The sequence below is a fragment of the Anastrepha obliqua genome, unplaced genomic scaffold (assembly GCF_027943255.1).
Source record: "Anastrepha obliqua isolate idAnaObli1 unplaced genomic scaffold, idAnaObli1_1.0 ptg000012l, whole genome shotgun sequence".
Lineage (NCBI taxonomy): Eukaryota > Metazoa > Arthropoda > Insecta > Diptera > Tephritidae > Anastrepha > Anastrepha obliqua.
The window spans coordinates 3,867,798-3,939,886 of record NW_026562179.1 but is presented as its reverse complement, the minus strand read 5'-3'; the positions used below and the strand labels follow the sequence as shown (position 1 = coordinate 3,939,886).

At 39.8% G+C, this 72,089-nt stretch overlaps 1 protein-coding gene across 1 annotated transcript; it reads right to left on the bottom strand.

The window, feature by feature from the left end:
* Positions 1–30,962: 30,962 nt before the first annotated feature.
* On the bottom strand, positions 30,963–34,094 carry LOC129251312 (uncharacterized). Its single transcript, XM_054890676.1, has 2 exons — positions 31,285–34,094; positions 30,963–31,236 (listed from the first exon to the last, which is right to left on the bottom strand). The coding sequence occupies exons 1-2, from the start codon at positions 34,092–34,094 to the stop codon at positions 30,963–30,965; spliced, it is 3,084 nt and encodes a 1,027-aa protein (XP_054746651.1).
* Positions 34,095–72,089: the final 37,995 nt, after the last annotated feature.

The window sequence follows — 72,089 nt, the reverse complement described above, 5'->3', positions numbered from 1 at the left end:
ACTCGCTTACGCCTACTACCCATAGTGACGAAAGTTCAGGCCATGATCTTATACCCTGTACAGAAGCGCCGGTGAATGCCTTCAAGAACCAAATTTTCCTTGAGGAAGCGGACACAGCTTCGTACCAGTTTAAGATAGTTTTTCCAACGATGCATCGTCACGTAATCAAGGAGCCACAGTTCAATGAGCAAAATATTTTGGCGCTCCTCAAAAGATATCTGAATCCATCTGTTATAAACGGAATTCATACAAATGAGAGAACGATGGGTTTAATCCAAAACATCTATCCACTACATTTTAGAAACTTCAAATGCCGATATACACAAAAAATAGTTGAGGACATTGTTAACGAACAAGAAAAGGAAGAAATTATCCTGAGGGAGCACTTAAGAGCCCACAGAAACGATAAAGAGAATAAAATTCAAATTCTTGAAAAAAGTTATTTTCCGGGTATGACGAACAAGATTAAGTGGCTTGTAGCCAATTGCACGGTATGCAAAGAAAGTAAGTACGAAAGACATCCCAACCAACCAAAACTGGCAGCAACTCCACTACCAACTTTCCCTGGTCACACAACACACATAGACATATTCCTGACAGAGGGTAAAAGAGTTATGACCGCTTTAGATAAGTTTACGAAATACGCGGTAACAAAAATGTTAAATAGCAGATCTATAGAAGACGTTAGAAGACCTTTAAGAGAAATTCTGTTCTCCTTTGGCGTCCCGAAAGTTGTCGTAATAGATAATGAGCCATCACTCAACTCTAATTCAATTATGTTTATGATGAGGGACGAGCTAACAATTTAAGTCTATACCACTCCACCTTATAAAAGTCAGGCAAATGGACAAGTGGAAAGATTCCATTCCACGCTGACGGAAATAATGCGCTGCATTAAGGAGAATGGCGGGCATAGAAATTTCGAGGAGCTGCTAGAGAGGGCAGTATCTGAATACAACCACAGTGTCCAATCCGTTACCGAAAAGAGACCTGTAGATCTATTTTTTTGCAGAAACGTGACCTTCACACCAGAAGACATTGAAAGGACACGTCAAAGCAACTTAGAAAAGATAGCACAAAAACAAAGAAAGGACATCGACTACCACAATAAAAACAAACAAGAAAATAAAATATATTTACCGGGACAGGTAATTTTTGTTAAGAAAAATAGAAGATTAGGTACTAAGCTAAGTAAACCTTATAGCAAAGAAATAGTTAAGGAAGATAGGAATAGCACGTTAGTGACTGAAAGAGGACAAATCATTCACAAGAGCAGAATACGGAACTAACTACAACATTTTTTTTTCAGGTTTTTTTTACCACTGTGCCTCGCAGAGGTGCAGATACTAGACTACTCGAACTCCCAATTAATCACAATAGAAAAAGGAACAGCAAAACTACAGACAGGACAATTTAGGATAATACACGAAATAGATATTGACAAATACACAGAAATCCTGGAACATATAGAAGCAACGGCAAAAACAGAAACATTCTACAGAAACCCGAACTACCCCTTCATATCACTCTTAATAACTCAAATAAAGGCCCATATTAATAACCTAAGAATAGATAGGAAATCTAAAAGATCACTAAATTTTTTGGGCAGTGCATGGAAATGGATTGCAGGAAGTCCAGACCATGAAGACCATGAAATAGTTGTAAACAAATTAAATAACCTTCTAGAAAATAACAATAATCAAGTTCTTATTAATAAGCTTACGATAGAAAAAGTTAATGAAATCACAAATATCACAAACCATATTATGAAAGATATGCAAAACAACGAAGGTAAAGAAATAGAATCATTTTTGAAATTAAAATACAAATTAGAAATTATGAAAGAGGAAATCGTAAATATCGCTTATGCGATACATTGGGCAAAAGCCAATATAATAAATTCATACATAATGTCAACCGAAGAAATCGATATTGCAAAAAAAATTTTTGATAAAGATAACATCCCGTTTGTAAATTTGGACGAAGCTCTGGAATTTTCTGAAATTAAAATAGCGACTAATGGCAAGACAATCATTTATATTATAAGTTTACCAACTGTAGAAAATCAAATTTGTCAAACTATTGATATCAGAGCGGTAAAGAAAAACAACAATATTAACAAAATCAGTTTCAATTCAATTCTTAACTGCGAAAAAATTATTTATGGAATAAAAAGCAATTGTAAAAAATATAACTCATTACAAATATGTTTAAGGGATAATTTGCTAGATTTAAGTAATGATTATTGTATTAGTAACCTTTTAACAAGTCGTTTGCCAAACTGCACGGTCACAAATAGCCAGCACATCCCAGACTTCGAGGAGCTGTCACCTGGAGTTATATTCCTAAACGATTTCAGGGGCGGTGTCCTAATAAATGAAGACTATACAACTCTTAACGGTACTTTTGTGATTCACTTCAATAACGCCACAATTCAAATCAACGGAAAGAAATTTTTCAATGGGCAAAAATCAACGAACAAACCCCTACCTGCTATTCTCCAACCAATATCGATATCAAACAGAAGTGAAGAAATTCTTTCTTTAGAAATGCTAAAACAATTAAATTTCAATAATACAAAAGAAATTAGACTAACAGGATCGTCATATCGGCTCAAGTATGCTGCAAGCATCAGCGTTATGATAATACTTATAATCATTGCCATATTTTCAAACAAATTAATCCTGTCACCTAGAAAAAACAAAGAAACACGGTCCATCGATTTAACGGAGGCTGCAATAAAAGGACTTAACCAAATTTTCAACAAGACTTCAAACGAGGACGTTTGAATCTTAGGGGGGGGTTTGTTACCATGACACATGTTCATGGCACATAATATAATATCATGTATCATATTGTGAACATATCACAAAGTTGCGTCTCACGGGTAAACGACACCACACGCGCAAGACTAAAGCGCTGACCGTGCATTTCCCAAACTTACGAATTTTCCCAGCACATGCTGATGCAACGTGACCTGGCCAAATTCTAGTTGTAATATAGAAGTAAGAATATTTTGTAAATTCAGTTTTTAAGTGAACAATAAACTGTAAAGACGTGGACTCCTGTCCACGCAAACTTTTTAAAAAACTCAAATTAACAAATGAAAAATTAACTTATATAAGTAGATGAAGAAAAAAAGTTCCATGATAGCTGTTATGTATTGAACTTATGGTGTTTATTAAGTGAAACTATATTACTGTTATATACATATGTATGTAATGTGTGTGTAAAATGTCGTAATCCACGTGGCAATGTGTTCGGTCGGTGTCTCAATTGCTTCTGTCTTCTCTCATACATAACAATAGCAAAAGTATGTGAGTATGTTTATATATAAGCAATGCTTATTGAGGAGGGAGGCCTCCCCTGCGTTGGAAAGGTCAGGTGGAGAAAGGCTTCACTTCGTGTTACTAACAGGCTCCGAGAAAGAAACGACTAGCGCGCTTGGTTAAACTCGGCCAAAATCACGTCAATGAAGAAGAAGCAGAAAAATGTTTTTGTGTGTGCGCATGTGATCCATTTAAAAAACAAAAACGAAACAATGTGGTGTTTGAAAGATATTCATGCTTAAAAATTTCATGAAAATCGGTCTACATACGGCTTTCTAACCTGTTTAATGTTTTATCTATTGCATTTATTAAAAAATGAGACTGTGTCTGTAAGACTTTTCAATCGTTTATTTCACATCGACTGGATGAAAGTTACATAATTCAAAATCAAATTTTTATACATTGCAAACTTGAAACTAACACTTCAGAAAATGCTGGTATTTATATGTTACTTTATATGTACAGTATGTAAATATAATAAAAATTAAAATAAACTAAGAGATAAATATAGGAATAGTCAGACACATAACGGACAGAGAAATAGTAAAGGTTTAATCACAACCACACTCATTATACATATATGTATGTAGAATTAAAGTAATTGTGTGTTACCCCTTTTTAATTACTCCTACCGATCACAGCCTTGACAAATTCAGGAATTGAATTGCAGAGTCTCACAGCATTAATGAAGACAAGAATTAATATTTTGTGTCAATCAGAGTTTGATGCCTATTAGATCTCATGAATCTTAATTCATCATAAAGGTATTTGGCCAGGTAATCAAAAATGCTGCAATTTTGTTTTTCCACAAAGAAATGTGGTCAAATCTTTTGAAACCATAGACCTAACGCGTAGCATTATTAAACGCGACATCACATATTATTAGAACTGGAAAAGAACTGCCAGAAATTACATTTGGTTGGAAATACTTAATGAGTACTAGTAAGACCGCGTTACCGCGTTCATACAGGAAAACGGTTGTTACTTCAACTCGTTCCATGTTATTTTAGACTAAAAGCTATCCAATTGTGAGTAACGGAGTTGCCGTATGCAACACCAAAAGAGAAATCGCAAAGTCAAAGCAACAAAATTTGCTTCTTGCAAATTCTTCTCCGAATCTTGCTCCATAACTGTGGTTTAGCTTTAAAATGAGAATTTTTCGCGAAGCGAGCAGAAACCGAAGACGAGCTCAGAGCAAATGACGTGTGTTACAATGAATATATATTAATAGCCTAGCTTCCTTCTATCCTCTAATGGCGGAAACCACGCCGAAATTGTTAATCAACGTACATTTTATATTTAAACTTATATAGTTAAATCTACGTAAATAGTAGTTACCTACAATTTTATTTCCATCGTCAGAACAACTCAAAACAGAATTAAGAACAAAGCATCAATGCGCTGTCTGAACAACAGGCAGAATTCTGCTGCCGAGTCCCCAGTGACGTGGTAGCCAAAATTGTTCGTTCCATTTAATTTTTCAGCATAGCTGATGGCCAAGGTTAGGCTATGTAGTAATGGTTGCCCAGAGAGTGTGCCCACTTGGACGAAAGAAGTTAAGTTCATCCTTTGTGATACCATTGCAAGAGGGGAAAAAGAGGTGAAGGAAATAAAAAACGATAAGACGAAAACGAAAGACGTGAGGAGGGTTGAGTATTTGTGGACTATGAACGTTGACTAATTCGCGGTTGTGTTAGCCTCTTTATGCTGCTGATGAAGTTCATCAGATTTTTGATATCAAGATCAGCAGGCGCAGAAAAGAAGTGAGAACCAAGATGCTTGAATCTTAGTCCCGCGAGAGCTGGGTAGCTAAAGAGCATGTGCTGAGATGATTCCACCTCATTCTCCATACAGCTGACGCAAAAAGGACTCGAAGTAATTCCGAGTCTCACGGCATGTGTACCTCGCGGATAGTGCCCCCTGAGGAGGCCCACGAAATTTGACAGATGGCATTTTGTCATCCTCAGAATATCCATCGAAAGCCTTCTATTTAAACGTGACCAGAAGTTCTTCGTGACCTTACACATGTTGTCAAAGGGGTTCCGATCCTCTCCTTTCACAGGCACACTACCTCACAGGTCCTTTGTCTGGCCAGCTCGTCGGCTTCGTAGTTTCCACCAATGTCACTATGATCAGGTACCTAAATTATCCTTATGTCGAAGAATTCTGATGCAATCGAGAGAGAAACCAGGCATTCCCTGACTAGTTTCGAATGCACCATAATAGAGCCTAGAGCCCTAATTGCCACTTGGCTTTCGGAGTAAATATTTATCTTCTTTACAGTTATTACGCAAGTATCCTCATCATGTTGGTCTACTTGACGCGGGGATGAGGCTTAAGTGGTGGTCTGACCCCCATATCAAGGGGGCCAACCCAACACGAACTAAGAGGGAAGCTCCATACGGGGATTGGCGTACTTGGTGGCCATCCAATCACCATGCGAAGATCACCGTACCGACGGAGATCCCTTTGTCATCCCCAAACCCCTTACATCCAGTTATTTCCTCTCCTAGCCCACCAACTAATCCAAGGTGTTATGCGACACCGTGCCCATTGGATGGTTTGAAGCCAGGGAGTTCACCAGACCGGCTGCATTTCAACGGCGCCTTCCTAACACCGAGCCACCTTAGGAAGTAACTGTGGCCTGGCCCCGGCATGTGGCGCTGCCGTTGTGGACCGTTTTGAATTCCCTATTATATAAATAGACCACTGCGCTGGCCTCGTCGAGCAGGTGGTCGTACGAAAAAGATGAATACAAAGAAAAATTTAAGCAGCAAAACTTCCATTGCAGCGGGAGTAGGCTACAGTGGTCGTAATTTTACTGCCAAACACACACATAACGCTCTTCAGCGCGGAGATGCCGTTGTCCACGAAGACTCGGACCACGAAAGCGGCGGGAGCACAAACACAGCTGAGGAAGAGGCTCTTCTGCGTTCTCCGGCTGGGTCCAATGGTACTGCTTCGGATAGCAAGAACAGGCCAAGGATCAAGCCTGATAAAGAGAAGCTGAAGGCCAAAGCTCGATACAAGGCCGCGGTCAAAATTTGAGACCGATTTGGCAGCAAGTCCAACCTGACGAAGCAATAGGAGGAACGGTTGCCTTGGGCCAGAGAGGAGATCAAAAATGGCCGGGCCTTCTACGCAGCAAAACCAAAAACAAAATCGAAGAAGAGCTAGCCATCAAGAGGCAGCGTTCTGCGGATAGCGAGGCCTCAGTGCCATCGAAAAAGCAGAAGTACAGGCAGGAGTTGGCTAAACCGAAAAACGGAGGCGAAAGACCTACGACGTCGAAAGCAGCGGCAGCGGCCAGTGATATTGCCAAGAGGCACCTCATAGTAGCACTCACTGACCGTAGCGAAAACGATTACACCACTATGGTGTTAATTCGCATTCAGTAAATTCAAACGATTTTAAAATGAGTAAAAAGGTTTTCAATGTTAAGAAGAGTTGACAGAAGATTTATTATCCTTGCAAAATATTAAAAGGAGATAATAATTAAATTTGCTCTTTCAAAATATAAAATTTTTATAAGAATCAACAAATTTTCATAATCTTCTCAAAGTGACATGTTTTAACATTCTTTTGTTTAATAATACAGTTTTGTTTTAACTTAAAGTTTCGGTAGCTATAAATAAAAAAAAAAATACACACACCATCTTAAAAATGTTCGCATTTTGGGCATAAAAAAGCACTACATTTATAGCGAAGAGCAAATGGTTGGCAACACTGCACAACTCAGCTAATGTGACGTCATGCATTCTCTGATGGGTGCAATCTTGTTTATATCATTCTTGGGTTATAACCTCGAAACTAAAGCCCAATCGTCCTAATGGAAGAGTCCAGGAAAGCCAAGATTCGATGATAGAAAATCGCCGAACGCGCAAAACACTTGTCTTATTTATTCCTCTCACAAACAAGCTAAACATGCTATATTGCTAAAACCCTGAACATATCTTCGGGACGAGTGTACCAACATAGGAAGAAATAATAATCGAAAGTCGAATTTACGTAGCCTGCGAAATTTGAAACTTCACCTTATTTTTTGAACACACCTCGTATATGTAGACAAGAACATTTCCCCAAAGCTCTTTCCACAGATAAAAAAAATTCATCATTTAGATTTTAGAATTCAGTGACAGAAGGCTTGTTCTTAGTTTTTTTTTTGCTAGGTGGCAATCTTACATAAAAATTTGGCGGGTATTTTTTCCAAACACGTTCCATTTCATGGCATTGTTGCTTATTGTATGTGTTAGTATATTTGGACACACCTTTGGCTATTTTTGTCAATAGACGACAACCCTACCCAATTTTTGTTTAATATATTTTTCAATGAATATTTGAATATATTCTTTGAGAAACACTGTTAATGTGGTTCATTTAACTTAAACTTTTTTTTTAATATATCAAAAATCTGGCATATAAAACATTATGAAGCAAATCCGTTCATGCCCGATGCGCTTACATTGTTTTTTTTTTTCTTGTTCACTCCTCTCGGAGCATAGAGCCTAGACAAGACTCAGTCTTGCGTTGGCTTCGTTAATATATTTTGATTTCTGACAGGGTAGGTGATTAGCCTGCCACTACCAGTCCTAAGTAGTGGGAATGCTCACCTATCGTTGCTTAGAAATAACGCATTTTTACTGCTAGGAGTGCCATCTGTGTTTCACATTTTTCTGGCCGAAGGATCGCATAGATGGTTGATCACTTCGCTAAGTTTCGTGTATCACAACCTCTGGGATGGGAGGCTAGTGCACTTACACTAGACTACCGAGGCCGTTTACATACAAAACAGTGATTAATTTTTTATACGAATATATATAAGTAGATGAAGAAAAAAAGTTCCATGATAGCTGTTATGTATTGAACTTATGGTGTTTATTAAGTGAAACTATATTACTGTTATATACATATGTATGTAATGTGTGTGTAAAATGTCGTAATCCACGTGGCAATGTGTTCGGTCGGTGTCTCAATTGCTTCTGTCTTCTCTCATACATAACAATAGCAAAAGTATGTGAGTATGTTTATATATAAGCAATGCTTATTGAGGAGGGAGGCCTCCCCTGCGTTGGAAAGGTCAGGTGGAGAAAGGCTTCACTTCGTGTTACTAACAGGCTCCGAGAAAGAAACGACTAGCGCGCTTGGTTAAACTCGGCCAAAATCACGTCAATGAAGAAGAAGCAGAAAAATGTTTTTGTGTGTGCGCATGTGATCCATTTAAAAAACAAAAACGAAACAATTTGGTGTTTGAAAGATATTCATGCTTAAAAATTTCATGAAAATCGGTCTACATACGGCTTTCTAACCTGTTTAATGTTTTATCTATTGCATTTATTAAAAAATGAGACTGTGTCTGTAAGACTTTTCAATCGTTTATTTCACATCGACTGGATGAAAGTTACATAATTCAAAATCAAATTTTTATACATTGCAAACTTGAAACTAACACTTCAGAAAATGCTGGTATTTATATGTTACTTTATATGTACAGTATGTAAATATAATAAAAATTAAAATAAACTAAGAGATAAATATAGGAATAGTCAGACACATAACGGACAGAGAAATAGTAAAGGTTTAATCACAACCACACTCATTATACATATATGTATGTAGAATTAAAGTAATTGTGTGTTACCCCTTTTTAATTACTCCTACCGATCACAGCCTTGACAAATTCAGGAATTGAATTGCAGAGTCTCACAGCATTAATGAAGACAAGAATTAATATTTTGTGTCAATCAGAGTTTGATGCCTATTAGATCTCATGAATCTTAATTCATCATAAAGGTATTTGGCCAGGTAATCAAAAATGCTGCAATTTTGTTTTTCCACAAAGAAATGTGGTCAAATCTTTTGAAACCATAGACCTAACGCGTAGCATTATTAAACGCGACATCACATATTATTAGAACTGGAAAAGAACTGCCAGAAATTACATTTGGTTGGAAATACTTAATGAGTACTAGTAAGACCGCGTTACCGCGTTCATACAGGAAAACGGTTGTTACTTCAACTCGTTCCATGTTATTTTAGACTAAAAGCTATCCAATTGTGAGTAACGGAGTTGCCGTATGCAACACCAAAAGAGAAATCGCAAAGTCAAAGCAACAAAATTTGCTTCTTGCAAATTCTTCTCCGAATCTTGCTCCATAACTGTGGTTTAGCTTTAAAATGAGAATTTTTCGCGAAGCGAGCAGAAACCGAAGACGAGCTCAGAGCAAATGACGTGTGTTACAATGAATATATATTAATAGCCTAGCTTCCCTCTATCCTCTAATGGCGGAAACCACGCCGAAATTGTTAATCAACGTACATTTTATATTTAAACTTATATAGTTAAATCTACGTAAATAGTAGTTACCTACAATTTTATTTCCATCGTCAGAACAACTCAAAACAGAATTAAGAACAAAGCATCAATGCGCTGTCTGAACAACAGGCAGAATTCTGCTGCCGAGTCCCCAGTGACGTGGTAGCCAAAATTGTTCGTTCCATTTAATTTTTCAGCATAGCTGATGGCCAAGGTTAGGCTATGTAGTAATGGTTGCCCAGAGAGTGTGCCCACTTGGACGAAAGAAGTTAAGTTCATCCTTTGTGATACCATTGCAAGAGGGGAAAAAGAGGTGAAGGAAATAAAAAACGATAAGACGAAAACGAAAGACGTGAGGAGGGTTGAGTATTTGTGGACTATGAACGTTGACTAATTCGCGGTTGTGTTAGCCTCTTTATGCTGCTGATGAAGTTCATCAGATTTTTGATATCAAGATCAGCAGGCGCAGAAAAGAAGTGAGAACCAAGATGCTTGAATCTTAGTCCCGCGAGAGCTGGGCAGCTAAAGAGCATGTGCTGAGATGATTCCACCTCATTCTCCATACAGCTGACGCAAAAAGGACTCGAAGTAATTCCGAGTCTCACGGCATGTGTACCTCGCGGATAGTGCCCCCTGAGGAGGCCCACGAAATTTGACAGATGACATTTTGTCATCCTCAGAATATCCATCGAGTGCCTCCTATTTAAACGTGACCAGAAGTTCTTGGCGACCTTACACATGTTGTCAAAGGGGTTCCGATCCTCTCCTTTCACAGGCACACTACCTCACAGGTCCTTTGTCTGGCCAGCTCGTCGGCTTCGTAGTTTCCACCAATGTCACTATGATCAGGTACCTAAATTATCCTTATGTCGAAGAATTCTGATGCAATCGAGAGAGAAACCAGGCATTCCCTGACTAGTTTCGAATGCACCATAATAGAGCCTAGAGCCCTAATTGCCACTTGGCTTTCGGAGTAAATATTTATCTTCTTTACAGTTATTACGCAAGTATCCTCATCATGTTGGTCTCCTTGACGCGGGGATGAGGCTTAAGTGGTGGTCTGACCCCCATATCAAGGGGGCCAACCCAACACGAACTAAGAGGGAAGCTCCATACGGGGATTGGCTAGCCATCCATTCGCTTTACGGCGTACTTGGTGGCCATCCAATCACCATGCGAAGATCACCGTACCGACGGAGATCCCTTTGTCATCCCCAAACCCCTTACATCCAGTTATTTCCTCTCCTAGCCCACCAACTAATCCAAGGTGTTATGCGACACCGTGCCCATTGGATGGTTTGAAGCCAGGGAGTTCACCAGACCGGCTGTATTTCAACGGCGCCTTCCTAACACCGAGCCACCTTAGGAAGTAACTGTGGCCTTGCCCCGGCATGTGGCGCTGCCGTTGTGGACCGTTTTGAATTCCCTATTATATAAATAGACCACTGCGCTGGCCTCGTCGAGCAGGTGGTCGTACGAAAAAGATGAATACAAAGAAAAATTTAAGCAGCAAAACTTCCATTGCAGCGGGAGTAGGCTACAGTGGTCGTAATTTTACTGCCAAACACACACATAACGCTCTTCAGCGCGGAGATGCCGTTGTCCACGAAGACTCGGACCACGAAAGCGGCGGGAGCACAAACACAGCTGAGGAAGAGGCTCTTCTGCGTTCTCCGGCTGGGTCCAATGGTACTGCTTCGGATAGCAAGAACAGGCCAAGGATCAAGCCTGATAAAGAGAAGCTGAAGGCCAAAGCTCGATACAAGGCCGCGGTCAAAATTTGAGACCGATTTGGCAGCAAGTCCAACCTGACGAAGCAATAGGAGGAACGGTTGCCTTGGGCCAGAGAGGAGATCAAAAATGGCCGGGCCTTCTACGCAGCAAAACCAAAAACAAAATCGAAGAAGAGCTAGCCATCAAGAGGCAGCGTTCTGCGGATAGCGAGGCCTCAGTGCCATCGAAAAAGCAGAAGTACAGGCAGGAGTTGGCTAAACCGAAAAACGGAGGCGAAAGACCTACGACGTCGAAAGCAGCGGCAGCGGCCAGTGATATTGCCAAGAGGCACCTCATAGTAACACTCACTGACCGTAGCGAAAACGATTACACCACTATGGTGTTAATTCGCATTCAGTAAATTCAAACGATTTTAAAATGAGTAAAAAGGTTTTCAATGTTAAGAAGAGTTGACAGAAGATTTATTATCCTTGCAAAACATTAAAAGGAGATAATAATTAAATTTGCTCTTTCAAAATATAAAATTTTTATAAGAATCAACAAATTTTCATAATCTTCTCAAAGTGACATGTTTTAACATTCGTTTGTTTAATAATACAGTTTTGTTTTAACTTAAAGTTTCGGTAGCTATAAATAAAAAAAAAAATACACACACCATCTTAAAAATGTTCGCATTTTGGGCATAAAAAAGCACTACATTTATAGCGAAGAGCAAATGGTTGGCAACACTGCACAACTCAGCTAATGTGACGTCATGCATTCTCTGATGGGTGCAATCTTGTTTATATCATTCTTGGGTTATAACCTCGAAACTAAAGCCCAATCGTCCTAATGGAAGAGTCCAGGAAAGCCAAGATTCGATGATAGAAAATCGCCGAACGCGCAAAACCTTTGTCTTATTTATTCCTCTCACAAACAAGCTAAACATGCTATATTGCTAAAACCCTGAACATATCTTCGGGACGAGTGTACCAACATAGGAAGAAATAATAATCGAAAGTCGAATTTACGTAGCCTGCGAAATTTGAAACTTCACCTTATTTTTTGAACACACCTCGTATATGTAGACAAGAACATTTCCCCAAAGCTCTTTCCACAGATAAAAAAAATTCATCATTTAGATTTTAGAATTCAGTGACAGAAGGCTTGTTCTTAGTTTTTTTTTTGCTAGGTGGCAATCTTACATAAAAATTTGGCGGGTATTTTTTCCAAACACGTTCCATTTCATGGCATTGTTGCTTATTGTATGTGTTAGTATATTTGGACACACCTTTGGCTATTTTTGTCAATAGACGACAACCCTACCCAATTTTTGTTTAATATATTTTTCAATGAATATTTGAATATATTCTTTGAGAAACACTGTTAATGTGGTTCATTTAACTTAAACTTTTTTTTTTAATATATCAAAAATCTGGCATATAAAACATTATGAAGCAAATCCGTTCATGCCCGATGCGCTTACATTGTTTTTTTTTTTCTTGTTCACTCCTCTCGGAGCATAGAGCCTAGACAAGACTCAGTCTTGCGTTGGCTTCGTTAATATATTTTGATTTCTGACAGGGTAGGTGATTAGCCTGCCACTACCAGTCCTAAGTAGTGGGAATGCTCACCTATCGTTGCTTAGAAATAACGCATTTTTACTGCTAGGAGTGCCATCTGTGTTTCACATTTTTCTGGCCGAAGGATCGCATAGATGGTTGATCACTTCGCTAAGTTTCGTGTATCACAACCTCTGGGATGGGAGGCTAGTGCACTTACACTAGACTACCGAGGCCGCTTACATACAAAACAGTGATTAATTTTTTATACGAATATATATAAGTAGATGAAGAAAAAAAGTTCCATGATAGCTGTTATGTATTGAACTTATGGTGTTTATTAAGTGAAACTATATTACTGTTATATACATATGTATGTAATGTGTGTGTAAAATGTCGTAATCCACGTGGCAATGTGTTCGGTCGGTGTCTCAATTGCTTCTGTCTTCTCTCATACATAACAATAGCAAAAGTATGTGAGTATGTTTATATATAAGCAATGCTTATTGAGGAGGGAGGCCTCCCCTGCGTTGGAAAGGTCAGGTGGAGAAAGGCTTCACTTCGTGTTACTAACAGGCTCCGAGAAAGAAACGACTAGCGCGCTTGGTTAAACTCGGCCAAAATCACGTCAATGAAGAAGAAGCAGAAAAATGTTTTTGTGTGTGAGCATGTGATCCATTTAAAAAACAAAAACGAAACAATGTGGTGTTTGAAAGATATTCATGCTTAAAAATTTCATGAAAATCGGTCTGCATACGGCTTTCTAACCTGTTTAATGTTTTATCTATTGCATTTATTAAAAAATGAGACTGTGTCTGTAAGACTTTTCAATCGTTTATTTCACATCGACTGGATGAAAGTTACATAATTCAAAATCAAATTTTTATACATTGCAAACTTGAAACTAACACTTCAGAAAATGCTGGTATTTATATGTTACTTTATATGTACAGTATCTATATATATAAAAATGAAATGATGTTCGTTTGTCCGCATTTTTTTGGGCCGATACGAGGCCAATTTTATTCGTTCTTTTTTCATATTATAGGGATCCACTAGGGGAAGGTTTTTAGCAAAAAAAAATTTCTTTTAAATATTTTCTTCATATAAAAAAAAGAAAAAATCAAAATATTGTCCAAAACAAAACTTGCTCGATTGTTAGATTAAAGTAAGTTTCGAATCGACATTCATTTTATGTGTAATTTTATGTGTACAACTTTTTTTGAATTTTTTGTATTTGTATTGTGATACAGAAATGTATTGTATACAGAAATTTCAAATGATTCGAATGAAATTTTTTTTTTTTTTTTTATTTCTTCCATAAAATATTACACCTGTCGTTAGACAATAAGTAATTTGATTTACAAAAAGATGGAATGAGAGTGATATTGAAGGGCCAATGCCCCCAAGCTCATTTAGAAGAAATATATACATATTATTTAAAAACAAGTGGTTAACAAACAATGACATATACGATTAGTTGACAATTGATTACAAGGATTTTGCAAGATCTGTTGGTGTTTGACGGTTAAGCCGACTTTAGGTAGATTTTTCTTTATTTGGTAGTCTTCTCATCATAGGATTTGTATGCGTTAATAGTCTATTTATGTGTCTTCTGCTAGCGCTTTGTATTGTTTCATCAATAGTATCGATGTCAAGGTCGCGATGAATATCTGCGTTAGGTATGTACCAAGGTGCGTTAGTTAAGGTCCTAAGTATTTATGAAAATAATGTTTCAATTCAATTGAGCAATGCTTTCTTTGACCAATTCTATATGGAAATGAATGCGTTTGCAAACGATGTTTTCGGCTATGAACAAATGTTGGAATCGAATGAAAAAGGAAAGAAACGCGAAATGATAAAAAAAATTCTTGGAAAATTTAAAATGAATGGTGCTTCATTGGAAAAATTCAAAGGTAATAAGAACATACACAAGATAAAGTTAGAATTCGAATTTTTAGATTTATTTTGTTTATTTCTCATTTTTTCAGAAGTACACCACACAACAACTCATTCCAACTCTGATTTTGAAATCCTGTTGGAATTGGTGATCGATAATTTTGTCACTATAATGGTCAATGGAAATTTGCGTGTATCAGACCCTGCATATTATTTACCATATCAACTTTTTATGGAACATATGGACCAAATGAACACAAAAAAAATAATTTAGTTTTGTTTTGATTTTTTGCAACATTTTGGTTTTCAGTTAATACAATAAAAACAATACTGTTTTTTCGTGAACACAAAATTCTAAATTTATTACGTTGTTTGTTTAGAATTTTTTTAGAAAAAAAGTAAATTTTTTGGTTTTGAGGAAATTTGTTTATTGTTGCTATTTGTGAAAGTGTACATATTTGTAAGTATTTGACTATAATCCTAAAAGTTAATGGAATACCACTATGACACATAGAAAACATTTTTTCAAAGGGGTGTTTTTCGAAAATTATAAAAAAAATTGTTTTCAAAAATTTTGAAGAAATAAAGTAAAATAAAAAAATTTCGAAAGCATAAAATTTTTTCAAAACCAAATTTTCCTCAAAAAGATAAAAGAAATTTATTCGAAGAGGTGTTTTTCTAAAATTACAAAAAAAAAAATTCAAAAATTTTAAACAAATAAAATAAAATAAAACTTTTTCAAGGGTATGAAATTTTTTCAAAACAAAATTTTCTGAAAACCAAACAAAATTTAAAAAAAAAATGGTGTTTTCAAAGCATTTCATATTCCACTATTAATAGAGAATACATTTTTTCGAGGGGGTGTTTTTCAAAGCGGAAAAAAATCTTTTTTAACAAATCAATTTAAACTTTTACAAAAGTATGAAATTTTTTCAAGAACAAAATTTTCTCAAAAACGTTAAATTAAAAAAAAAAATAGTTTTTTCAAAATATTTAATTCTCAGCAATTAACTGAGAAGAAATTTGTTAGAGCGAAGTGTTTTTCAAAACTTCAATAAACACTTTTTAACCAAAAAAAATAAAACTTTTTTCAAAAACAACAGGAATGATAACATTGCCTAACAATTTCTGCACTTTTGCACAGTCTAAAGAGGCATTGATACAGAGTGTATTTCTAAACATAGTTCAACATTACAAAAACCATGATTGACTCAGAAAGAGCAATTTTAGCTGGGAAAAATAAGGACGTCAATGATATAAATTCAGCTATTTTAGATCAAATACCTGGTGACATAGTTGCGTATAAGTCAATGGACACTATTATTGATCAAGATGAGGTCGTAAATTATCCAACTGAATTCTTAAACTCACTCGATTTGCCAGGCTTACCACCTCATAATTTACGATTAAAAATTGGAGCACCGATTATTATGCTGCGCAATAGTAATGTGCCCCGACTTTGCAACGGTACCAGACTCGCTGTGAAGAAGCTAATGGGTAACGTTATCGAAGCAACAATTTTGAAAGGGAAGTACAAAGGAGAAGACATTTTGATACCCTGAATTCCACTGATTCCGACGGATTTACCATTCGATTTCAAACGTTTGCAGTTCCCTATTCGCCTTGCCTTCGCTATGAGAATTAATAAGGCGCAAGGACAGTCTCTACAAATGTGCGGTATTAATTTAGAATACCCAATTTTTTCTCATGGACAATTGTATGTAGCTTGCTCAAGAGTTGGCAAACCATCGTCATTATTCACGCGAAAGATGAAAAAACCAAAAACGTTGTCTACCAAAAAGTGTTACAATAAAGTTCGAATGAAATTGTATCAAAGAATTTGCTTTGTTTCGTATTAATTTTATTCTCTTTCAGCAAATCATTGAATTTATCGTCTAGCGAAGCGGGCGAGGGTACGCTAGTGTAAATATAATAAAAATTAAAATAAACTAAGAGATAAATATAGGAATAGTCAGACACATAACGGACAGAGAAATAGTAAAGGTTTAATCACAACCACACTCATTATACATATATGTATGTAGAATTAAAGTAATTGTGTGTTACCCCTTTTTAATTACTCCTACCGATCACAGCCTTGACAAATTCAGGAATTGAATTGCAGAGTCTCACAGCATTAATGAAGACAAGAATTAATATTTTGTGTCAATCAGAGTTTGATGCCTATTAGATCTCATGAATATTAATTCATCATAAAGGTATTTGGCCAGGTAATCAAAAATGCTGCAATTTTGTTTTTCCACAAAGAAATGTGGTCAAATCTTTTGAAACCATAGACCTAACGCGTTATTAAACGCGACATCACATATTATTAGAACTGGAAAAGAACTGCCAGAAATTACATTTGGTTGGAAATACTTAATGAGTACTAGTAAGACCGCGTCACCGCGTTCATACAGGAAAACGTTTGTTACTTCAACTCATTCCATGTTATTTTAGACTAAAAGCTATCCAATTGTGAGTAACGGAGTTGCCGTATGCAACACCAAAAGAGAAATCGCAAAGTCAAAGCAACAAAATTTGCTTCTTGCAAATTCTTCTCCGAATCTTGCTCCATAACTGTGGTTTAGCTTTAAAATGAGAATTTTTCGCGAAGCGAGCAGAAACCGAAGACGAGCTCAGAGCAAATGACGTGTGTTACAATGAATATATATTAATAGCCTAGCTTCCTTCTATCCTCTAATGGCGGAAACCACGCCGAAATTGTTAATCAACGTACATTTTATATTTAAACTTATATAGTTAAATCTACGTAAATAGTAGTTACCTACAATTTTATTTCCATCGTCAGAACAACTCAAAACAGAATTAAGAACAAAGCATCAATGCGCTGTCTGAACAACAGGCAGAATTCTGCTGCCGAGTCCCCAGTGACGTGGTAGCCAAAATTGTTCGTTCCATTTAATTTTTCAGCATAGCTGATGGCCAAGGTTAGGCTATGTAGTAATGGTTGCCCAGAGAGTGTGCCCACTTGGACGAAAGAAGTTAAGTTCATCCTTTGTGATACCATTGCAAGAGGGGAAAAAGAGGTGAAGGAAATAAAAAACGATAAGACGAAAACGAAAGACGTGAGGAGGGTTGAGTATTTGTGGACTATGAACGTTGACTAATTCGCGGTTGTGTTAGCCTCTTTATGCTGCTGATGAAGTTCATCAGATTTTTGATATCAAGATCAGCAGGCGCAGAAAAGAAGTGAGAACCAAGATGCTTGAATCTTAGTCCCGCGAGAGCTGGGCAGCTAAAGAGCATGTGCTGAGATGATTCCACCTCATTCTCCATACAGCTGACGCAAAAAGGACTCGAAGTAATTCCGAGTCTCACGGCATGTGTACCTCGCGGATAGTGCCCCCTGAGGAGGCCCACGAAATTTGACAGATGACATTTTGTCATCCTCAGAATATCCATCGAGTGCCTCCTATTTAAACGTGACCAGAAGTTCTTCGCGACCTTACACATGTTGTCAAAGGGGTTCCGATCCTCTCCTTTCACAGGCACACTACCTCACAGGTCCCTTGTCTGGCCAGCTCGTCGGCTTCGTAGTTTCCACCAATGTCACTATGATCAGGTACCTAAATTATCCTTATGTCGAAGAATTCTGATGCAATCGAGAGAGAAACCAGGCATTCCCTGACTAGTTTCGAATGCACCATAATAGAGCCTAGAGCCCTAATTGCCACTTGGCTTTCGGAGTAAATATTTATCTTCTTTACAGTTATTACGCAAGTATCCTCATCATGTTGGTCTCCTTGACGCGGGGATGAGGCTTAAGTGGTGGTCTGACCCCCATATCAAGGGGGCCAACCCAACACGAACTAAGAGGGAAGCTCCATACGGGGATTGGCTAGCCATCCATTCGCTTTACGGCGTACTTGGTGGCCATCCAATCACCATGCGAAGATCACCGTACCGACGGAGATCCCTTTGTCATCCCCAAACCCCTTACATCCAGTTATTTCCTCTCCTAGCCCACCAACTAATCCAAGGTGTTATGCGACACCGTGCCCATTGGATGGTTTGAAGCCAGGGAGTTCACCAGACCGGCTGTATTTCAACGGCGCCTTCCTAACACCGAGCCACCTTAGGAAGTAACTGTGGCCTTGCCCCGGCATGTGGCGCTGCCGTTGTGGACCGTTTTGAATTCCCTATTATATAAATAGACCACTGCGCTGGCCTCGTCGAGCAGGTGGTCGTACGAAAAAGATGAATACAAAGAAAAATTTAAGCAGCAAAACTTCCATTGCAGCGGGAGTAGGCTACAGTGGTCGTAATTTTACTGCCAAACACACACATAACGCTCTTCAGCGCGGAGATGCCGTTGTCCACGAAGACTCGGACCACGAAAGCGGCGGGAGCACAAACACAGCTGAGGAAGAGGCTCTTCTGCGTTCTCCGGCTGGGTCCAATGGTACTGCTTCGGATAGCAAGAACAGGCCAAGGATCAAGCCTGATAAAGAGAAGCTGAAGGCCAAAGCTCGATACAAGGCCGCGGTCAAAATTTGAGACCGATTTGGCAGCAAGTCCAACCTGACGAAGCAATAGGAGGAACGGTTGCCTTGGGCCAGAGAGGAGATCAAAAATGGCCGGGCCTTCTACGCAGCAAAACCAAAAACAAAATCGAAGAAGAGCTAGCCATCAAGAGGCAGCGTTCTGCGGATAGCGAGGCCTCAGTGCCATCGAAAAAGCAGAAGTACAGGCAGGAGTTGGCTAAACCGAAAAACGGAGGCGAAAGACCTACGACGTCGAAAGCAGCGGCAGCGGCCAGTGATATTGCCAAGAGGCACCTCATAGTAGCACTCACTGACCGTAGCGACCAGCTGGGGCGAATGTCGCAGGAGCGGTGAAAGGTAGTGAAAATGAAGCTACTGGAAACCCTTTTTACGAAAATGGACGCAGAGCCGAACGCACCCATGCCAGCATTCGACGGAGCAGGGTGGTTCAGCGGCGTCAAAATTATAAAATGTAAGGATGACCGCACGCTCACAGGGCTAAAGGAAGCGGTAAAAACGCTTCAAGGCCTGTGGGAGGGGGCATCACTAGAAATTGTTGATCGCAGCTGTATTCCCTCAATACAAAAGGCAAAGGTTATCATTCCGCGAGTGGTAAAAAAAAGACAGAACACAGACGTGCCGACAGACGATAGGAAAGTGTTGAGCGTGGCAAAACCAAAAACTGCTGATGGTGGCCAAGACTACATTATCCAAATCAACAAACCGACAGAGGACCTGCTTTACGCGCGATTCGGGAGGATGGCTTGGGGAGTTAGTAGCGTGCACCTTCGCCTCAAAAAGCGCAACCTGGTAGATGACAACCACAGCACGCTAGCTGCGGGGAAGGTGGAAAAGGATCTCGGTATAGAAGAGATCCTGGAAGCCTCCCTCAATATACAGGAAGTGGAGGAGGGTGACTTGAAAGTCCTTCAGATAAACCTCCACAAAAGAAAGAACGCCTCAACCGAGCTCCTGCTCAACATAGAGGGAGTTGGCTACGATGTGGCTCTAATCCAGGAACCATGGATACCATCGGGCAACATAGTCTCCGGTTTAAAGTCACACAACTACAACACAAACATCCCGATTGCAAAAAATAAGGTAAGAACGCACATCACTCGGTCTGGGGTAGTGCAGACATAACCGACTGAGGTGAGTCACTATTAACCTATATTCTTCAGAGTAGTCTAGAAAAAGCCAATAGAGGTGAAGAACCAACATATGGTGGACCAACCTCGAAGAATGTACTTGATTTAACACTCTACACAAGCAGGCATGTTATGGTACAGAAATGGGAAGTGTTGAGTAGGCCCTCATTCTCTGATAACAGATACATAAGTTTTCAGGTTATATTCCGCTCAAAAAATAAACTTATATCCTTTAGAAATCCTAACAATACGAACAGGGGCTTTTATAGGCACATATTATACTATCAAAAACATCAATGATACCCCGGAAATACAGGTCACACGTCGCGACGCACTAGCGGAAGGGGTTGAATTGTTTGCAGCTACTCTCGTCAAAGCCTTTAAAATATTCTGCCCTCCAACACGTAATAGACGCAAGGTGAAGCCTCCTTGGTGGAACAGGGAATTAGGAGCACAAAGGCGTAGGGTACATGAATTCTATAGGTTAGCCAAAGTTGCTGATAATGAGTTCTGTTGGAAAGAGTATAAGGATCTACTAAAAGTATACAAGAAAGAGATATGTAAAGCCAAGAGAGAATCTTGGAAAGACTTCTGTAGCAGTATGGAAGACACTAACGATGGGGCTAGACTTAGGAAACTGTTATCCAAGAATCCGTCTATGCCAAGAACAATACGAAAAATAAGGAGTATGCTCTAAGGGTATTTCTAGATATATCAGGGGCCTTTAACAACGTCACGAAAGATGCTATTTTAAATAACATAGAGTCACTTAATGTGCAACCCGCGGTTTATCTATGGATAAGGCAGCTATTAGCTAGCATAAAGATAGGAGCGGAGTGGAACGATGCGAGCGTCACCAAATATGCATGCAGAGGTACTCCGCAATGTGGGGTACTATCGCCGTTATTATGGTTACTTGAAGCAAATGAAATGCTTAAGAAACTTGACGGAGGGGCACAAAAACTAGTGGCATATGCCGATGACATAGCTGTAGTAGTTACGGGAAAGTACCTGGACAACATCAGAATGTGATGAAAAACACTCTCAAAACGGTACACCAATGGACATCTCGCGCAGGGCTAGGGATAAACGCGGGAAAAACGGACATGGTACTTTTAACCAGGAAATACAAAGTCCCGCAGTGGAACCTCCCGAAGCTAGTCAACAACGAGCTACTTCTCAAAGATTATGCGAGGTACCTCAGAGTAATACTGGATAGCAAATTGCAAAGGCCAATAATGCATTGTACGCATGTAAAAGAATGCTGGGCGTTACTTGGGGTATATCACCCTCTTTGATGCATTGGTGCTACACGGCAGTAGTTAGACCGATATTGATGTGTGGAGCCTTAGTATGGTGCACTGCGACAAGAAAACTGACATACTTAGTGCCACTGGAAAGGATTCAACGACTCGCTGCTCTTTGCATAACAGGAGCGATGAAAACCATTCCAACGGCGGCGCTGGAAATGATACTCAGCATGCCACCTATTGACCTCATGGCGGAAAACCTGGCAGCGAAATCCGCGAGGACGCTAATGACTGCGGGGGTATTCACCTGCAGAACCTTCGGTCACAGCTCAATAGGAAAGTGGAGCTCTGGTGCCACGGACTACATGACTCCGTACTTTAATTGGGAGAGAAGGTTTCGCACTACAATTGAAGAGGAGGGATGGCACAAAGGCATGAAGCCTGGCCATAGAACTTTTCACATCTATACAGACGGCTCGAGAACTCCAGACGGAGTGGGAGCGCGTATTTACTGCTCAAAACTAGGGACAAGGCAGCCTATCAAGCTGCCAGTCCACAGCAGTATTATCAAGCGGAAGTTTTTGTTGTGGGGAAAGCCGCGGAGTTAGCCTACACAAGAGCAAGAAAGAACTCAACAATTAATATATACGTGGACAGTCAAGCAGCAATAAAAGCAATAAGCTCATATTGTATTAAGTCCAAAAATGTTCGACAGAGCAGGGAGGCCATAGAAAGGCTAGCCGCGAACAGTAGGCTGCATATCTACTGGGTACCTAGTCACAAAGGCATTATGGGAAACGAAATAGTAGATGAGATAGCAAAAAGTGCTGTTAGACTACCTTTTGATCAAGAGAACGACATACAAAAACCGCTAAACACAATATACAACGAAATGGACGACCACATGAAAAGGCAAGTGGAAACTAGGTGGACTAACCTGACAACATGCAAAACAGCAAAAGTCATGTATAGAACTAACGACAAAAAACTGACTCAATTCGTACTTACGCTCTCGCGAAAGGACTGCAGAACTATCATAGGTATGCTAACAGGTCATAATATATTGGCTGCACATGCGAACAAGATAGGGATTGCTAATACGGACAAATGCAGAAAATGCAGAGAGGATGTTGTGCAAACGTTAGAACACCTTCTGTGCGTTTGTCCGGCATTATTAAAAACGCAACTAAGATGCCTGGGAGCCCCATTGTTTGAGGGTCTGGAACACGTCTCAAAAGCGGGGCTCCCTGCCCTACTTAGATTCGCCAAGAGCGCTGACATCCTACATGATGTCTACTTTAGGAATTCATAGAGGTCGGTCTTCATCTGGTATCGCTAGGGACCAAAAGGTCTGTGCGTGGCTTAGTGCCAACCAGGCTAACCTAACCTACCCTAACCTATTAGGCAAGTAAGTAGCCAGTCAACTGGTTCTTTGGTTGCGGCCACCTCTGAATTTGAGCTTGATGAGGAGCTCGTCCAGTTTCGAGCCATCCGTGAACAGGTTAACCAGGCCCTGTCCCCAAGTGCCCCCGGTCCACTCCTCCCTTGATGGAATATAGATGGAGAAGGTTCCGCTTGGACTAGGCGAGGATACGCACTGATCCGTCGACGGGGGGATGAACTCACAGTTTCTGAGGATGCTTGAGTGCCCATATGTGAGATTGAGCTTATAGCCAAGCCCCTCAGTCTGATAGAGGTACTTGTAGCGGCAATGCAGCCTGCGATGTCTATAGGTACCAGATTTAACATTAGATTAAGCGCTAGAGTAGGAAGCACCCCACTGATACCAATGAGCGCAGACCTTTGAGTTCTCTCTAGCTTTTTAACTGATGCCATCCTCTCCAGTGAGCTTCACCAGACAACGACTCCAAAAAGTTTGTCCTTTTATGGCATTATAGAACCAAAATACCACTAATACAACTCTAGGCGAAAGGCCGCATCTTTTTCCAATCGCACCCTTGCATCCATACAAGGCGATTGTTGCCTTCCTTACTCTCTCCTCAATGTTGGGCTTCCACGTTAGCTTACTGTCAAGGATTAGACCTAGATACTTCATCTTGTCTGAAAGCACCAACTGAGCGCACCTCATTGAGGGGAATTGAGCTCTGGGTTTTTTATATTAAATTTCCTCGTGAAAAGGACGAGCTCCATCTTAAGAGGATTCACCGATAAGACGCAGTCCGCTGCCCATCGAACAACTACGTTCAGATATCCCTGCATTAAATCTTACAGGGCATCTATAAACTTTCCTTTAAGAATTAATGCCACATAATCCGCGTAGGCAATCACCCTACAGGAGGGTCAGCAAGTCATTCCTCAATATCTTTAGCAATTGTGTGCATGGCAGTTTCTACTGATCTGCAGTAAGCATTTTAGGTATGTGACAAACGTCCCCGAGGAATTCCGCTTGTTTCGTGTAAGTCAAGCAGCCTCTCAAGGGTTTTCAGCAAGAAAGATGTGAGATTAATAATTAATAATTTATCCTAGTAGGTGGTCCAATGACCGACACTGCGACCTAAAAGATCTTTTGTGTCAAGCTACCTAATTTAATATGGAGGATCCTTCTGATCATCCGCGAAAGTTACCCGACCACTACATCAGGTTCTAGTTTGCCTAGTTGCTCTCTGCCTTTGGAAAGGAGTTGGTTGAAAGCCATGTTCTTCCAACAATTTTTCTGCTATACGTATAAACCTTAGTATATCTGTAATAGGAGCTTTCTTTATTTCTTTCGGATCCAGTTGATCACGGTGGAAAATTTGCATTCTGGTTCTAGCCAGTGCAACGCACTCGCACAATAAGTGCTCCGTTGTTTCATCATCCTCAAAACAGAGTCTACACTCAGTGTCTCTGAGAAGTTGAATTCTGTTAAGATGATAGTTTAGATAGTAGTGGCCCGTAAGAAAGCCTACTATTTTCCTGATATCTTCTTTCCGTAAGTTAATCAGTTCCTTTTTGTAGGTAAAAGGTCTAACCAACCTCTTGGCTTGACGAAGTTTCAGATTATCTTCCTAGTAAGCTATTCTGAGAGTATGTTCCCACTGGTCTACCCTGGATTTAGCTTCCGCCCAGTTGATACCACAATATGGTTCTGGTCCTATAAGGTCTGATGTCGATCCAGCCTTTGCCAGTTCATCAGCAATTTCGTTACCCTCGATTCCCGAGTGACCTGGAACCCAGCAAAGTACAACCGTATTTTTTATACTTAATTTTTGAAGATTGTTTACACATTCTTCCACTAGTCTCGACTCCAAAGAATGAGACATTAGTGCTTTCAGTGCCGCTTGGCTGTCCGAATATATAGTTATGTGGGCCCCTTTGATACCCCTTTTTAGATTTGTCAGTGCACAGATCGAAATCGCTTGGATTTCGGCCTGGAAGACACTGGGCCATTTGCCCATGGGTTCTGAAATTTTTGTGTTGGGTCCAAAGATCCCGGCACCAACTCCAGTATTTGTTTTTGAACCGTCAGTGAACCATATTAGACTTTTTGGGTTAACCCAAGGTCCTCCAATTTCCCATTCATCACGGTCTGAGATAATTATCTCATAATTTCTATTGAAGACCCGTTTCGGAATCATGTAGTCTGTTACTGAACAGCTAATATCCCTATCCGGTATTTTTCTTAGAATACTCATATGACCAAAGTCACTGTATTCCTTATTTGACAAGATTTGCATTTTTAGTGCATTTCTAGCTGCACATTTCCATATGAATATATGCAGAGGGGATAATCCTACTATCGCTTCAATTGCAGTTGTAGGACAACTTCGCATGGCACCTGTTATAGACAAACAGGCCTGCCTTTGAAGGCTTGCCAGTAATTTCTTGGCTGTTTCTTGTGTGTTTTTGGGCCACCAAACAAGGGACGCATAGGTAATGATTGGTCGAATCATCATTGTTTACATCCAATGAATCATTTTGGAGTCAATACCCCATGTTCTCCCCAGGAGACTGCGACATGCCCACATGGCTCTGGTGGCTTTATCTATCACCGATTTAAGGTGAGAGTTCCAATTTAATCTTTTATCCAGAACAACTCCTAAATATTTGACCTCATTGGAATAGTTTATATTTGTTCCTTCGACAGTAATTGAACCAAGGTCCAACTTATATCTGTTTGTGAAAGGTACAATAATAGTCTTGCTGGGATTTATAGAAAGTCCTTCTGCACGACACCAGTTTAGAATGAAATTTAATGTTTGATTCATAATGCTGGATATTGTTCTGTCGAATTTGCCAGGAATAATCACTGCAATATCGTCAGCATAGCCAATTACCTCCAAGCCTAACTCACTTAGTTTGACTAGGAGGTCGTCAATAACCAGGGACCATAATAAAGGTGACAAAACACCACCTTGGGGGCATCCTTTTAATGCTTTGACTGAGACTGATACATCTCCTAGAGATGAGCTGATTTCTCTGCTTTCCAGCATTGCCTTTACCCACCCTATGGTCGGCTTGTCAATGTTTTTATTTGGTAATGCTCTATCAATCGAGCGATAATCTTTATTATCAAATGCACCCTCGATATCTAAAAATGCGCATAAGGCGATTTCCTTAGAAAAATGAGCTTTCTCTATCTTTGATACGAGAAAGTGAAGAGCTCCTTCTGTAGATTTCCCTTTATTATATGCGTATTGCGATTTATGCAAAGGTGTGTTCTTTTCTAGGTTTTCTCTAATGTTAAGATCAACCAATCTTTCCATTGTTTTTAGGAGAAACGAAGTTAAACTAATAGGTCTATATGACTTTGGAAGTTCACTGGACCTCTTGCCCGTTTTTGGAATAAATATCACGTTGACCTTACGCCAAACGTTTGGTATGTATTCCATACTAAAGCTATTCCTAAAAATGGCAACAAGTGGTTTTATTAGTATTTCTATCCCTCGTAAGAGGAGGGCTGGAAAAATACCGTCTACCCCTGGTGCTTTAAATGATTGGAAGGACCCAACGGCCCACCGTACTTTGTTTGGGGTAAAGATACGTCCTGACAGACTCCAGGATTTTTTGTTAGCCACGACCCCTTGGTCTGGTGTTAACTGGTCATCCCTCACTGTCGATGACGTATCTATAGATCCCGGGAAGTGTACTTGAAGCATATATTCCAAAGTATCTTTCCGATTTTTTGTATACGACCCATCTGGTCTTTTTAAAGTTGTAACACCGTTTGAGTGTTCCTTGCACAAAGCTTTAAGGAGCCTGGCGCCCTCTGGCGCCTCGATAATACTTTCACAGTATCTTCTCCATGACTCGCGTTTAGACTTTCTCAATTCTTTGTTGTAATTTGTTAGAGCAACCCTGTAGTCGTCCCATACCTTTTTATGTTTACAACGATTGAAAAGTTGTCTTGTTTCTTTACGCATTTTGGCAAGCTTATCATTCCACCATGGGACCTTTCTAGTCACATTACGTGTTTTGACTACGTTGCTTTCGTGGTATGCTGAAATTATTGTATCCCTTAGTTGAAACGCCGCCTCATCTAGTTCACCAACAGAACTTATGTTGATAGGCAGTGAATCAACCTTTGATTCTAGTAATTCCTGATATCGTTTCCAATTTGTTCTTTTAGGATCGAAGACCTCATTTCTGAGATCACTTCTGCCTGGTAGATCAAACCTTATGTGTAGATGGTCTGACAAAGAGGCTTCGTCAGACACATGCCAATTTCTCACGAAGTTAGCAATGTATGGGCTTGTTAGAGTAAGGTCTAGTACCTCCTCTCTAATAGCGTTAATAAACGTAGGTTTAGTACCTTTATTACTAATGTTTACGTTTTTGCTTAACAGATAATTTAAAAGAGACTCACCTCTATTGTTGACATCCGAGCTGCCCCAGATACAGTGATGCGCGTTTGCATCGCATCCGATCACGAACTGTATGTTCCGTGAGTGACAGTGCTCAATAAGCGCCTGCACCTCTACAGGAGGTATATCGTTGGAATCGCCCGGGAAGTAGGCAGACGCACAAACAATTTCCTGTGTCCCCTTTTCCGTTGCGATTTCTGTTTGGATAGCTGCCAGATCCTGGCTGGCAAACTCTGAAAGTGGAAAGTGGTTAGTATTATTGTCTACCATTATCGCAGCCCTCGGACGCGGGCAGTGATAATAAACCAACTTACATTCCTTGCTAGATAGTCCTTTAACTTGACCACCAAATACCCACGGCTCTTGTAGTAGAGCTATGGATATTTTTTCTTCGGCGAATCTCTTGCACATGGTGGCTGATGCTCCTGTGGCATGGTGCAAGTTCGCCTGTAGCACCTTCAATGTGCTCATTTTTGGCTATTTTCTGCCACAAGGTGCTGGAGCCTTGCGCCCCGAGGTCCCTTGTTTTTGTGGTCCTTGTGACCCCCCACCGGCCGTGGTTTTGCTTGCTTTGGCACCTGTGTGTGCCGAGCTGCAGCGGTAGCCTTTTTCACGACCTTTATCGCGTTTTGTCGCTCTAACGCCGCTTTGCTTGTTGAGGGTTTCTCCACCTCTTTGGGTGCCGTTTCATCAGTATGCCCAACAGCACTACTTATGGATGTTGCGGCAGGTACTTCTTGCGCGCCCAGTGGCTCTGCTGTACCAACGCTTTCCTCTGCCTTTACCCCCGCTTTATTGTTTTTGAGGATAAGGCGCACATGGCCGAAGCGATATGCAATTTTGCCTTTCAGCTCTGTTAGCCTACTCAGCGATTCGTCGTCAACCGCCATGATAAGGTGAAGTAAGGCACCTTCGGTCGACCTTTGAATCACTTTCCAGTGTTTGGCTGCCAGATTGTTCTGGACCCCAATGGTCGCAAGAATTTTCTCGTTAGAGAGTTCAATACTCTGTGGAAAGAAACCCCTCACGATGAACGTTTTAGGAAAATCATTTTCCTCCACGAGCATCATTTCTAACCCACATTTCTTCTTGATAAGATCGAAATTGCTTCGCATCCATTTGGCCGTGTCATTATTGGAGCAAAGAAACAGCAACCAACCGTTCCTGTGTATTGCACCCTCAAATACTGGCTTGTTATTGTCGTCGACCTCGATCATTACGTCAATAACCGTTTCTTGAATAAGAACCAATTGTTCTTTGTTAAAAGGTGACTTAGCTAGATCAGAAGGGACAATACCCAGCCGAACAATGCTAGCCACTTGGCTAAAAGTTGGCCTTCCCACGTGCGAAGACGTTTTGGGTTTTTTGCCACCTGGCGTTTCTTTGGCTGACTTTTCCGAGCGCACTCTTTTCGCCGTGGAGGCATTTCTTGCAATTTCCAGAGCCTTCTCTCTAGAGTGACCACTTGCCATCGCTTGCTTGAAACGCCTTTTCTCAGCTGACTTCATTTTGACGAAGCCAGATGTTAGGTTCAGTTTATCAAGGTCTGAACCAATGACCGTGCATCCAGATTTTTCTGAGACAACACTATTGTTGTCTCCACACAGGGTGTCGGTATCAGAGGAGTCCATTGACTCATGACCGGATTCTAAATGTTCCGACGTTGGCCTAGGAGCCAGGAAAGGTCGGTCTTCATTAGACTGTGTGGATGTTGACGCGGGGATTTTCTTATCAGCAGCACCTGCCAAAGTAGATGCTGTTGAAGGTTGACTAGGCGCATGTCCAACAACGCTGCGCGCAGCCGAAAGAGGGTTATTCAGCCCGATGGCTGATTCGGTCGAGTTGACCGACGACGATTGCCCAGCAGCAGATTCGTCGTGTTTGGTTTTTGTTTTATTTTGTAATTTATCCATGTGATTCCCACGAGTGTTAGGGAAGGGAGGTCACCCACGGCAAAGCCCTTGTACCGCGGGAAGGCATTTAATTAAAACCGGAGGTCACCAGGTATCCGGAGTTCGCATATTCACGACTAAGCATCCTCTTAGCCACGCATCCCTCGGCATATGCTGTTCCGCCTTGGATTAGGAGTCTGTCTATCTTAGCCTTCTGCGTATTTATCGATTAAAGCATTTGTTAACAAAATAACAAACTACGTCAACCAACAAATACACAGAAGTTTCCAGCCGTTACCGCGTGGAGGTGATAGCTCAGGCTTCCATCAGAGAGTCAATTACGGCACGCTCCAAAAAAGCATGTTATTCCCCTTAACTCACTGATGGCTCAACGGTGAGATTAATTGGCCTGAAATCCTTATGGGAGACATATGAGCCAGCCTTGGGTATGAACACAACCCTCACAGCCCTCCAAGATCCAGGTATACTCAGTCAGCGGCATGGAGGTTAGATTTCTGCAGTTGGGCAGGTATGCTGCCATCAGGACCAAGCGACTTGATGGGCTCGGAGGAGCCAATGGCCCAAGGAAAGCGGTGCCCATCCAGCAGCCAGCCCCGATTCTGAAACCGATTGGTGTATTTCCTTGGTGCTGCTAGATACCGGATTCGTCGGAACATTAGCGTCGAGGAGCAGTTTTAGTAATTCCATCCGCTCATGACTCAACGTCCCGACTCGTCCCTCATGTATCCCAAGGGAGCCGAGCTCCTCGTGAGTATTCGTCTAAATCTTGAAGATTAATCACCGCCCTACACGCTTCCACAGTAGTTTCTCCAAGAGTCCCTTTTAGCCCTCCTAATTTCAGACTTATAGATTCCTAGCCCTGATGATCAAACTTGGTATTCTATTTGGAAAGTACAAAGAATTCTTTTTATTATGACGCATAAGTAAATCTATTTAAACAACGAACGTTGGCCCTCAGAGGAGCCTTTTCTCCCTAGCGAGCTATGCTATTTTTCAATATAAATGATCGGATGTTTATTTCATTATAAAGAGGAAGGTATGCCGTTAATAGTGTATAAGTAGTAGTAGTAAGTAGTAGTTGTTGACGCGGATCGCTTAAAGAAAAACACACCGTTTCGTTTCAATAGATTCTATATTAATTTAACAATTAGCGCGGTTGCATTTATATGCATTCTCTAAAGCGGTAAGTTATGCGGTAAAAACATAAGCGGTAAAATATGCGGTAATTGCGGGATGAATAACAAAGCAGTAAATAAAATCTAAGTTCAAAGACCTAATTAGACAGCAATATGTACCTACGCATGTACATACGTGTAAGAACAAAGGATATAGCATAAAATAGAATATAACAAAAGCGATTGTTTACATTGCTGACATTAACCCTTAGGTAATATTATAAAAATTAAAACTTAAATGAAATGCATAGACGGACTCAACATACCGCCGCCCTTGAACTATCTCAATAAGTTCAATATAGAAGTTACAAATTATAGGAAAGAAAAATATGAAAAGCTTGATAACATTTATGATGAATTAGTAGTTTCTTCGTGAAATAAGTCTCCCTTCGTTGGTAAAGGGCAGAGCTTTACTATGGGCCGAACTAATTCGCCATGCGGTGTTTTCAGCGTAACCACTCGCAGTTTCGCAAGTGGGCAGTTTTTTGGCAGGATAATCGGATGTCTTACATCAGCAGCTTTTTCAGCGTTCTTGATCCTACCTCCTACTCGCAAGACGTTTTTCCCATCGAGATATGGCTGCAATGTCAAAATACTACTCCGAAGCGGAATCGGCTTTCTTCTGTTACAAAGAGAAATTTCATTACAAAAATACAGTGATTGTGTATACCTTATCAAGCGCAGTTCAGCTTCGGATATCTCTTGACAGCAGGGAGGACCGACCCGTTTAGGAGCGTTGATTCGTGGTTTATTGGTGATTATTGGTAGACTGAATAAATGAATAAATACCGGCCAGTGGTCATCTGAGCTAGTAGCGTGGGTGACGACCTTGCTACGAACGCCCAACTGAGTTGTGTGTTGCGAAGGTGATAGCTTCCAGAAATGGTCAGGACCTTTTAAGAATTCAGGACCAGACCACCATAGTTTTTGATACAGTAGTTCAGACAGGGCTACACCTCTAGAAGCGCAATCTGCTGGATTTAGTTCAGAGCGGATATGATTCCAACATTCAAGCGGTAAGACTTCTTGGATGTCAGCAACGCGATTGGCAACGAAGGTTATCCACTTACTAGGATGCGCCTGAAGCCATGCCAATGTAATAGTTGAGTCAGTCCAAGCATAGATCGGTTGCAATTGGGGACCAACAAATAATGCATCGTTCAACGAATTCCCGGTGGTGGTTTTGGCGGACGCATTGAACACGACTCTCAATTTAGTCGTGACGCTTGACTCTTTTACAACGGGGTGATGCAGCATACAGAACGTTTGATCCGTTGACGGTGGTGCAAGTTCCATGTGCTTCATGTCGAGGAGTTCTTGCATGAACTCATTGCAGCGTTGGCGTAGGTCCTCATCTCGCGCAAGTCTTTTTTCGATGCTTAGTAGACTTCGAACAGCATAACTTCGTGATGCTCCCAAGGCTACGTCAGATTTCAGCGGCAGCTCTACTATAAATCGCCCGTCAGGTGACCTTCTGTGCGTTTTTTCGAAAAGCTCTTCACAATAGCGTTCTTCGTAGGTGAGGTGGGCCTTTTTCGGTGCTTCTTCTAACTCCCAAAGTCTAGTGAGCGCTCGATCTAAATGAACTTCACAATGCAGAGACTGTAAGCCGAGCGAAGTGGATTTGGATCCATCGACATTTCCAAACAGCGTCCAACCGAAAACCGTTCGTTGATTCATGGGCGTACCGGGTGGCCCCTTACGAATCTCCGAGCAGAGGAGCTGTCCCATGACGCCCATTCCAACCAAGATATCGATACGCCTGGGTTTCATGAAGTGCTGATCGGCTAAAAGTAGATCTTGTATGTGCGGCCACGCCGACACCTTCAAGGGCTGTGTTGGCAAATCACTTGTGATTTTAGGCAGAATCAATGCGTCAACAGTAAAGCATTGGGCTGAAAAATGAGATGATAATGAAAGTAATACTTCACCTCTAGAGCGTATCCCTCGGGAGGAACCAATTCCAGAAATCAATATTGCGGACCCTCTTCGCGGTAATCCCAAGCGTTGTACACATGACTCGGTTACGAAGGAAGCATGCGAACCAGAATCAAACAGCAAGCGAGCGGGTTGCCAATGACCAGAGCAATCGCGTACCTTGACCAAGGCGGTTGCCAACAGCACAGTCCTTTCTCTTGGATGAGGCTGGTTGGGATTGGCATTCAAATATGAAGACGTACAGGCAGCAGCGATGTCTGTGGAAGGACCGTTATTGGATGAAACGGTTGCGTTCGTTTGATGCATGACGTCTGCTGCAGGGGAGAAAGGCCTAAGAGAGGCGCTGTTGACGAAATGAGCAACGGTTGTAGCGTTAGTTGTAGCGGCAGTATTATGCAACAGCGTGTGATGGCGTTGATGGCAAATCCTGCATGCAGATGTGCTGTTACACTTTGCCTTATAATGGCCTGAACTCAAGCAGTTCATGCACACGCGCGATTCTCTCACAAATTTCGATTTACCGTTTGCGTCAAGGTCCCGAAATTTTTCACAACTGTATATTTTGTGTGGCCCGTTACAAAATGTACAGCCCGTGCTGTTCTGATCTTGCACTGCGTGAAACACTTTCGTAGACTTACACACCGACGCGGTTTTACCCTTAGCTGACACTAATACCGTTGACGGTGATAGCATTGATAGAGAACGACATCTAACTTCTAAAAACGTGGACAGCTGTTCGAATGACGGAGGCTCATCAGTAACGAGTGATAGCTCCCATTGCTTTCGTGTCTCGAAGTCTAATTTATTGACTAGTTCGTACTCTAGCCAATCGTCCCAAAATTCCACTGGGCGTCCCAAAGCCTTAAGCTCGTGTATGTGTTGCTGGAAGGCGTCGATCACTCCCTTAATTGCGTCGACGGTATCACTAGCTGCCCTCTTTACGTTAGCCATAGCTCTAAAATGTCCTTCAACTATAACGCGCATGACCTTATACCGCGATTTTAGTAGGTCCCAAGCTTCTTCATAGTTAACATCACATATCTTAAACCCACTTATGATTTTTAACGCGTCACCCCTTAAACAACTACGAAGATAGTGAAGTTTTTGACCATTTGACAATGCGGCATTACAGTCGACCAAGGTAGAAAATGCGTCAAAAAAACCGATCCACTCCGTGGAGTCCCCAGAGAAGTTAGGCAGCTCCATCTTTGGCAGCCGTATTGCTGCAGACACAGGCGTTGTCACGGACGCGGGTTGCGCTTCGGCACGACACTTCTGTACGCGATTGAAGTTTGCTAAAGCCGTAGAGTACCACGTCTCAGCTTGAGTTCGCACACTTTCTTCAATGTCTACATTGTCACATCCACACGAAATTTCGACCGCATCTTGAGCGCTATTAAAGCGAGTCCACTGTTCACTGAGCAGTTGCATATAACTTTTTATGCTTTCTGCATCCATTGTAAAAGCATCGTCCGTACTCTTAGCCATATACTGCTTAATGGCGTTAAGTGCAGAGTCGCGTGTTTTTACCGAGCTCGACATTTTTCTTGTCCTTGTAGATTTGAAGGACGATATTCGCACTGGTATCACGCACAAATCAACGCACTAGAGCTCCCTTTTTTTTAACTTGTTCACTGGTTACTTATTATTTAACACTAATTAATCGCGATAATACACTTTCATTTAATTAGCCGAAATCGATTGGTAGAAGGACTCAAAAAATGCTAATTATAATATTTGCGATATGTAGTACATGCACCTTAGCCAAAATCTATTGGCTAAACTTTAAATGTTCGCGGGTTTGACTTATCCGGCTCGAAGGACCAAAAATGTTGACGCGGATCGCTTAAAGAAAAACACACAACCGTTTCGTTTCAATAGATTCTATATTAATTTAACAATTAGCGCGGTTGCATTTATATGCATTCTCTAAAGCGGTAAGTTATGCGGTAAAAACATAAGCGGTAAAATATGCGGTAATTGCGGGATGAATAACAAAGCAGTAAATAAAATCTAAGTTCAAAGACCTAATTAGACAGCAATATGTACCTACGCATGTACATACGTGTAAGAACAAAGGATATAGCATAAAATAGAATATAACAAAAGCGATTGTTTACATTGCTGACATTAACCCTTAGGTAATATTATAAAAATTAAAACTTAAATTAAATGCATAGACGGACTCAACAGTAGTAATTCTTTATTCATTTATAAATATTTCATCTTACATTTCAATAACTTTTACAATAATTCGTTTAAATATATAAATACATAAAGAAAGAAATAATAAATTTGTGGCAATAACAATGTTGTCTGTCACAACTCAAAAATTAATCAAAAATTGAACTCTGCAATAAGAAAATTTCTATAGCGTAAGGCTGAGTATATAAAGCAAGTTAGTCTTTTCCAATGCTGCATATTTTCTTCCTCGTTTAAATTGCAGAGGGTGCATATTTTCTGAGCATTTCCATACGTAGTTGCATTTAGCTTCAGTAAACCACATCTTGCTTTGAAATATGTCGTAATATCAGCTAGCCGCATTACTTCTTTAATATTATATAGGATTCCTCTTTTGAGTAGTCTAAATGTTTATAAATTCGCTTCGCGCTTGACTGTGCTTTTTGCCTTGCCATGTTGATATCTTTTATTTTCATTTCGGTAAGAAGTTGCACACAGCGATCTTGTCAGTCTATAGAGGTGATGTTTTCTTCAAACTTCTGACCGAACTCCATTCCCATGTCGTTCAGATGCTTAAGCCAAAACACATTTTTACTTAAGATGCCTTGTGTTAGTTTGTGTGGGAGTCTGTTGCAATTATATTTATAAATAGTTTTCCAGATATACTTCATGTGTAATTCTAAAGAATACATGTGGTTATCTTATATATTAATTTCTAATGTTATTGCATAATTTGGAGTGGACTCGGGCAGTTTGAGGATTCTTTTAATAAAGTAACGTTGAAGTTTATTTACCTCATCGAATAAGGCATATCCCCAAACTTGCGCTGCGTAGGTTTGTATCGCTCTGCATACCGCTTGGAACAGCTTTTCCATTTTGATTTTAATGAAATGAATTGCTTCGCTCAAAAACCGTTCCATGTGCAATTAATCCTAGCTTTTGCTGAAGTATTTCTGGCTTCTAAGTGCTTGGCAACGGCGAATATCGCACACGATGGAACGATGAGCTGTATGAGCTTTACGACGACATAGACATAGCACAGCGAATAAAAATCCAGCGGCTACGTTGGCTGGGTCATGTCGTCCGAATGGATACAAACGCTCCGGCACTGAAAGTATTCGATGCGGTACCAGCTGGTGGTAGTAGAGGAAGAGGAAGGCCTCCTCTGCGTTGGAAAGATCAGGTGGAGAAGGACTTGGCTTCACTTGGTGTGTCCAATTGGCGCCGGTTAGCACGAGAAAGAAACGACTGGCGCGCTTTGTTAAACTCGGCCAAAATCGCGTAAGCGGTTATAGCGCCAATTAAGAAGAAGAAGAAGTGCTTGCCGAATGCGATTTTGGGTGTGAGAATGACACCAAGATATTTATATTCGGCCACCAATTTAATTTCTTCACCTTGGTACCACCATTTTTCAGCCTGGAAAAGTCGTCCACCTCTTCTAATCATCTCCGATTTATTTGCGTTTACTTCCATATTCCATTCAGTGCAGTATTTCTCCAGGTTATTAATCATGGATTGCATGACTTTAGGGTTATCCGCTAGGAGAACAATATCATCGGCATAAAGGAGAAGACGTATATTCATGCCCTCAACCAATAGTCCACCTCATAGTCGTGCAAATCGTTTAGATATAAAATGAACAATAATGGCGACAACAAACATCCTTGTTTCACACCAGTGCAGGTTTCAAAATAGTCGGATACTTCTTTTCCCGTCCAAACCACAGATCTAGTATTATCGTAAATATTTTCTATGAGGTTCGTTATTTTGCTAGATCGTAGTTTATAAATCATCGGTCTCCTCGGCACCCTGTCGAACGCCGCCTTGAAATCAACAAAATATGCGTAAACTTTTTGATTTTCATGAAACTTTAGATGTACAATAGACGCAAGATTATAAATGTTATCTACAGTTGAATAGTTTCTTCTAAAGCCGGCTTGGAATTCTGTGAGCACGTTGTTTTTTTCTACCCAATTTGCAAGTCTTGCGTTTATCAATCCCATTAACACCTTTGCGATAAAATTCATAAACGATATTCCCCGATAGTTACTGGCTGCATTTACATCTCCCTTCTTAAAAATTGGGAAAATTATCGTTTTTTCAAAAGTTTCATCGATTCTTCCGATCTCAAAAATTATGTTGTATACCTTTGTTAACTCCAACTTAAATTCTGGCGAAGCAAACTTTAGCAGCTCATAAGGTATTCTATCTTCTCCTGGCGCTTTATTGATTTTAGCATTTTCAATGTTTTTTTCAGCTTCCATAAATGTTATATCTTTATCGAGATATTCATCTTTACATAGCGCAGCTGCGTAATAAATGTCTTTTGTTAATTGCGGTTGGTTTAGTAGGCTTTGAAAATAGTATTTAAAATCGTTCGCAGTGATATTTGTACCAACTTGAAATGACTTTCCTCTTATATCCTTCGCTAAACTCCACCATTCTTTTGCATTTGCAGTTTTGTTGATTCGTTTTTCTTTGCTTTTTCACATGCGTTTCTATAAAATTGATTTGCTTGTAGATATTTTTGCTTTTCGTCTTCAATGTTAGATTTTCTAAAGTCATTCAGATATTTGAAGGATAGCTCCCTAGCCTTAAAACATTTGAAATTGAACCATGCATTTTTAAAAGTGATTTTAATATTTCTGACAGGTGACTGTGGCACTGACATTTTTATTACGTTGGCAAGCTTCTTCAGGTCCATTATTTCTCCTCCATTTTTAAACTTATTTAGGTATTGGTTTAGTTTTAATTGATAATTTATCTTATCTTTTCCTTTAAGCACTACTTTCGGCAATAAGTTGATGTTTTCCAATTCGTTTAGTACCATATTTGTTTTTAATATTAATTTAATTGGCATGTGGCATCACGTCTACTCCATTTTCGGCTTTGAAACTATTTCGTATGCCCTTTTTTGCAACTCTTTTTTGACTCCACACACGCAACCTCCAGACGCTCTTCCAAATTTGCTGCTACGACTTGCTGGTTTCTAGTAAGTGTCAAAATCTGGGAAATAATTCTTTGCTTGATTTATTTTCTCTTCGGTTAGGTGGGTCTCTATAAGTTCAAAAACGTCATGCTTTTCAACATAGTCGAAAAACGCAGGGAAGATATATTTGTTTTCAAGGTCATTGACATTAAAGGAAATAATATTTATTTTAATTTGTGCACATTTTAAATTATTTTCAATTCTAATACTTTTAAGGTTATTTTTGTTAATCTATGACAGACGTTTTCTAATTTTTTGAAATAATTTTACTTAACAATATATTATAATCTGTTTTAACGTTCTGAAGTCTGTTATCATATAGAAGTTGCAATGTAATATTTGCATCATCCATGCCACATACCAGCTTTTTATCTTTATTCCATCTCAATCATTTGTATGCTACTTTCATCCTATCATCTCGGACGCCAATTCGATGTTTAGAGGAAATCGCCATAATATCCTTTTTCAACTGCATCATAACTTTCTTGTCTTGTTGCCGCTCTAAATTAAGATCTCTTTCTACATAGATTGTTGTTCCCGCAAGCTTACTTTATTTTTTTTAAATATCTCCGATATCCTTTTCTGATCTGATTTCTGCCAGCACCGTAATTTTTCCATCTCGCTCGTAGATTTTCTATGTCGATTTGACAATTGATGCGTCGTTTATCTGTAGTACTTCCTTGCACACTTTATAAACTGCCTCCTTGGTCGATGTACTTACAGTTAGGCCTTTGAAAATTAAATTTTTTTTTTGATATGGTCTTCCAACTGGGCGAGTAATTATTTTATCAATATTCTTTTCAGCTTTAATTTTTTCGATCTCCTGCGATAAATATTCATTTTGTTTCTTTAGCTCCGCAACATCACTACTTAATTCATTTAATTTTTCAAGCATCTCATTGTTACTCTCTTTGATTATAAGTTTAAGAGTCTCTACATCCAAATCACCAACTTTTTGGGTACTCATTTTGTGCATTTTTGGGGTTTGGTTTTTAATGTCCATTGGGGACAGCTGGTCAGCTTTTCTTTTCTCCAGGATGCTAAGTTGCGCCTTCTACCTTTATAGGACGGTATTTCACCTCCTTTAAATAATACACCAACCAAGAAATCGTTTTGGTACGACGTCCTTCAGCCAGATGTCGCTTCACCTTCCAGTTGTCTGAACACTCATTTATCTAATGCACGAACCAAAAAATTGTTTCAGTATTCGATCCTTCCGCTAGACGTCGCTTCTCCTTCCAGTTACTAGGACACTGATACCCGCGAAGAAGTGAACAAAAGGAACACCAAAAGAAACACCACCAGGATCATCTGCTCATTTCCCAATTCCAACTCACTCGTACAAACGTTTCGCCTTACAACTGCAATCACCAACAGTACCACTTCCGCTAAAACTGCCAGCGCTTCTTTATATCTCAGAATATCCATGGTAAAATCAAGACTTTTATAGGAGCGCACAAGTTACACGACTGTCACCATGCAGAGTTGCCAAGCTACTCTTAATAGTGGATAATAACATCAGGCAAATGACCACCACGACCACGCTTACAGGACAATATCCTTTTCATGAAATTTTCCATAGCCGAATTGCAAAGTGGCTTCCCTATGTCCTCGATAGCCTCACGAATTCCATCTTTGAGGTCTTGAATCGACCCTGGGCTGTTGGCGTTGACCTTCTCCATCACGTGGCCCCAAAGCAAAAAGTCACAAGGTGTTAATCACTTGATCTCGGTGGCCAATTGTGATCACCTCTTCGAGAGATAACACGGTCCGGAAACTTTTCCCGTAAAAGATCAATGGTTTCATTGCTTGTGTGGCACGTAGCGCTGTCTTGTTGAAAATAAACAATGTCCAGATCAATACCAGCGTTAATCATCTCTCAATAGCACAATCCATACACCTGTTATTGGAAAACCCTTTAGTAATTATATTTCTAGTGTTGAAAACAATATTAGTCCTAAATTTTGTTGGGAATACATTAAATCTATAAAATCCAGCTTTGGTTTCTGCGAGTTTTCTTAATGATAAATTATCTACCATTTTTCTGAAGTGGGAAACATGTTGGCTGATTTTTTTAACGCAAACTTTGTTAATGATAAACCCGGTTCAAATTCGGTTCGTCCCATACATCTTTTCTCGTTTCTTAACTTTGGGTATTTGAATCTGTCATTGGAGGAATGTTGAGGTATTTTAAACGCAATATCCTCCACAGAAAGGAATGATAATGCTCTTTCAGCTGTTTCTCAAACATTGTTCCCTCTTGCTCTGCTCTTCAAATTAATCTTCAATAAATCGTCAGCCTCTGGCATCTATATTGATAAATGGAAAATGACAGTTATTAACCAATCTCTAAGCTCTCGTCAGTAGCTAAATTATTTAGAAATATTGTCAAAGACACGATGTATTTTGCAGTTTAAATTATCCTATCACCATACCAGCTTGGTCCTGTTACAGGTACATCGACAGTTTCCTAATTGGGCGTTTTCGCTGAATACTGTACTGCAGCTTTCTCAAAAGGGCAACTGGTCGACAGGCAACTCTTATATCTGGGTTATATCTGGGTTATAAAGGGTGATTTTTTAAGAGCTATAGGAAATTTTTTCGAAAAAACACACGAAAAATTCAGAAAAATGCATGAAATTTTTATTTAAATAGATAGTACAGTCCATATAATTTAATGTTTGAAGATTATTTCATGCAAATGTTGACCGCGACTGCGCTTCAAATGGTCCATCCACTTAGTCCAATTTTGGCATACTCTTTTCAATGTTTCGGCCGGTATCTCACAAATAAAAAAGTTGGATATCATTTCACTCTGGTATATCAACTGCACAACACGCATACCTTAAAGGCAAATCTACGGAGACAGCGCTTCACGAGGTAATCCGAATAAGAGATGGTTCTCTACAGAGGAAACATTATACTACGGCGGCATTCTTGGATATAGAAGGTGCCTTTAACAATGTTAGTACAGATGCCATCCATCGGGCTGTGATAGACCTAGAGGTGGACAGTTGCATTAGTAACTGGGTCATCTCTATGCTAGAAACCAGGATCATCAAAGCTTATATGGGTAATATCAACATAACCAAGAAGGTCCGCGGGGGCACTCCACAAGGGGGAGTATTATCTCCACTTCATCGGCTATGTGTGATCAGCAAAATCCTAATAAAACTTAATAGAGGTGGGGTGAAAGTTGTGGCGTACGCTGAATATGTGGTGCTAATGGTGTCAGGATTGTGTCCCAATACCATGAGTGGGATCATCCAAAATAGGCGAGCTTAACTCTTGAGCCACAGGATGTGGTGTAAGCTTAAACCCGCGTAAAACAGAACTTATGCTTTTTACCAGCAGATGCAAGGTTCCAACTTTTACCCTACCAAATATCAACGGACAAACTTTTTCACTGTCACCCAGTGCAAGATATGAAACTTAAGGGTAATTCTGGACTCTAAACTTAGCTGTAAGGTAAACGTCGAAGAACGGGTAAGGAAAGCAGAAATTCCTTTATATGCCTGTAAACGTATGCATGGAAGAAGATGGGGTCTTCAACCTAAGCACTCATTATGGCCGGTATACTACTACCTATTTTATCGTATGGTTCGGTAGTTTGGTGGAAAGCTCTGGGGAGAGAGTACCAATCCAAATTACTCGGCAGAATACAAAGATAAGCATGTGCAATAATGGTCGGTGCTATCAGATTATGTCCTAGAGAGGCTCTCAATGCACTGACACACGTTATTCCAATAGACATACATATACATATAAAGAAGACGGCAACCATGAGTGCATTTAGGTTAAATGAAGCGGGTCGCTGGAAAGAAAAAACTTATGATAACAATAGTCTATTATTGCGACAAGCTCAGTTGATCTCGGTGAGGACTAACTATATCATGCCGACGGTAACTTTTAATAGGAATTTTGCCACTCTCTTTCCATCTAAGGAAGAATGGAATAAGGGATTCTCTCCAAACAACTTCAGTAAAATGGATTGTGGTGATGGAGCAGGTATACATTCTCATAGACTTGGAATTGAAAAATTTGTGCGTCTCCCCAATGCCTGCAGTGTCTTCCAGGCGGAAGTATTGGCAATTGGGGAAGCTTGTAGGTTACTAATCACGGATTTGTCTTTAAAGGCAATATCGATATTCTTTCGGATAGGCAAGCTGCAATGCAGGCACTGGACTCGGCTACAACAACCCCTAAAGTGGTGGAGCAAAGTAGGAATAGCCTCACCACCTTGAGTGAAAACCATAAAGTAACCTTAATTTAGGTCCCGGGACACTGGAACATAGAAGGTAACGAAAAAGTAGATGAACTGGCAAGAGGAGGATCTGCCATGAATAACGTTCTTGCAGTAACGGTATTCACACCATAAGGTGCAGTCAAGAATGCAATTTCCCTAAAATACCTTGGAATCGCAGATGGTAGATGGAGAGACCTGACGAAATGTAAAATCAGCAGGACGTTATGGCCCACCTAAAACCTCAAGCAATCGTCGACATTGATAAGCATGAAACGACGGGACGCCTGTAGACTAACGGCAGTCATAACTGGTTTCTGGTCTATCGCAGAACAAGCCGCCAAAATGGGCATCCCTCACAACATAACTGTGAGTTGTAAACAACCGGAGAAAAAGGAAACAATCTTCATTTCCTATGTGAATGCCCTGCACTATGGAAGGACAGTATGTTAACTCTGGGCAAACCGCTGTTCGAGAGTCTCGAGCAACTGTCTGGCTTAGACATCACCAGCCTAATAAGGTTCTTAAACCGCACAGACTGGATACAGTCTTGCTGTAAATAACTGTTAAACAAGTTGGTAACGCGGATGTGGCAACAAAATGGGGCGGAAGCGCTAGTTGGATTCTGGATGATTCACCACTCTAACCAACCAACCAACAAACGAAAGTTGGGCCTGTCAAATTTTAAATTATACATGTTTAAAAGCGGGATTGCAGTCTACTAGGTCCACATTTTTTGGAAAACTCCAACATCAAATAATTGTCCGCAACTGCCAATCTAACTAGTAACCAAATACATTTTTAATATTTTAACAGCAATAAGTTCGAGTTCAAGAAGTGAGTATCTTAGCATATTAATACTACTTGTATAATGTAAAAAGTTAGTAAAGTCATCCTAAAATTATTTACTGGCCCAGGTAATCATCGATAATGGAGAAAGATAATAAAAATTGACTTGTATTCAATCGTATGCCAAATAAATATGTTCATACCTATGTAGCCTACTATATATAAGGTTGTCAAAGAAGTCTTGCGGTATTTTTATTGAATTTTCAATTGTTCATAAAATTGGTTATAATAATGCGATTTAAGTCAAATATGCGCCGTTTTGTTCGATGACGAGTTCCCAACGAGATGCCAACTTCATAATGCCCCTCTTATAGAAGTTCGCTTCCCTATTGTCAAAAAACTCGGAGAGCCAATTTTCACAGGACTCTCTTGTGGACAACTTCCGACTACCAAGCTCGTTCGCCATGGACAGAAATTGGTGGTAATCACTTGGTGCGAGATACGGACTATACGGTGGATGCAAAAGAACCTCTCATCCGAGCTCCCGGAGCTTCTGGCGCGTCACCAAAGATGTGTGTGGCCTGGCGTTGTCCTGATGGAAGACAATTCGGCCTTTGTGGATCAAAGATGGCCTCTTCTGCATGAGTGCTGCATTCAAGCGGTCCAGTTGTTGGCAATACAGGTCCGAATCGAGCGTTTGGCCATAGGGGAGCACCTCATAGTGGATGATTCCCTGCCAATCCCACCAAACACACAGAAGAACCTTCCTGGCCGTCAATCCAGGCTTGGCCACCGTCTGGGCAGCTTCACCGCTTTTCGACCACGACCGTTTGCGCTTCACGTTGTCGTAAGTGACCCACTTTTCATCGCTAGTCACCATCCGCTTCAAAAACGGGTCGATTTTGTTGCGATTCGGAAGCGATTCGCATGCATCCATACGGGCAAAAATGTTTTTTTGCGTCAAGTCGTGTGGCACCCATACATCGAGCTTCTTTTTGAATCCAAGCTTCTTCAAATGGTTTATAACGGTTTGATGACTCATGCCCAGCTCTTGGCCGATGCTACGGCTGCTACTATGCCGGTCTCTTTCGATCAATTCAGCGATTTTATCGCAATTTTTGACGACAGGCCTTCCGGACCGTGGCGCATCTTCGATCACCTCTGCACCAGAACGAAAACGTTGAAACCATCGTTGTGCGGTGGAAATGGAAACTGTATCAGGTCCATAAACTGCACAAATTTTATTAGCAGCATGATATGCATTTTTGCCTTTATCGTAGTAGTACTGTAAAATATGCCGTATTTTCTCTTTATTTTGCTCCATGTTTGCGACGCTATAACTCACGAACGACTAAAAGCAAACAACAATTAATCAAACACGTGTTAGTACGTGAAAAGAGCTTTCCAAAAAGCTCTAGCGTGAACCGATGCGACGAATACAACTAGAACTACGCGCTTGCAAAGACAAGCTTGCGGAAATACCGCAAGACTTTTTGGCCAACCTTATATAAATAGGCATGTGCATAACTAGGGAAATCAATAAATATAAGTACACCTGAGAAATATTTGTCGTCTTTGTTTGTTAAGTTTGAGAGTCATCACCCTGAAGTATTATTATGTGAAAAAATACATACATATGTATATATATATATATATGTATATGCATGTGTATAAACTTTTAATATTTTGTGTAATAAATATTTTACCTAATTCAGCTTTTTATTGCGTCTAATAAATTCAAATAAAGATACTCACAAGCAAAACATGTGTGTAATACATACAAACTCATATGCTTTTATCGCTCTATCAATAATATATACAAATGAACCCAGTAGATTATTTATTGGATTTTCTAATAACAGATTTTATTACATTGCATAATTTGCGTTTTCCACCCAAATAGAACTCTTAAATTAAACATTTTAATTAAATTAAAAAAATTCAACATCCAAGACAGCACCTACTTAATGAACTTATAGTAAGTTACCTGGAGGAATTTTATTTCTGGAAACTAAGTTGGAAAGTGTATATTATATTCTTATTTTTTCATTTCTGAGAACTAATTCACAATAATCCTCTTTTCTTAGTATTCCATGAGAATCCATGCGAGGAATGAATGAGAAAGCATCAAGATATTGTACTATTACAAACAATTCCGTTCGCATATTTATTGAGGAGGAAACTATGAATCGCAAAATCTTTGAATTTGTAATTATTATAAAGAGGGAGGTATGCCGTTAACAGTGGATAATAACATCAGGCAAATGACCACCACGACCACGCTTACAGGACAATATCCTTTTCATGAAATTTTCCATAGCCGAATTGCAAAGTGGCTTCCCTATGTCCTCGATAGCCTCACGAATTCCATCTTTGAGGTCTTGAATCGACCCTGGGCTGTTGGCGTAGACCTTCTCTTTCAGGTGGCCCCAAAGCAAAAAGTCACAAGGTGTTAATCACTTGATCTCGGTGGCCAATTGTGATCACCTCTTCGAGAGATAACACGGTCCGGAAACTTTTCCCGTAAAAGATCAATGGTTTCATTGCTTGTGTGGCACGTAGCGCTGTCTTGTTGAAAATAAACAATGTCCAGATCAATACCAGCGTTAATCATCTCCCAATAGCACAATCCATACACCTGTTATTGGAAAACCCTTTAGTAATTATATTTCTAGTGTTGAAAACAATATTAGTCCTAAATTTTGTTGGGAATACATCAAATCTATAAAGTCCAGCTTTGCTTTCTGCGATTTTTCTTAATGATAAATTATCTACCATTCTTCTGAAGTGGGATACATGTTGGCTGATTTTTTTAACGCAAACTTTGTTAATGATAAACCCGGTTCAAATTCGGTTCGTCCCATACATCTTTTCTCGTTTCTTAACTTTGGGTATTTGAATCTGTCATTGGAGGAATGTTGAGGTATTTTAAACGCAATATCCTCCACAGAAAGGAATGATAATGCTCTTTCAGCTGTTTCTCAAACATTGTTCCCTCTTGCTCTGCTCTTCAAATTAATCTTCAATAAATCGTCAGCCTCTGGCATCTATATTGATAAATGGAAAATGACAGTTATTAACCAATCTCTAAGCTCTCGTCAGTATCTAAATTATTTGGAAATATTGTCAAAGACACGATGTATTTTGCAGTTTAAATTATCCTATCACCATACCAGCATGGTCCTGTTACAGGTATATACATCGACAGTTTCCTATTTGGGCGTTTTCGCTGAATACTGTACTGCAGCTTTCTCAAAAGGGCAACTGGTCGACAGGCAACTCTTATATCTGGGTTATAAAGGGTGATTTTTTAAGAGCTATAGGAAATTTTTTCAAAAAACCACACGTCAAATTCAGAAAAATGTATGCAATTTTTATTTAAATAGATAGTACAGTCCATATAATTTAATGTTTGAAGATTATTTCATGCAAATGTTGACCGCGACTGCTCTTCAAATGGTCCATCCGCTTAGTTCAATTTTGGCATACTCTTTCCAATGTTTCGGCCGGTATCTCACATATAAATGCTTTAATGCTGTCTTCCAATGCGATAATTGAAGCAGGCTCGTCTGAATAGAAATGAGCTTTAACATAGCCCCACAAAAAATAATCTAAAGGCGGTCCCGAACGTGAAATAAAATGTTCAACGAACTTGCCTCTCAACAAGTCCATTGTTATGCGTACTGTGCGGCATGTGGCACCGTCTTGCTGAAACCACATGTCATGCAAGTCAAGATCTTGCATTTTGGGCAAAAAAAAAAGTTGGATATCATTTCACGGTAGCGGTCACCATTCACAGTTACGTTACGATTCGCAGAATCTTTGAAGAAGTACGGTCCAGTGATACCTCCAGCCCATAAACCGCACCAAACTGTGACCTTTTCTGGATACATTGGTAGCTCTTGCAATTCTTCTGGCTGATCTTCTCTTCAAAATCGACAATTCTGCTTATTTACGTACCCATTGATCCAAAAATGAGCTTCGTCGCTAAACACAATTTTTCGTTAAAAAAGTGGATCTTAAACTTTCTTAACAGAACACGCATTTTTATAATAAAATTCAATAATTTTCAAGCGTTGTTCGTTTGTAAGACGATGCATGGTTGAATTATAGACCAAACTGAAGATGTATGACAGCGAAACAAAACACGAAACGTGCGTCAGCTGTTTAAACCAACTGTTTAAAAAGATAATAGCTAAAAAATGAAATTATTTATACAATAGGCATTGTATGTTTCCGCTGACGGTGTTTCTTCTTTGCTTCAATCTGTGGAAGAAATCAAATATCCAGAAATTGTTTTATAGTTCTTAAGCATATACTCGTAGATTTTAGTCTATCTAAAGCGTACTCTATACCCCGAGGCTTTCGAGGTCCATGACCTATTGTGACCGGGGAGCATAGCTAGCTAAGCTCTCGGGGGTCGGCAGAAAGCCGAAAGACTTGTAGCAGCAGGTTAGTTGTAAATAAGTCTTGACAAATAGGCAACCCCCGGCAAGGAGCGGGAGAGGAGCAGGAAGGGCTAAAAATCCCAGAATTTCTGGTGATACCTCTGTGACAAGGCGACTAAGCACCGCCTTCAAATAGATGTCCTTCGTGTGGGCGATACGATCATAAAATTCCAGGAGAGTGGGGCTCAAAATAAGCGGTTATCCGTCTGTTTTCCGTGTTAGGAGCGGCTGATCGAGGCCGAAGACGTAAACTTTGTTAAAAAAACTCTCCCAACCCAAGGTGTGATGCGACCCGTGGCTATTGGGTGGGTTTGGCAGCTGGGGGACTAAATAGGGCTGTCTTTGAACGGAGCCCTCCTGATATCAGGCCGCCTCAGGTTGTAACGGTGGCCTTGCCATGGTATGGGGCGCTGTTATGGTCGACCGGTTATTTCCCCTTATTCCTCTTTGGTCACCGCGCATGGCGAGATGCAGCTCCCTGGGCGGGGCAGTTGACCGTACAAACCAGAACCATGAAAACAAACAAAAAACAAAAATCGGATGGCGGCGAAGAAAAACGGACCAAGTGACAGGAAGACAGGCGAACGCATTTACAGCACAAACAATTCAGTGAGGTGCCACGGGACCATCTTCAAATGGCAGTGGTGGACTAAACTTCCAACCGCGGCAAACCAGGTTTCGACTAGGTGGAAGTGGTTCGCGGTTGCCAGGTAATCAAATGTGATGACCAGTACTCATTGCATTTCCAGACAAACGCGATTGGGAAATTCAGAGCAGCTGGGAGGGCTTGAGGCTCAAGCTCATTCTAGGCAGCGAGATACCACGAAGGCCAAGAACTCGTATCGGGATACCAAACCTGGAGCTTGAAGTCAATCAGTTGATTCCCTATTTCCAACCTCACAACCGTTCAGTGCAAATGACCGATTGGTCGATCATCAGCGTGTCGTTCCTTCTCCAAATCACAGAGAGCCTTGAACCACTGCAAAAAGTGGAAAATAAAGTCTAATAGTCCAAAAGTCCCCATTAACCTGCAACATTCACAGACTGCAACGGGCAACCTAACCGTTCTCCTAGGGGAGGAGAACGTTGACATAGCCTTAATCCAGGAACCCTGGGTGCAGAGCAACGAGGTGAAGGGGCCCTCCGGAAGAAACTACAATCTGTACTATAAGCGAACTCAAGGTAATCCTAGATCATGTGTTGTAACCAAAAAACATTTAAACCTATTTTTAATCCTATCATATAGTTCACAGGATGTGACGGCAGTTCAGGTAGAAGCCGATGACGGTGTCAGCATCACACTTGCATCCATCTATATGGCACATGATCGGCCAGCACCGCCCGAGGAGGCTTGTAGGCGTGTGCTTGAAGGAACGGAAAATCCTGCTACTCGGATGCGACGCCAACGCGAGGCATGCGTTGTGGGGAAGCTCTGAGACAAACGACCAGGGTGAATCTTTTTATAATTTTATTATCAGTACTAACTTATCGGTATGTAACAGGGGTAACACTCCCACTATCACCTTTCCTAGTACGGAGTACTTCAGAGGATGGAAGGAAAGGATTGATGTTACTTTACTGTCTGAAAATAGCTCAGTAAAGGTAAATAATTGGAGGGTATCCAATAAAAGGTCCTTTTTGGATCACAGTTGGATCCTGTACAGTTTGGATTTTAAGGTAGATCCACCCTTACCGTATCGAAATCCTTTAAGAACCAACTGAAAGAGGTTCACAAATGCAGTATACAAGAGGATAGGAGAGATTCCTTTCCCCAAAATCACTCTCACGGAAAACCTTGAGAGTGGGGTTATAACACTGGAAAAGGCATTTAGTAAGGAATACAAAACGTCTGCCCCATAAAATTTAGTAAAAAACTCACCCTCTTTGGTGGAGCAGCGAGTTCTTCAACCTAAGAGAAAAATCTAGATCAACGTTTAACCTCAGCTACTCGACGGGAAATTGGAAATTGTATAGAGAAAGTCGGAGACAGTACAAGAAGGTAATCAGGGCCGCAAAAACAAGATACCTGGAGGGAATTTCGTTGGTCAATCGAATCCACCAGGGATTCTTCTGGGCTCCGCCGTGCTCTTTCCAAAGACCATTCAATGGCTTTTTGGGTTAAGAAACCTGATGGTACTTGGACTGCTACGGCAGAAGAATCGCTAGAACTTCTGGAGGGGAAATATTAGGCGGAGCCAATATAATCCACAGCATCTTGCAAATGAAATAATTGCCAAGGAGAAAGTTGCATGGGCAATCAAATCTTTCTCACATTTTAAATCTCCAGGGTCAGATGGGATCATTTTAAATATGTTACAGGAAACCTTGGACTGTATCCTACCATGGCTAGAGCCAATTTTTAAAGCGTGTTTAAACTTAGGCCATATTCCAGCTAGTTGGAAACTAGTCAAGGTCATCTTCATACCAACAGTAGGTAGAAGGGGACATGAATCAGCGAAGGACTTCAGGACAATAAGCCTTTCGTCTTTCCTGTTAAAAACTTTTGAAAGACTTTTGGATACACACCTCAGAAGCTCTTTGGAGGGCTCTGGTATATCGACTGAACAACACGCATACCTTAAAGGCAAATCTACGGAGACAGCGCTTCACGAGGTAATCCGAATAAGAGATGGTTCTCTACAGAGGAAACATTATACTACGGCGGCATTCTTGGATATAGAAGGCGCCTTTACCAATGTTAGTACAGATGCCATCCATCGGGCTGTGATAGACCTAGAGGTGGACAGTTGCATTAGTAACTGGGTCATCTCTATGCTAGAAACCAGGATCATCAAAGCTTATATGGGTAATATCAACATAACCAAGAAGGTCCGCGGGGGCACTCCACAAGGGGGAGTATTATCTCCACTTCATCGGCTATGTGTGATCAGCAAAATCCTAATAAAACTTAATAGAGGTGGGGTGAAAGTTGTGGCGTACGCTGAATATGTGGTGCTAATGGTGTCAGGATTGTGTCCCAATACCATGAGTGGGATCATCCAAAATAGGCGAGCTTAACTCTTGAGCCACAGGATGTGGTGTAAGCTTAAACCCGCGTAAAACAGAACTTATGTTTTTTACCACCAGATGCAAGGTTCTAACTTTTACCCTACCAAATATCAACGGACAAACTTTTTCACTGTCACCCAGTACAAGGTATGAAACTTAAGGGTAATTCTGGTTCTGGCGTTAGGCGAGCTTAACTCCTGAGCCACAGGATGTGGTGTAAGCTTAAACCCGCGTAAAACAGAACTTATGTTTTTTACCACCAGATACAAGGTTCTAACTTTTACCCTACCAAATATCAACGGACAAACTTTTTCACTGTCACCCAGTACAAGGTATGAAACTTAAGGGTAGTTCTGGACTCTAAACTTAGCTGTAAGGTAAACGTCGAAGAACGGGTAAGGAAAGCAGAAATTCCTTTATATGCCTGTAAACGTATGCTTGGAAGAAGATGGGGTCTTCAACCTAAGCACTCATTATGGCCGGTATACTACTACCTATTTTATCGTATGGTTCGGTAGTTTGGTGGAAAGCTCTGGGGAGAGAGTACCAATCCAAATTACTCGGCAGAATACAAAGATAAGCATGTGCAATAATGGTCGGTGCTATCAGATTATGTCCTAGAGAGGCTCTCAATGCACTGACACACGTTATTCCAATAGACATACATATACATATAAAGAAGACGGCAACCATGAGTGCATTTAGGTTAAATGAAGCGGGTCGCTGGAAAGAAAAAACTTATGATAACAATAGTCTATTATTGCAACAAGCTCAGTTGATCTCGGTGAGGACTAACTATATCATGCCCACGGTAACTTTTAATAGGAATTTTGCCACTCTCTTTCCATCTAAGGAAGAATGGAATAAGGGATTCTCTCCAAACAACTTCAGTAAAATGGATTGTGGTGATGGAGCAGGTATACATTCTCATAGACTTGGAATTGAAAAATTTGTGCGTCTCCCCAATGCCTGCAGTGTCTTCCAGGCGGAAGTATTGGCAATTGGGGAAGCTTGTAGGTTACTAATCACGGATTTGTCTTTAAAGGCAATATCGATATTCTTTCGGATAGGCAAGCTGCAATGCAGGCACTGGACTCGGCTACAACAACCCCTAAAGTGGTGGAGCAAAGTAGGAATAGCCTCACCACCTTGAGTGAAAACCATAAAGTAACCTTAATTTAGGTCCCGGGACACTGGAACATAGAAGGTAACGAAAAAGTAGATGAACTGGCAAGAGGAGGATCTGCCATGAATAACGTTCTTGCAGTAACGGTATTCACACCATAAGGTGCAGTCAAGAATGCTATTTCCCTAAAATACCTTGGAATCGCAGATGGTAGATGGAGAGACCTGACGAAATGCAAAATCAGCAGGACGTTATGGCCCACCTAAAACCTCAAGCAATCGTCGACATTGATAAGCATGAAACGACGGGACGCCTGTAGACTAACGGCAGTCATAACTGGTTTCTGGTCTATCGCAGAACAAGCCGCCAAAATGGGCATCCCTCACAACATAACTGTGAGTTGTAAACAACCGGAGAAAAAGGAAACAATCTTCATTTCCTATGTGAATGCCCTGCACTATGGAAGGACAGTATGTTAACTCTGGGCAAACCGCTGTTCGAGAGTCTCGAGCAACTGTCTGGCTTAGACATCACCAGCCTAATAAGGTTCTTAAACCGCACAGACTGGATACAGTCTTGCTGTAAATAACTGTTAAACAAGTTGGTAACGCGGATGTGGCAACAAAATGGGGCGGAAGCGCTAGTTGGATTCTGGATGATTCACCACTCTAACCAACCAACCAACAAACGAAAGTTGGGCCTGTCAAATTTTAAATTATACATGTTTAAAAGCGGGATTGCAGTCTACTAGGTCCACATTTTTTGGAAAACTCCAACATCAAATAATTGTCCGCAACTGCCAATCTAACTAGTAACCAAATACATTTTTAATATTTTAACAGCAATAAGTTCGAGTTCAAGAAGTGAGTATTTTAGCATATTAATACTACTTGTATAATGTAAAAAGTTAGTAAAGTCATCCTAAAATTATTTACTGGCCCAGGTAATCATCGATAATGGAGAAAGATAATAAAAATTGACTTGTATTCAATCGTATGCCAAATAAATATGTTCATACCTATGTAGCCTACTATATATAAATAGGCATGTGCATAACTAGGGAAATCAATAAATATAAGTACACCTGAGAAATATTTGTCGTCTTTGTTTGTTAAGTTTGAGAGTCATCACCCTGAAGTATTATTATGTGAAAAAATACATACATATGTATATATATATATATATATATATATATATATATGTATATGCATGTGTATAAACTTTTAATATTTTGTGTAATAAATATTTTACCTAATTCAGCTTTTTATTGCGTCTAATAAATTCAAATAAAGATACTCACAAGCAAAACATGTGTGTAATACATACAAACTCATATGCTTTTATCGCTCTATCAATAATATATACAAATGAACCCAGTAGATTATTTATTGGATTTTCTAATAACAGATTTTATTACATTGCATAATTTGCGTTTTCCACCCAAATAGAACTCTTAAATTAAACATTTTAATTAAATTAAAAAAATTCAACATCCAAGACAGCACCTACTTAATGAACTTATAGTAAGTTACCTGGAGGAATTTTATTTCTGGAAACTAAGTTGGAAAGTGTATATTATATTCTTATTTTTTCATTTCTGAGAACTAATTCACAATAATCCTCTTTTCTTAGTATTCCATGAGAATCCATGCGAGGAATGAATGAGAAAGCATCAAGATATTGTACTATTACAAACAATTCCGTTCGCATATTTATTGAGGAGGAAACTATGAATCGCAAAATCTTTGAATTTGTAATTATTATAAAGAGGGAGGTATGCCGTTAACAGTGGATAATAACATCAGGCAAATGACCACCACGACCACGCTTACAGGACAATATCCTTTTCATGAAATTTTCCATAGCCGAATTGCAAAGTGGCTTCCCTATGTCCTCGATAGCCTCACGAATTCCATCTTTGAGGTCTTGAATCGACCCTGGGCTGTTGGCGTAAACCTTCTCTATCACGTGGCCCCAAAGCAAAAAGTCACAAGGTGTTAATCACTTGATCTCGGTGGCCAATTGTGATCACCTCTTCGAGAGATAACACGGTCCGGAAACTTTTCCCGTAAAAGATCAATGGTTTCATTGCTTGTGTGGCACGTAGCGCCGTCTTGTTGAAAATAAACAATGTCCAGATCAATACCAGCGTTAATCATCTCTCAATAGCACAATCCATACACCTGTTATTGGAAAACCCTTTAGTAATTATATTTCTAGTGTTGAAAACAATATTAGTCCTAAATTTTGTTGGGAATACATTAAATCTATAAAATCCAGCTTTGGTTTCTGCGAGTTTTCTTAATGATAAATTATCTACCATTCTTCTGAAGTGGGAAACATGTTGGCTGATTTTTTTAACGCAACTTTGTTAATGATAAACCCGGTTCAAATTCGGTTCGTCCCATACATCTTTTCTCGTTTCTTAACTTTGGGTATTTGAATCTGTCATTGGAGGAATGTTGAGGTATTTTAAACCCAATATCCTCCACAGAAAGGAATGATAATGCTCTTTCAGCTGTTTCTCAAACATTGTTCCCTCTTGCTCTGCTCTTCAAATAAATCTTCAATAAATCGTCAGCCTCTGGCATCTATATTGATAAATGGAAAATGACAGTTATTAACCAATCTCTAAGCTCTCGTCAGTATCTAAATTATTTGGAAATATTGTCAAAGACACGATGTATTTTGCAGTTTAAATTATCCTATCACCATACCAGCTTGGTCCTGTTACAGGTACATCGACAGTTTCCTAATTGGGCGTTTTCGCTGAATACTGTACTGCAGCTTTCTCAAAAGGGCAACAGGTCGACAGGCAACTCTTATATCTGGGTTATATCTGGGTTATAAAGGGTGATTTTTTAAGAGCTATAGGAAATTTTTTCGAAAAACACACGTAAAATTCAGAAAAATGCATGAAATTTTTATTTAAATAGATAGTACAGTCCATATAATTTAATGTTTGAAGATTATTTCATGCAAATGTTGACCGCGACTGCGCTTCAAATGGTCCATCCGCTTAGTCCAATTTTGGCATACTCTTTTCAATGTTTCGGCCGGTATCTCACAAATAAAAAAGTTGGATATCATTTCACTCTGGTATATCAACTGCACAACACGCATACCTTAAAGGCAAATCTACGGAGACAGCGCTTCACGAGGTAATCCGAATAAGAGATGGCTCTCTACAGAGGAAACATTATACCACGGCGGCATTCTTGGATATAGAAGGCGCCTTTACCAATGTTAGTACAGATGCCATTCAACGGGCGTTGATAGACCTAGAGGTGGACAGTTGCATTAGTAACTGGGTCATCTCTATGCTAGAAACCAGGATCATCAAAGCTAATATGGGTAATATCAACATAACCAAGAAGGTCCGCGGGGGCACTCCACAAGGGGGAGTATTATCTCCACTTCATTGGCTATGTGTGATTAGCAAAATCTTAATAAAACTTAATAAAACTTAAAATAGGGTGAAAGTGGTGGCGTACGCTGAATATGTGGTGCTAATGGTGTCAGGATTGTGTCCCAATACCATGAGTGGGATCATCCAAAATAGGCGAGCTTAACTCTTGGGCCACAGGATGTGGTCTAAGTTTAAACCCGCGTAAAACAGAACTTATGTTTTTTACCACCAGATACAAGGTTCTAACTTTTACCCTACCAAATATCAACGGACAAACTTTTTCACTGTCACCCAGTGCAAAGTATGAAACTTAAGGGTAATTCTGGTTCTGGCGTTAGGCGAGCTTAACTCTTGAGCCACAGGATGTGGTGTAAGCTTAAACCCGCGTAAAACAGAACTTATGTTTTTTACCACCAGATACAAGGTTCTAACTTTTACCCTACCAAATATCAACGGACAAACTTTTTCACTGTCACCCAGTACAAGGTATGAAACTTAAGGGTAGTTCTGGACTCTAAACTTAGCTGTAAGGTAAACGTCGAAGAACGGGTAAGGAAAGCAGAAATTCCTTTATATGCCTGTAAACGTATGCTTGGAAGAAGATGGGGTCTTCAACCTAAGCACTCATTATGGCCGGTATACTACTACCTATTTTATCGTATGGTTCGGTAGTTTGGTGGAAAGCTCTGGGGAGAGAGTACCAATCCAAATTACTCGGCAGAATACAAAGATAAGCATGTGCAATAATGGTCGGTGCTATCAGATTATGTCCTAGAGAGGCTCTCAATGCACTGACACACGTTATTCCAATAGACATACATATACATATAAAGAAGACGGCAACCATGAGTGCATTTAGGTTAAATGAAGCGGGTCGCTGGAAAGAAAAAACTTATGATAACAATAGTCTATTATTGCGACAAGCTCAGTTGATCTCGGTGAGGACTAACTATATCATGCCGACGGTAACTTTTAATAGGAATTTTGCCACTCTCTTTCCATCTAAGGAAGAATGGAATAAGGGATTCTCTCCAAACAACTTCAGTAAAATGGATTGTGGTGATGGAGCAGGTATACATTCTCATAGACTTGGAATTGAAAAATTTGTGCGTCTCCCCAATGCCTGCAGTGTCTTCCAGGCGGAAGTATTGGCAATTGGGGAAGCTTGTAGGTTACTAATCACGGATTTGTCTTTAAAGGCAATATCGATATTCTTTCGGATAGGCAAGCTGCAATGCAGGCACTGGACTCGGCTACAACAACCCCTAAAGTGGTGGAGCAAAGTAGGAATAGCCTCACCACCTTGAGTGAAAACCATAAAGTAACCTTAATTTAGGTCCCGGGACACTGGACCATAGAAGGTAACGAAAAGGTAGATGAACTGGCAAGAGGAGGATCTGCCATGAATAACGTTCTTGCAGTAACGGTATTCACACCATAAGGTGCAGTCAAGAATGCAATTTCCCTAAAATACCTTGGAATCGCAGATGGTAGATGGAGAGACCTGACGAAATGCAAAATTAGCAGGACGTTATGGCTTACCTACAACCTCAAGCAATCGTCGACATTGATAACCATGCAACGACGGGACGCCTGTAGACTAACGGCAGTCATAACTGGTTTCTGGTCTATCGCAGAACAAGCCGCCAAAATGGGCATCCCTCACAACACAACTATGAGAAGTTGTAAACAACCGGAGAAAAAGGAAACAATCTTCATTTCCTATGTGAATGCCCTGCCCTATGGAAGGACTGTATGTGAACTCTGGGCAAACCGCTGTTCGAGAGTCTCGAGCAACTGTCTGGCTTAGACATCACCAGCCTAATAAGGTTCCTAAACCGCACAGACTGGATATAGTCTTGCTGTAAATAACTGTTAAACAAGTTGGTAACGCGGATGTGGCAACAAAATGGTGCGGAAGCGCTAGTTGGATTCTGGATGATTCACCACTCTAACCAACCAACCAACAAACGAAAGTTGGGCCTGTCAAATTTTAAATTCTACATGTTTAAAAGCGGGATTGCAGTCTACTAGGTCCACATTTTTTGGAAAACTCCAACATCAAATAATTGTCCGCAACTGCCGATCTAACTAGTAACCAAATACATTTTTAATATTTTAATAGCAATAAGTTCGAGTTCAAGAAGTGAGTATCTTAGCATATTAATACTACTTGTATAATGTAAAAAGATAGTAAAGTAATCCTAAAATTATTTACTGGCCCAGGTAATCATCGATAATGGAGAAAGATAATAAAAATTGACTTGTATTCAATCGTATGCCAAATAAATATGTTCATACCTATGTAGCCTACTATAAATAGGCATGTGCATACGTAGGGAAATCAATAAATATAAGTACAACTGAGAAATATTTGTCGTCTTTGTTTGTTAAGTTTGAGAGTCATCACCCTGAAGAATTATTATATGAAAATATACCTGACCCGGCAGACTTCGTACTGCCTCAATCGATAAATAAAAGACCTACACTTTTGTATAAAATAATATTAAGACAAACAAAACGAATCCGTATTTAATAAAAAAGCATATTTTGAATTAAGCATGAAGTTTTATTATTATTTTCGACATATCATGTTGGTTAATTATAAAATGGATTTTTCCTGAGATATGGCTATTTATAAGGTTTAAATTTGATATTGACAGACACATACTGCTATGATGCAGTTTGGTAATCAATTTATAGCTTTCTGATCAATTATACTTTTTGTTTTGTTTTGTGGTGCGTAAATAAACAAAGAAGACGGTTTTCCGACACGCGAACACGCGACGTATAATTGTCCATGCGCAAAACAAGGAAACCCCAAGTAGATTCCGCAAACTTCTAACGACTGACCTTGATCATCGCAAAGGCCAGAAGTACTGGAAATTTTAAGCGCTTAAAATCGTAAATCCGTTGGAATCATCGGTATCCGCGGGATCAAGACATCCTCTTCTTTGTATTTTCCTTTTGTGATTGTTGCTTCAATGACGTTATTCATCAGCTTTTTCACAGCCAGTCTTGTTCCATTGCACAGTCGAGGTTGATTAATGTTACGCAGCATGGTAACAACTGACCCTGTTGCAAATTGTTAGGTGGTAATCTAGACAATTCCTGTGAATTTAAAAACTCCGAGGGATAGTTGACTACGTCATCCTGGTTCATAACGGTGTCGACTGATTTGAAGGAAACCAACTGTCCTGGAAGGAAATTCTGAATGGTCGCATTGAGATCCTCGGCATCTTTATTTTTCGCTGCCAATATTGCTCGTTAACCCAGCCAATTATGGTTATTGAGCTTTTGCGCTATATCTGGGAAAACACGCTGAATAAGCTCCTCTTTTGAGTCTGTGATTTGACAGAAATCTGTGGGTAACGTGATGAATCCGGTCGAGGTATCCAATGCAACTTTATTATTTCCAATGTCTAACAACTGCTTCGCAAAAACATTCGCAGTTTCATCTTGCTGCAAAAATACTCGCATGTTAGTTGTTACTTGGAGTGTATTTACATACTGCCACGAATTCGATGATTTTATATTTTGGTTGTCACGAAGATCTTTCTACGTTCTGTCCAGTGCCTCCAGTGACCTCTTATGGGCAATTATGCATTAATCACAAACAATCTATTTGCATACCTGTAGGATCTTTTCCATTCCGCTATTTTTGGAGATGTTGCAAATGTTTCGGTTATTTGCATGTTTAATGGTAATTTCAAGGCAGAATGTGCAGTTCGCCCGCCTTCTAGCAGAGTCGCAGCTATTCCAAATGAAGCCAATGCTAGAACAACATCATTTCGATTCTACCGGGAACATTCAGGAAATAAATTCCACCAGATCCACTGTTCACAGCTTCTATCAAAGTGCTGTACGCAATTTTTTGTTGTTGATTTAATTGTGGAACATTTGTACGAACTGTTTCGGCCAATGCTTCAATGCCGTACTGTTGCTCTCTTTGCAGCTCATGGTTTAATGCATCGTACATATGACGATTGGGTGCTGTCATTCGCAAACACGACAATACTTTATTTTTCATCAATAAACACATATCTTCTCATGATCAATGTCTCATTGTAAATTTCTGCAGTCATTTGTAGTGTAGGATTCAAAGTTTGATGGCGCACACGATGCAAAACATCCTCAGACATGTCATCTCTATACTTAACCCACAAATCTTTTGGATTCGAGGGGACAATGTACGAATTTGATGCGGCGATGAAGATATTACGGAATCCTTAAGCGTATCATCCCAGTGCGGATCGTTCTCAAGTAAATGCATTAGCTGACATGCCTCACGGAAAGTCGCACACAGCTGTCCATTAACTGTTCTCAGTTGTTCAAACGCTATCGGACCACGAACATTTACCAACAATAACCGCAAATGATAACATTCATCGTTATTTGGATGTACTGTGTAGATGCGACCCAAAGCGTCTGAAGAAAATACATTTGGATGTCCTTCAACTGGTGTTCCTTGTTTTCGACGCTGAAACGATTTCCAGGTTTAATATCGTGGTATGTCAGCATAAAGCAAAGTGCAAGCAAAATCATCAGTTTGACAGACTGTGAATAAACTTGTTAATGTTGTCGCCGGTGGACGAGCCGCTCTGTCTGCCGCGTTCGATTCATTAAAATAAACTCGTTGACCATTTTCTAAATGTACAGCCAAATGGACTACGGTAGGATGTCTTTCATGGATCGCAAATGAAAAGATACGGCAAATTGTTTCGTTGCTACTTACATAGCGACCCATCTGGTACTGTGATATTTCATCATTTGCATTGGTTACAGAGAAAACAGCCATATAGCTACCTTTGTTAACATATTTACATATGTACTTTATCGACTTCACAGAATTACAATATTCTACATTGATGTGAGTCTCAAAAACTTTGGACAATATTGGCGAGTATGGCACAATCCAACGATTGTCTACATCAACATTTTGTCCTCTTACCTTCACAACTACCGATGGCCCCTTACCCGCAACTGATCGCCGACGATACAATGAGTATCCATCATTTCCCGTTATGTTTTCAGCAAGCAGGTCTCTTGGGTATCGCTTGGAATTGTAGATGAAAAGTCCGCAAGGTCCATGTATCATGTGTTTGGTAACTACTGCATGTAATTTTAGGTCAACTGTTTCATCTGGAATTTTTCATGAGTGTATTTTAACGCCTTACAATATTTACAAATTATTTTCACTTCCCCAATTGTTACCGATTTGTCAGCACAATAATCAATTGCAGGATCATAGTGGAATGCAGCTCATTCAAAAATCAGAGCAGCGGAATGCGGATTCGCTCAATTTCATTATATCGTGCTTGCTGTTGTGGTGTTTGATGTGCACGAACTCGTTGCATTCTAAGCCTCTCTACTTCATTATCACTCACTAAATAACGCAATTCTGACATAGCAATACGACTATTTTCTTGATCTGTCTCTCTCTGGTCATCAGTGCAGTTAGAACGTGAGGTAGCTAGCTCTTCGCACATTTGATTGACTGCGACGACCTACAGGTAAATCAGGTCGTCTTCTTCTCGGCATCGGAAATTGTAAAGTGTCGCTCGCTTAGCAGTAAAGTGTCACAATCACAAAATATCAATAAAAAAGAGTACATTACTTGGAATGTCACTATCACAAAGGATTGCCAAAGTAAAGAAAGTTCTCGCTAACTCATAGATATTGTAACACAATATCGTAATACTTCTTTCCGTGTTCTAAAGTGCGACAGGATGGATTGGCATATTAGTTGGTTGTCAAATCTAATGTCAAATATTATGGTGAAACATTTGATATCTTAAAGATTATCACTTGTTTGTCAAATATTTTAAGGTGCGTTAAAAAAATTGTCCGTTTCATAGCTGTAATATGAGGTCCGATGAACACAGTGAGTGAATATAATTTAATAAGAACTTTATTAAATATCAATAAAGTTCAAATTGACTCCAAATTTTATTTAGAAAACGTTTATATGGGAAGAAGAAAAGTGCTGTTTTTAGGGTTCTCCCGACAATTATTCGAATTTTTCTCACCTTTTAAACCTTCCCTAGACCTCTACGGGTATTTCAAGACCAAGATAAGATAAATCCGTTCCGCCGTTCTCGAGTTTTAGCGAGACTAACGAACAACAATTGATTTTTATATATATAATGTATATTCATGTATATAAACTTTTAATATTTTGTGTAATAAATATTTTACCTAATTCAGCTTTTTATTGCGTCTAATAAATTCAAATAAAGATACTCACAAGCAAAACATGTGTGTAATACATACAAACTCATATGCTTTTATCGCTCTATCAATAATATGTACAAATGAACCCAGTAGAATATTTATTGGATTTTCTAATAACAGATTTTATTACATTGCATAATTTGCGTTTTCCACCCAAATAGAACTCTTAAATTAAACATTTATATTAAATTAAAAAAATTCAACATCCAAGACATCACCTACTTAATGAATTTATAGTAAGTTACCTGGAGGAATTTTATTTCTGGAAACTAAGTTGGAAAGTGTTCATTATATTCTTATTTTTTCATTTCTGAGAATTAATTCACAATAATCCTCTTTTCTTAGTATTCCATGAGAATCCATGCGAGGAATGAATGAGAAAGCATCAAGATACTATTAGAAACAATTCCGTTCGCATATTTATTGAGGAGGAAACTATGAATCGCAAAATCTTTGAATTTCTTCGTTTGTTGGATCATTCGTAGAAGTAGAAGTAATTGTTGACATACATATATCTATCTCGTGAAGCAAAAAAAAGTGGAATTGCTGCAATGGCTTGGTTAAGTTTTACCCCGGGACAACAAAGTGGTTGAGATCCGTCGCATAAATATCATTTTAATTAAAAACAGACACTACAAGTTTCCGTGATTCACAAGCGAGGTTAAAAAGTTTAATATAAACAATAGAGAGCAACTTTTTCCAATATTATTCAAAAAAATTTTATTGTTTAAATAAATTCCTATATAAAAGGTTTTTTAATAAGAGGTGTTATTTTGATATTCAAAAAATAATGCTATTTTTTAATATAAATGATCGGATGTTTATTTCATTATAAAAAGGAAGGTATGCCGTTAATAGTGGTTAATAACATCAGGCAAATGACCACCACGACCACGCTTACAGGACAATATCCTTTTCATGAAATTTTCCATAGCCACGGTAGCGCTCACCATTCACAGTTACGTTGAGATTCGCAGAATCTTTGAAGAAGTACGGTCCAGTGATACCTCCAGCCCATAAACCGCACCAAACTGTGACCTTTTCTGGATACATTGGTAGCTCTTGCAATTCTTCTGGCTAATCTTCACTCCAAAATCGACAATTCTGCTTATTTACGTACCCATTGATCCAAAAATGAGCTTCGTCGCTGAACACAATTTGTCGACAAAAAAGTGGATCTTAAACTTTCTTAACAGAACACGCAGTTTTATAATAAAATTCAATGATTTTCAAGCGTTGTTCGTTTGTAAGACGATTCATGGTTGAATTATAGACAAAACTGAAGATGTTTGACAGCGAAACAAAACACGAAACGTGCGTCAGCTGTTTAAACCAACTGTTTAAGAAGATAATAGCTAAAAAATGAAATTATTTATACAATAGGCATTGTATGTTTCCGCTGACGGTTTTTCTTCTTTGCTTCAATCTGTGGAAAAAATCAAGTATCCAGAAATTGTTTTATATTTCTTAAGCATATACTCGTAGATTTTAGTCTATATAAAGCGTACTCTATACCCCGTGGTTTGCGAGATCCATGACCGGGGGGCATAGCTGGGGGTTGGCAGGTTGCAGAAAGCCGAAAGACTTGTAGCAGTACGTTAGCTGTAAATAAGTCTTGACAAATAAGCAACCCTGACAAGGAGCGGGAGAGGAGCAGGAAGCGCTAGAAAATCCAGAATTTCTGGTGATACCTCTGTGACAAGGCGACTAAGCACCACCTTTAAATAGATGTCCTTCGTGTGGGCGATACGATCATAAAATTTCAGGAGAGTGGGGCTCAAAATAAGCGGTTATCCGTTTGGTTTTCATGTTAGGAGGGGCTGATCGGCCGCGATCTACGTGTCATCAGGATTGATACCAATAAGGTCCTGATTATGGCATGCTGGGTCGGAAGCAGAATGCGATCGGACTGGATGGGCTGAAATCTGTAATCTGAGGAAGTGGAGTGAAATCTATTTGATGTGTTGGTACTGGTGAACGTGTTGCGCTGAACGGACGTCTTTTGATATGCTAGTGTCGTGCTTTGATTTTTCAGTTCGATTCTTTTGCTTGTTTTTTCTCAATGTTAAAAATGAGACAGTGACAACGTTACGCAAAATTAATAAATAAATAAAAAAATTAAAAATATAACTTAATTTAATTAGTTACAAACTATATAGGCATAATAATGCTTTGTTCGTGTGGCCAAAAGGTGGAAAGGAGTGCAGTGCACGAGGTACAATGAACCTTTCCATACGCAATGTGGTGGTATCCTACCTGCTGATTTGAAGTTTCTTATGAGCTCGAATAATAATAATAATAATAAATCAATCCGTTTACCCCCTCTACCTCCCATGAACGCCATATCAACTAACGGAACTAATTCAAATGTTCAATCCAACTCTTTAAATATAAGTTCTATTGGTTCGCTTAGTCAGCAGTGCTTAGAAAGGCAGTGTAAGTCGCAGTGAAAGCGCCAATTAGCAAGAAGTAACATTTGAATCCCTATACAGCATATAGGTTTCTCTTCGATCTGAGAATGCCCGTATGCATAAAGTAATCAGTGATATTCCTGAAGGCAATAATAAAATTTCCAATAAAACTGAGAATTTGCACTCAGATCTCCTTTATATGCAGTTAAATTTGCTAGAGAAAAGTAATATGATATCCTTACTCACAGCCGAGGTTAATAACCTACGCTCATACTTTACTGATGCTTTCGAGAAGTTTGGTAGTGATAATGCTGCAGCTAGAAAAATAACTGCTGCTAAATGTACCCGCCCACCGTTATCACTAATTTCTCATGGTGCTCTTTCTTCGCCCGCCGCTACTAATGATTTACCATCCTCATCTAATGCATCGTTGAGATCTCGGCACCAACAAATGTTGTCTTCTCTGCTTGATGTCCTACTACTGCTGCTAATGCTGATGTTGGCGTTAATGTGACTGCTGCTATTCGCTCTAATCAGTCTATACACACATACGCTAAGGTTTCAGCGCCAGTCGATGCTGTCTCCAATGCTGCTCTTTTGCCCACTTCATGCTCTGTTCTTTCGCCTGCTGCTGCGGTCAATAATGCACAGTGAGCGACGGTCAATAATAAACGGAGCAAAAAACATGTAAAAACGTCTGCGCCAGTCGCTGCTAAACCTAACTCTTCGCGCTCTGTTCATTCGCCTGCTGCTCCGATTAATAATGCACAGTGGACTACTGTCAATAAGAAACGGAGCAAAAAACAAGTACGAGTAGTAGGTACAAATACTTGTAATGATTTGGATGTCGCGGTCAAATACAAATGGTTACACTTGGCTTCTTTCTCTCCCTCCGTATCTGAAGATGATATTAAAGATTACGTATCAAGCATACAGGCTTGAGTACAAATATAGGTACTGTTCTGTTTGAAACTGATCAAAAAGAATATCCCATTAACAAGCATTAAAAGGGTCAAATTTAAGTTGGGAGTTCTGGAGCCTTCGTATGAAAAATTGTTAAGCTCAGAAATCTGGCCAACAAATGTAACTGTGAAGCAGGTTAGGTTTTTTCAAAAGGATTCGCAGCAGCCGCCACCGGCATAATAACATCTTCGAATCTTCCTCGTGGTGGTCTTTAGGTATATTTTCAGAACTTATCCGGCATGCGTACGAAGGCTGTGTATGTACATTCCCTTAGCGCGCAGTTAGATTACGACATCTTCGTTCTTGTTGAGACCTAAATACAAGTTTCTACGGCAATGAATTCTTCGACCCGAACTTATTTAACGTTTTTCGCAAAGGCAGGGATGCTGCAAAGACAGGGTACTTGCGTGGGGGGTGGCGTTCTTATTGCTATCAAGTATCATTCAATTATTCATTATGCTATTATTGCAATTATTCAATGGCTTCAATTGGGAAAATTTATTTGCTGAATTTGGGTAACATTCCGCTCAGAAAGAAAAGGCTTTATAAATTACCCTGGTATCCCTTGGGGGAACCTGTTATCCCTATAGGGCACGTCCCCAGGTGGTGGATAGGGGAACGCCTCCCAGATAAGGTAGGGGAGTAGGTCTCCCGCGAATCATACAGGTCGAAGACGTAAACTTCGTTAAAAAAAACTCCCTCAACCTAAGGTGTGATGCGACCCGAGTTGCGTACCATCACTCCACCACTCTATCTATTTATTTCCCTTTTTTGAATTGTGAGAGTATTGTCTTACATTTAATGAAATTGGAATCATACACCAAACTATTTAAATGCTAAGATACTAAGATTTCACAAGTAAAGGTTCCCACCAAAAGATTTGCTTAGTATGTAAAATTACACCGACACGTTTTTCGCTCAATGCAGTTATGCTCTCAATAAGCATAAAGTACTCCATAAAGTGAGCGCAAAACAAGTGTTATTAGAATTAAGGAAATTATTTGAAGTCAGTCTGTAGATTCACAGCAACCAAGAAGGTTGAATTTGTTTAAAAATAAAAACTGTGAAAAAAATTAACTTTGGTGTTTTATTTTAAGTCCAAAGACTTAAAACACATTAGTGGCGCAGTCATTGGAGATATTCCCGAAAGAATATTTAAAGAACAACGAAGTGAAATTTCTATGCGACGAAGTGAAATTTTCGACCGAAACAGAAATTTCATAATGGCTAACCAGCACGACGTAGAAGAACTACTGGAGGTCATCCGCAGACAAGAAGCGGAGTTACAAAATTTACAACTGCAGCAACAATGCTTAATACAGCAGCAGCAACAACAACAAACGCAACACCAACAACAGGAATTTAATTTTAACATGACCGCCAAGGATGTCATCGACCAATTTCGACGCTTGCAGCCCCTTTCAGAAAATCAAAACTCAAGGGCCTTTATCAATGCTGTAATCTTACTTTATGCGGAACAAATCTGAGCCTTATTCAGTTTTGTTTGAGAATTGTGGCCGATGAGAAGATTCATGGCAATGCTGGCCGGCGTGTAAGAGAACTAGAAAGCGGCGCTTCGTGGGAGGAAATGAAGGGAAAAATTCAACAAGAATGCAGCCCAAAGACGACCTACGGAGAAGTCTTCAACTTGTGCCGGACAATAAAAGTAAGAAATTTAAGAGAACTGTTTAATATTTTTGAAACTTTCAAATTTAATATTAATGATATATATGTACTTGTCTGGCCCATTAAAACCTGGTATCTTCCGACATATTAGACCTAGACATATTATTAGAAAAAATTGACGGACCAATTAGGGCTCATTTAAGTGAAAATGCGACTTTGAATGAGATAATTACAAAATATACCAAACTGAAACTATTAGATAACACAAGGGCCATTGCATTTAACCATAGGGTTAATATACAAAGTGAACGGAAAACAAACAACAATTGGCAATCATTAAAGCCAAGTAATAGTTTTCATAGCAATAATTGGAATACTAATAATTGTTTTCAAAACACAAATTGGCAAAAATCTAAGCCAAATAATAACTTCCAAAATGGCAACTTTAAACCGAATAGTAGTTTTCAAACCCGAAATTTCAACTGGTGGAATTCATACCCTTACCACAGGTCACAATACAGATTAATCAATAATTTTCCAGTTGAAAATTACAGCAGAAATTCAACACAGCAATTAAATTCCAGTAAATTATTTAAGTACAATCAACCAAATTCTTCTCAGACTAGAAAATCTTATCATAGTAGTCAACAACGCCAAACTAATGCGTATCAACAAGAACCAGAGCCAATGGATATCGGTAATTTAAAAGAAGAGGGGGAAGTAAATTTTTATATGATGGCTTCTCCACAAAATTGCCCATAATATTAGTAACAATTGGAAATTGTAAAATTAGATGTATCATAGACACCGGATCAGAAACAAGCATAATTAAACCTAATGTCCTTGGGAATACTTTTCCCACTCAACAACTCAATTCACCCCTTTTTTACAGAACCATAAACGGAATAAACCAAGTGACACACAAATTAGTTACCCCAATACCTAGAGAATTTAATATCTCAGGTACCTTCTCTTGGAAGGTTTTTGATTTCCATAGCAAAATTTATTCAGCAATAATAGATCAAAATTTTGTCATCGCTCTTAAAGCTAAGATTGATGTAGAGAATAAATTTATTACTATTCTAGACAAACATATACCGTTTAGAAATTACAATCCATACAATAGTGTAGAAATTGGCTCACTTGAACACAGCGACCTAGAAAAATTGAATCTGAGACATCTAGATTCGGAAGAAACCCAGGTTATCGAGGTTATTGCACAGTTTCAAAGATTTATTTTATAAAGAGGGTGATAAGCTTTCTGCAACCCATAAAATTAAACATGAAATAATTACATCAACTGATAGAGCTGTATAATCAAAAATTTATACCTAGGTACCCCCAAATTCACGAAGAAGAAATAAAGAAGCAAATCAAAGAAATGTTAGAGCAAAACACAATTAAGGAAAGCAATTCACCTTATAATAGTCCTTTATGGGTAGTGCCAAAGAAGATCGACAATTCTGGCATCCAAAAATGACTAATTGTTGTAGATTACCGGAAGCTAAATGAAATTACTGTTAATGATAAATTTCCAATTCCCAACATGGAAGGAATTCTTGATAAATTGGGCAAAGCTCAATACTTCTCTTCTATTGATTTTGCCAAAGGTTTTCATCAAATTGTTGTAGATGAAAATGACAGAAAAAAACTGCCTTTTCTACACCTTTTGGCCATTACGAATTCATAAGAATGCCATTTGGGCTTAAAAATGCCCCTTCGACTTTCCAGCGACTTATGAATTCAGTCCTTCGTCAGTATATAAATAAAATTTGTGTTGTCTATATACAAAATATTATATTACAAAAAAAAAAAAAACAAAACCGAATTTTTAGGTCATATATTTACACCTAAAGGTGTTAAGCCAAATCCAGCTAAGGTCGAAGTAATTCAAAAATTGAAGCTTCCGACAACACAAAAGCAGATTAAATCATTTTTAGGAATAAATGGTTTCTACCGAAAATTTATAAAAGACTATTCTAAAGTAACTTACCCCATGATCGCATATTTAAAGAAAAATGCTAAAATCAACATAAGAGACCCAAATTATATTATAGCTTTTGAAAAACTAAAGGATATAATAAAAAATCCGCCTATTTTAAAATATCCAAATTTTAATAAGCGCTTTAAGCTTATCACTGACGCCAGCAATTTTGCTATTGGTGCGGTTTTGACCCAAGATGGTCATCCTGTTTCATTCGCATCGCGAATACTAAATAATCATGAAAAAAATTATTCCACTATTGAAAAAGAGCTATTGGCAATAGTGTGGGGAGTCAAATACTATAGACCTTATCTTTTTGGAAGAGAATTTGATCTCCAAACCGATCATCAACCACTAAAGTGGTTGCAAGTCAAAAACTCGGGTAAAGATATAAGCCCGAGATTACAGAGATGGCTAGTTCAATTAGGGGAATACGACGCATTGATTGCATTGCTGGCAAAGAAAATAAATTAGCAGACTTTCTCAGCCGCATTAATTGCGAAAAGTGTGAAATAAACGCGTTAGATTCTGATGATTTAGGAATCACTCTTAACGAAACTTTTATAATGAAAAATCTAAATGCTGAAGAAGCAGCAAATCAATCTGATATATATCTAGAAGTTCAATCCAACCATTCCCTGGAAACCGTACATTCTCAGGCAGAGAATTTCAATGATCATATTTCTATTTTAGATACCATAGCAAATAGGTTCAAAAACCAACTAATTTTAGTAAATAACAAGGAAGTTGAGGTCATGGAAATTTTCAAAAACAGAAGAATCTTTATCGATAAACAAGATATTGACTCTGACAATGTAACTAATATAGTCCGAACAAATTTTGATAAAGGAAATGTGGCGATATTTTCCCAAATTAATGATCATGCATACAACAAATTTTAATTAACAATTTCTTAAGTAGTGAACGGCTATCATTTGTAAGATGTAGCTTTTTAGCACAGGACATCCAGGATGAAAGCGAGTTAAGAAAGCAAATATCTCTGTTTCATAAATACGAAACTGGGCATTCTGGCATATTAGTAACTTACTTACCCTTGTCATGTCGGTCTCCTTGCCGCGGGATGAGGCTTAAGTGGCGAGTTAACCCCATGCTATGGAGATTAACTTACCACGAACTAAGAGTGCAGCTCCATATAGGAATTGGGTATCCACTCATCCGCGGAACGGCGGAATTGGTGGCCATCCAAGTACTATGTGGAGAGTACCGTACCGACAACCTGGCAGGAGGTATAAAATGCATTTCATCATAATGTGGAGGTTAACAAAGGATCTCTCTGCACGAGGTAACCCACTTTCGGGAAATCCTCCCGTCGAGCAATCGACGGTTCGGGCATCGGATGTGCAGGCCCGAACCCCACACCCCCTGTGACCGGAACTGACACCCAGGGCTCCGGAGGAAGCGCATTACTAGTGGTGAAACATGGCACATTGGCTATGCCAATGGAGAGCCGAGTGAGTGTGAGCGATATACCGCCGTCGAAACGATCTGAAGCAACTGAACAAGTTGACAGCAAGTTAATTCTTGTTGAGAGTAGCAAAGAAAGGCTGGTACGAGCGAGTGTCTGGATTCCGCGTCCTTCCTGCAATTCGGCAGAACTCCTCAAACGCATCCGTGTTCAGAATAAGGATCTTGACACGACTCTCTGGAGAGTATACTCGTGCATCAGGCAGAAATCCGCTACCACTTCAGAGGCGGGTTTCCACCTGGTATTGGGTATCGATCTTGGGTCTCTCAAGGTTCTTAAGTCGAAGTACGGGTGCCGTCCTCACCTACATCTGGGGCGAATCCACTTCCGTGTCTAGGATAAGGTGGAGGCAAAGGGTAAATATACTCATTCTCATGACTGAAGTAATATTTACACAGATAAATCTGCAGCATAGCAAAGCGTCTACGGCTCTCTTGTGCCGTACTCATGCAAAACTGCAAACAAACCCACACATAATACTTATACAAGAACCATGGGTATGTCACAAGCGTATCTGTGGTCTAGGTGCTATGACGTGGGGACAAATACTTCATTGTGAAGGGAATGTGAGACCGCGAGCATGTATTATCATGCCGAGGTTGATCGAACACACGATGTTAAAAGAGCTATGCTCCGGAGGTATCGGTGCTGCAAAAATAAAGTACTTGAAAAGTGGGAACAGTGTCAAAGCTGTCACAGTTTTGGCCAACCTACCCTACGACTCTTTACAGCCACCTCCTTCGAGGGAGCTAAGAACAGTGGGCAAGTACGCAAAATCCAATAATCTGGGGCTATTAGTGGGCTGTGATGCAAATTCACAGAACATTGTGTGTGGAAGCAGCAAATGCAACCCCAGAGGTCTCCAGTTACTGGATTTTATCCTGTCATCCGAGTGGTCATTCAAAACACTGGTAACAAACCAACTTTTGTGACCAGAAGGAAACAAGAGGTGATTGATTTAACACTTACCAATAGGTCAGTTGGAAATCAAATCAACCGATGGCGAGTTTTGGAAGTGGACTCTCTCTCTCGAAACCCATTTTCCGGGTAGTAGAAATCTCTCTGAAGTTGAGAGTGGCATGAATAATAACGGTAGCAACGGTGGAACCTCTAGGTACAGCTGGTATATTGCTAGTCGGATAGTGACAAGGGAATCGATAAGGTTTTCCTTATCTTCCTTTGAGAAATTTAAGTCCCCTGGACCTGACGGAATATATCCAGCAATGCTTACAAAAGGAGGAGACAGGCTGATTGAGGCCCTGAAAAGGATCTTCACAGCCTGTCTCGCATTTGGTTATATACCATCCCAAAGGCGACGCGTAAGAGTAGTATTTATTCCGAAACCAGGAAAATATGACTATTCCCTAGCAAAAAGTTGTAGACCAATCAGTTTGACATCGTTCATGTTGAAAAGTCTGGAATGACTGGTGGAGAAACATATTCGAGTGGGGGTATTGCCGAGAAGTCCACTTAGTAGAAATCAACACGCTTACCAGAGTGGAAAATCATGTGAATCAGCCTTGCACGATCTTGTTAGCAAGATTGAGGCCGGGCTGGGAGCTGCCGAATACACAATGGACGTGTTCGTGGACATTGAGAGGGCTTTTGATAATGCCACTTTCGGCTCGATATGTTCTTCTGCCGAACGACACGGAGTTAATCAAGCCATTATAAAATGGATATATTCCATGCTCTCTGAGAGGCTGTTAACCGCTGGTGGAAGCGATGACGAGCAAATCACAGTCAGGGCCAAGCAGGGATGTCCCCAAGGGGGTGTTCTTTCTCCGCTGCTGTGGTGCTTCGTCGTAGACTCTCTATTAGTGGAGATGCAGGAACTCGGTTTTCACGTCCAAGCATATGCGGACGACGCCTGTGCGCTAACATCGGATAAATCCTTAAGGAGGCTTTGCACGAAAGTGCAGAAGATTCTTGACAAAATCGATGACTGGTGCATGAGACAAGGTCTTTCCGTTAACCCAAACAAAACAACCATAGTCTTGTTTACGAGAAAACGGAAATTGGATGGACTCAGTCTTCCAACACTGAAAGGTGTGACACTCGGTCTTTCCAACGAAGTTAAATATTTAGGAGTAATCTTGGATAAGAAGCTGACTTGGGAGACACACGTTTCACTGAAGGTGAATCGTGCATTGAAGATTTTTCAGCAATGCCGTAGAGCCTTTGGTAAAACCTGGGGTCTGAAACCTGCTGTGGTCCTATGGATATACACAGCACTTATCAGACCAATCATCACTTACGCTTCTGTGGTCTGGTGACGACGGAGCATGGTTAAGTCCACAATCCGGGAACTATACAGGCTGCAAAGGAGTGAATGTTTATGCATCACGTGTGCCACGGATATTTTCTTTACCGATGGGTCCAAGAACGAAATAGGGTCTGGAGCCGGATGGTACTTAAACGATAGTAATAAGTATCACTATGCTGTGGGGGGAATGGCAACTGTTTTCCAAACAAAAGTTTTGGCCATCCTAAAAATAGCCGAAGGGATAATCGAGAGGAGATGGAGTGGGAAACGGATTGGAGTCTTCAGTGACAGTCAGGCTGCATTGAAGGCTCTGGAGAACGCGAAGCAAACCTCAAAGATTGTTCAAGAATGTAAGAAGAAGCTTAATTCTGTC

What these genes read in the sequence shown, in the direction of transcription:
- LOC129251312 (XM_054890676.1), bottom strand. Translation starts at nt 34,094, where the DNA reads ATGTCGAGCTCGGTAAAAACACGCGACTCTGCACTTAACGCCATTAAG. An exon ending in GCTGAACTGCGCTTGATAAG is followed by an intron (nt 31,237 to 31,284) that starts GTATACACAATC and finishes TCTTTGTAACAG; the next exon opens with AAGAAAGCCGATTCCGCTTC.